Source organism: Chenopodium quinoa, unplaced genomic scaffold (genome assembly GCF_001683475.1).
Source record: "Chenopodium quinoa cultivar QQ74 unplaced genomic scaffold, ASM168347v1, whole genome shotgun sequence".
Taxonomy (NCBI): domain Eukaryota; kingdom Viridiplantae; phylum Streptophyta; class Magnoliopsida; order Caryophyllales; family Amaranthaceae; genus Chenopodium; species Chenopodium quinoa.
In genome coordinates this window covers 3,884,457-3,956,545 of record NW_018742390.1, presented here as the reverse complement: position 1 = coordinate 3,956,545, position 72,089 = coordinate 3,884,457, and the positions used below count along the sequence as shown (strand labels likewise).

The 72,089-nt window shown below is 39.1% G+C and overlaps 1 protein-coding gene across 2 annotated transcripts; it reads right to left on the bottom strand.

Moving 5' to 3' along the window:
* Positions 1 to 19,141: 19,141 nt before the first annotated feature.
* On the bottom strand, positions 19,142 to 51,347 carry LOC110700111 (rab9 effector protein with kelch motifs-like). 2 transcript variants are annotated; one of them, XM_021877599.1, is made up of 16 exons: positions 51,207 to 51,347; positions 50,993 to 51,090; positions 47,303 to 47,441; positions 47,199 to 47,227; positions 46,976 to 47,072; positions 46,850 to 46,905; positions 46,632 to 46,739; positions 45,396 to 45,449; positions 44,534 to 44,625; positions 41,329 to 41,413; positions 25,493 to 25,645; positions 24,716 to 24,816; positions 22,791 to 22,970; positions 22,537 to 22,649; positions 21,030 to 21,129; positions 19,142 to 19,688 (listed from the first exon to the last, which is right to left on the bottom strand). In XM_021877599.1, the coding sequence occupies exons 1-16, from the start codon at positions 51,284 to 51,286 to the stop codon at positions 19,629 to 19,631; spliced, it is 1,545 nt and encodes a 514-aa protein (XP_021733291.1). In that variant the 5' UTR covers positions 51,287 to 51,347; the 3' UTR covers positions 19,142 to 19,628. The 2 variants fall into 2 exon arrangements, with proteins under 2 accessions (XP_021733291.1, XP_021733294.1); XM_021877602.1 differs by lacking the exon at positions 51,207 to 51,347 and adding an exon at positions 48,047 to 48,302 and having other exon boundaries at positions 50,993 to 51,080.
* Positions 51,348 to 72,089: the final 20,742 nt, after the last annotated feature.

The following is a 72,089-nucleotide window of genomic DNA, read 5'->3' as shown; positions in this document are numbered from 1 at the left end:
AAAAAGACCTTATTGAGGTATACACACTTGTGCGAGGTTCGGCTAGAGCTACGTTCCTCCTGATTCCTAATGGATACGTAGGCAACCTCACATCGAGGTGCGGCCGTAATAAACATGCATTCATATTCACATTCACACACTTGCACCATGATCATATCAAGGAATCTCCAATGCTCATCCCTTTTCACTTAGAGCTAGACTTGGGGGCTTTATCCCTACATCATTAGCTTACCTAGCCTAAGAGTCACCATTATTTGGCTCTTCTAATAATAATATTTTCCCACACACTTAGCTCTTGCGGCCTAGCTTTAGTGTCACTATCACACACTACACAGATACATGACCAAATATACCTTCCCTTAGGAACCCTTTGTCATGAAATCTTAACGCTGAAGCATGCTTCGTCAAAATCACTCATAATTGTCATTGCATCACGAAGTATGAAGTGCTTAGCCTCCGTGCCTAAGATACCCAAATACTTTCATCATTGAGTCAACTAGTGAGATAGCCTAGGATGGATTAATCCTTGCACCTTGAGAGATAGTATCAAATGACATTTGACTAAGCTCATTCAACATGCATCTTCAAACTTTTGATTTTCTTTTTCACGTATTTCTTTTTCGGGAGAAAGTCGGTACACTCCACAAAATTGACGGAAAATTAATTTTTGTTTTTTGCATTTTTCGAGTCACACGATCACATTACGATGCACACACGAGTCATGTACACATTGAGTCATGTCATGTCATATCACTTTGATTTGAGTCTAACACATGTGTCAAACACTTTGAGTCGAGTCAACCTCGAGTCAATCACAGCGAGTCAAGTTTATACCTTGAGTCGTGTCAAGTCGATGAGTCAAGCTACATTAAGCCTTAGGTCAACCCTAAGATAATTAAAGAAATTGCCAAAGTTCTATAGTCAAAAATAAATACAGGTGTAGCAGAAGAGGGAAGACCCTATCACAGCGTTCGGCGACAGAATCAATTCTTGGCGCCAGAAATATCTCAACAACAACAGAGTTCGAAGCCTCTCAGAAAGGTGATTTCGACTTCATACAGCAATTTTGGGTTCCTTGGTGTGCCAGTTAGCCCCTATAAGCAATTTGACATGATTAAGTAGTCAGTTTGATTACAATCACAATAAAGTGGTCGACCTGATGAAAGATCGTCTCGCTTAGCTTAAAGCGCCTAAGATATGGCTCATTACGGAAACACCGACATACTGGTTTTAGCGAAAGCAAAGTTTAGGCGAGCTTTAGAGATCGACAAACGTTGGTCTTCGGAAATTTTTCTTCAGAACATTATCGCAACAAACATTCAAGCACCGAAGCTCTATTGTTAAGAGACGCGTGAACATTTTCATTCAAGCTCTTTTGTTCAGAGACGCGTGGACAATCCTTTTCAAGATCTTTTGTTCAGAGACGCGTGGACAATCCTTTTCAAGCTCTTTTGTTCAGAGACGCGTGGACAATCCTTTTCAAGCTCTTTTGTTCAGAGACGCGTGGACAATCCTTTTCAAGCTCTTTTGTTCAGAGACGCGTGGACAATCCTTTTCAAGCTCTTTTGTTCAGAGACGCGTGGACAATCATTTTCAGAAGCTCTTTTGCTCCAGAGACGCGTGGGCATATCATCAAAGCTCCTTTGTTCAGAGACGCGTGGACATTTCCTATTTTCAAGCTCTTTTTCTCAAAGACGCGTGGGCATCCAATTATTAAACTCTTCGTTCAGAGACGCGTGGACACCTCGTTCAGAAGATCATATAAAAAAAAAGACTCTCTTTTTTCAGAGGCGCGTGAACATATCAAGAAGAAGCTCTTTGTTCAGAGACAAGTGAACATCGAAACATCAAGGTGGCGTTCCCTAGATTGTGGAGAGTTGTCACAAACAACTGGGGATTGTTTCAACAGAAGCAGTCTTTGATAGTATTCCCTTGGACGTGGAATATTATCAATGCGGAGGAGGATCGTTTCAGGCGAAGCAATCTTCTATATTGGAAGCAGTTACAAGCGTAGCGGTTTTCAAGCGGGATGGCATCCTCTAGCTTGCAGAAGGTCATCAAAACAGCGAGGATACAGTAAAGCAGCAACAATCGGTTACTTTCAGAGACGTGTACTCGACGGTGCAAGATACGCGTTTCTTAACTCTTTTATCTATTTAACTAACGCTAGTTTGCAGGTATCGGCGTTACAATAGTGATTTAGGATCGCAGAACGTTCTGAATCATTCTCCGTCCCTATCGTTACTTTGACTTTCGTTTTCGAAACTTATGTTTCACCAAACTTAGTCAAAGTGGGGGCTTCTGTAGACACCCATTTCTGTCTCCCCAAAACCAAACCCGGTGATGAGTACCTTTCACGTCAAATCATAATCGAATGAAAAGAAAGTGTGGAAAGGTCTAGTGTTGCGAAAAGTTTTATTTCTTTTCTCTTCTCCCTGTTTTGGAAAACTTTATTTTAATAAAACAGCCAATCCAGTTTGGTTGGTCCATGATATGGGTCCAATAGTGGTGTAGTTGGATAGGGCTTGCAAAGATCTTTCCAACGATATATTATAAGCCCAATTCCGATGAATATTGAAGAAGTTATGGCCAATTTACCAAACTGGGTCCGGTTTGAGCTTTATGTACGGCCCAATGATCTAGGGGAGGGCCTAATATAATTTATCATTCCTAATGCAATTAGGAATAGTTTTAGTCTTCTAGAATCTTCTAGAAGGTTCTTTTCATTCCTAATTCAATTAGGACTTTTCAGAGTTTTAATCAAGATCAAATAGCATTTTCGAAGAAATTATATTATTTTATCTTCCAGTACGGTAAATTTATCAGATTTTCGAAAACGCGTTAGAATCAAGACGTGCGTCCAACCCCAGACCTTGGCGCCTGGAACCAGGCTTGGCGCCAGACGCTAGCTATTGGCGCCTAGCGCTAGCCACTGGTGCCTAGCGCCAGCTAGCCAGGGTTGACGCCAATCCTGTTTTGCGATCTTCAGACTCTGTTTTGTTAAATTATCTTTTTTGGCTGATTTTCTCTATAAATATCGTATTAAAACTCCGTTTTCATTCATCATTCATCATCTACAATCATCATCTACATTCACCAATTCTCTCATTTTCAAATATTCTTTAGTATTCAATTCTTTCTTGCTTTTTCATACAAAATTCCGCATTCACAAGATCTAGAATCACCTAGCCATATTCGAAGTTGCCTTTCCCCTAGACGTGAAAGGTTTTAATTTCTGAGGGTTTGGTCCCAAATCTCTCTTTCGATTATTTAATTTAATTGTTTTGATTATTATTTTCCTTGAAGTTACTAACGTGTGTATTTTGTTATTAGAAAGAGGTACGAGGCATCCAAGTAAGTACTTTAATGGTTTATTTGATATTATGATGTAGAAATCATGCTTAGATTGTTATTTTGATTCCTAGTATCATGTCAAGGGTAACTTTAATATTAAGTATGATTAAAAGTACGATGCTTCCTATATTCTTCCTAATATTTATGATTGCTAGTATCATGCTAGGGTTAATGATTTGATTTTTATTGCTTAGTGACATGCTAGGGTTTGTTATTAATCTTGTTAGTATCATGCTTAGGATTTTGCTATGCTTTAACATGAATATGATGATTATGATTATGATTGATATTATTATTATTAATGATGTTGATTATTATGTTGCTTGATATGCATATTATTTTATTCTTTATTGCTTGATCACCTTCATTGCTTGTTTAAAGGGAATTTGTACTTGTAATCACGCTTAATAAGATAATTAATAATCTTGTTAGGGTTAATTTGATTATAATTCAAGTGATCGCCCATAATAGTTTATTTGTGCATTAAATTCAACCAACATAGATTAAACAGGTTTAGGGTTAATCCTATTGATTGTATGTTAGTCAGAAAGCGCACATGAATACGAGCAGAATAAAGTAGAGGCCTATTATTAGGGCAGGTTCAATCTCTTTTAGGTTGGCTTTGTACCTTCATCCCCGGACCCTTATTTGGTTCATGACCTTATGGAGTTGACGATCTCTTGGATCGTTAAGGGGTGTAACCTTCACCTCGTGAACGGTTTACAAGTTCCTTAAAAAACTTGTTGGCGACTCTTTTGCTCTATCTTCTTCCCTTTTGGACGCCACCGTACTTTAGTGTATGATCACAGTGGGGTTCAAGCTAGTGGGATTTTAAAGGCTTGAAATTATTCCCTACAGGGGGTCGTGTGAATCAACTATTTCTTCCGATTTTGCCGGCTAACTTTTGTAGTCGTCCACAGGGACGACTGTTTTTAATTTGAATGAAGCACCCGGTCAATCTCACTGGTTTTTATTATATTGGCATCTTGCTTTAAAAATTTTTAGAGCTTTCAATTTTATTTGATATGCATAGATTTTAGCTAAGTGTTTAACTTGCCTGTATACTATGCTATTTTTTGTTTTGCCGGATGTCCTTGCCCCTCGTCGGATGTTCGCTTGGTTTCAAAAATGTGTTAATTGACTTAGAAATTATTGATACTTTAAAGAGTATGATTGGTTTCTAAGTCAATTAATCACTATGGTGATTGCCCCAAACCAAGCAAAAAACGGCTATCTTGAGCAAACGGATAGGCACTTGAGAGTATCCGGCCAAAGGCCTCAATTAGTCGTTTAGACGCTATTAAGCTGCTAAGTCCTTGAACTTAGTTTATTTTATTTAACACAATCTGGCGTATGTATTGTCCAAAAGCAATAAAAGGCGGCAAGAAATAATACAGTGGCCTCTAAAATGAAATAGTAGACGCTTTCCATTTGTATTAAAACAGTTGGAAAAACTTACACTTATTAGATTTCAAATTAGATTAAGTTAAATGGCTGCAATCGTTGTCTTAATCCAGACAGTTGGTAGGGCCATTTGTCTTTGATTTATAATGCAATTTACCACCCAAATGGAAGATGCTCTATTCGAAGAATTCGCCCAAACGGACGTCGTTGGTTGTCTGACTCATGTTGGAGCAGACGGGTTTTATATAATATATCCGACCTTTGGCCTCTTTAAGAAAAATAGTTAGCCTCCAAGTCTTTGACGCTTAGCTTATACTCCCTCGCTTTTAAATTCTTGCTCCATTTCTCCATGCGCGGAGTTTTAGGAGAAATTGAAGAAAGTAATAAAATATGGAGGTAGTGGGGTATTTGAGAAAATAAAAAATTGTAAAAAACAAAAGTAGTGAAAGAATAAGAGGAGGGAGAGTATTATGTTGGGTTCATAAAGTGTGAGAAATGATTTAAATATTATAAAAGCTTTTCAAAAAAGGAAATGGAGCAAGTATTTAAAAACGACCGGAAAAGGAAAGTAGAGCAAGTATTTAAAAACGAAGGGAGTAAATGTTAAGTAGATTCAAGGTCGCCTGCACGTGGTGCAGGCAGTGCTTTTTAAGCATAGGTATTTGGGACGGTTATTACGGTGCAGGTGGTCCTTATTGATGCATTTTTTGAAATGCTAAGTGAGGTTGGTCCGTCGGCACATTGTGCAGGCGGTTCCCACGAACATGGTAAAACGGTAGGGTTTAGGTCGTCTGCACAATGTGTAGACAGTTTGGGAAAGAAGGCAAATTTTTCATTAATGAGTTTGAATAAAAAATTTACAAAATTTCAGAAGTAGTACTTTTTCAAGTTGTCAATATTCCAGGTTTTGGGTAGCTTCCGGCCGTCTAGTGTCTCCAAACAATAGGTGCCGACGCTTACTTTTTTATAGATTCGGTAAGGGTATTCCTAATTTGGGGTTAGCATCCCTTGCTCATTCGCCTTACCAAATGCCTTCATTTTCCGTAGCACAAAGTCCCCAACCTTAAGGGGCCGCTTGTGCACTCTCTTGTTGTAGCTCTATTCATTCTCAGACGATAGATCTCATGGCGTAAGGCGGCATTGCCCCTGCGCTCTGGAAGAAAGTCTGATTCTAGCCGTATGGCCTCCCAATTAGTTTGTTCGTCATATAACATGATTCAAAGAGTCTGCTCATACTATTTGATGGGCAAGACGGCCTCCGCACCGTACACCATGAGGAATGGGGTCTCTCTAGTTGCCCCTTTCGCTATTGTTCCGATGTTTCATAAGACGTGTGGTAGTTCATCCGCCCATAGGACCTTAGTTCTTTCAATCTTCTTTTTTATACCGTCTGAGATTAATTTGTTGAAGGCTTCAACCTGGTCGTTTTCTTGAGGTCGGCTGACTTATGCAAAGCAGTGTAAGATCCCTTGATCTCCCAACCAGTCTTGAGTTGAGGCGTCTTAAACTAAGGTCCGTTGTCAAAAACCATAGACATAGACACCCTGAACAGGGTGATGATATTCTTCCAGATGAAGGAGATGACGTCCTTAGTCTTGATGTTTTTTACTGCCTCTGCCTCTACCCATTTGTTGAAATAATCTACGGCAACAAAGATATACCGTCGTCTGCCTGACGCAGAAGTATATGGCCCCAGGATGTCCATGCCCTACTTGGCGAATAGAACTGGGCTATGAATAGCCGTCAGATCTGTAATCGGACGGTGTATAAGTTTGCCGAATTTTTGGCATTTATCACACTTTTTCCCCAATGTCATGGCGTCTTTCTCCAGGTTAGGCCATAAATAGCCTGCCGCCTGGTCCTTTCTGCTAGAGACTTGTCGCCTATATGTGAGGCACAATAGTCCGCATGTATATCTTCCAGAATTTCCTTCCCCTTTTCGGGGGTGATGCATTTTAAAAGTGGTTGTAGGAACCCATTCTATAAAATCTCTCCTTTACAAATTTCAAAATTGGCCGCAAGTTTTTTTAGTGCGGCTGCTTCTGGAGTTGAATCCGGCAGCGTTCCGTCTAGCAGATACACCCGGATGTTATCCATCCAAATAGAAGTTTGGTGAAGTACTCCAATGGGATCTTTTCAATTCTTCGTTTGTCAATTACTTCATAGAAGAATGACCGAGGTGTATCACATGAGGCAGATGATGCCAACTTAGACAGAGCATCCGCCTAGTTGTTTTTGAACCGAGGCACTTGACTTAGATGGAATTCTTCAAGTGTCTCGGCCTTAGCGTTGACCGCCTGCAAGTATTTGATCATAGCTGGATGGGTGGCTTCATAATCACCATGGTATTAGCTTACGACCAACAGAGAGTAAGAGCAGGCGTCAATCTTAGTTGCCCCTGCCGCCTTGCACATGTCGATGCCTAGGATTTAGGAATTATTTTTATTTGGTTTATTCAATTTTTTTCCTTTTGCTCTTTTTTTTTTTTCTTTTGAAGTTCACTTATTTTTTTCACTTTTTTCTGAACTTCTCTTTTTTTTTCATATCATCATACTTTATTTTTTTTCTGCCTTCCATGGGTACGGCCAGGACATTCCTTTCGGGGGATCGGCGGGGGGGAGTTTTCACGGTGATTATTTTGGTGGTAGCTCTTCTAGTGCAGGTGGTGCAAGTGGCAGCATAGGTGGAGGATTCGGCTCCATGGATGAGGATGATGAGGATTAGCCATGCTGGGCTAGTACCCGAGCCAATGAGGACATTGTCTAATTTTGGCTTGGGGAAGATTTTGGATTTGGTATCTTCCTTTTCCTCTTTTCTTTTGTTTTTGGTGTGTTTTCTTAGATTAGATTTATTGCTTTCTAGATTAGTTTTATTGCTTTCTTATATGAAAAATACAAAAAAAATTCAAAAAATAAAAAATTCAAAAAAATACGTTCCAATGAATTGTAAATCATGCTTCCCTGTGCGCCATACATGGAAAATATTGTTTTGATTCTTGGTACATGATGATAAGCATTGTGGATTTTTTTATCATGATTTGAAGTTTGATTGCTTAGATGTCCTAACATGCGTCAATTTTGCCCAACTGCTTGTTAATATAGTGCTTGACTAGTTTATTTGGTTAGGAATTGTGTGATAGTTCCTAGTATGTCAATGATATTGAGTATTGGTTTGCATCTATGAGTAATGTTTATATGATTCACTATTATGCACATTATGGGGACGAAGGCATTTGTTCTTTTAGGTGGCCTTCAAATGATTTAGATACATTTGTTCCCTTCTTGCTACCCATGTTGTTGCCTTGATTTTTTGTTGTTTATTAGCCACATTACAATCCTATTTTTCCCCATTTGTTACTAGTCCCAAGCTTGGCTTGGGGGGGCTATTAGTGAGTGAGGCGAGGGAATTTGTAGTGTGCTTATTATTTGCACAATTTGGGTAAGTTTTGAGAAGTTATTTTGTTCTTGATCATAGCTATTTTTGATAAGTTTGAAATTTGAATTTTCTTGAAAAAATTAAGTATAATGATATGAAAAAAAAAAAGAGCAAAAGGAAAAAAAATTGTTCAATGTTCAAATGTTTTAGTTGGAGGTTGAACAAAAGAAAAAAAATAATAAAAAATAAGATGATGAGTTTCAATGAAAAAAAAATTCAAGTTTGGGAAATAAAGTTTGCTTATTCACTCAAGTTCTTTATGGTTATATTTTTGTGAGTGAAATTTGCAAGTGTTGGGATTGTTGTTTATGTTTGGAGTTATATTTGGTGGATTTTTGTTGGAGTTGGTAATGTTGGAGATGTTGATCATTATTTATTTTGATCATGATTAGGATTTGCTCCCTTTAAGTATAGTTTTTCTCTCACTTATTCCCAAATGTTTCCTACCCTTTACCCTAGCTTTACAGTACAAGCTTTAAAGACCTTCCGACCTTTGCGCATAGAGTTATATGAGTGTGAAAGTGTTGTTTACCAATGCAAGTTATGATTTGACATATTTCGAGTTGACTAGTAGGTTGAGTGTACATCTGTTTAAACACACGAGAGTGTGAGTTGGGAGGGCATTGTTCACATTAAAGGGGTTGGTTGGAGAGCGATCGAGTACATCTTTTACTCGCCACATAAATGAGAGTTCAGTGTGTGAGCACTAGTCTTGAATTCTATATGCTCTTGTGGTTTGCTTTATTTGACAATTGTTAGGGAGGAAGAGTAATTGGATGGATGAGATTGGTTGATGTTGAAGCATGTTTATTAGATTTACCTTGAATTGTTTGTGCTTGATTTTTACTTTTTGGGGTGAAGCATATTTATTTATTCATTGATGAGATCTTTGCTTAGGGCCAAGCAAAGGTTTGGCTTAGGGGAGTTTGATATGTCCATTTTATATAGAATTTTACCCCCGTCCCTTGGTCATAATTAGTAGTGTTTTTGGCTTTTTAGAGCCACGTTTAATACTAATTGGTGTTTTCTAGTGTTTTCGTAGATTTGGTTGACTTTTGTAGGGATTTGCACTTTTGGAGCTTTTTCCCGGGATTTTATAGAGCAACTACAAGTATTGGAGATACACGACTATCCTTCATAGCCCAGGGCCGGTTAGAGCCATTTAACCGGTGATTAAAAGCTTAGCATTTGATATTCCGAGGCAATTGGACCAAGTATTCAAGACCCAAGGGGGATATTTGGTTTGGGCCGGAATTACGAGCCAAAACGAGGAGTCCATTGTACCCCAAGTGGCCTTGCCCGGCCATTAGAGGCCCCGCTCAAAGGCGCGCCCGGCCGGGCGGGGGAAGCGAAGCTGGCGACCGAACTCGCGCCCGGCCGGGCACGAGAAACGTACCTGGGAGTAAAAAGGCTGGCCCGATCAGGCGGAGCCTCGCCTGATTGGGCGTGTGTCAGCATTAGGAGATAATTAGCGTCATTTAAGTTTGTTTTAGCTTAGGATTTTTGCTTAATATAAATATGTTTCCGTTAAGCGAGTTTAGGATCTTTTTTACTCTTTCTTAATTCTTCTCTTAGATTTTCTCTCTCTACTTAGCTTTTAGATTAGTTTCTTTCTCTATAACTTTGTTCTTTACTCAATCCTTAATTCAAATTATTTGGTAACGATTTCTTCTACTTTAATCTCAGTTATTTACTTTAATTCTTTCATCATGCCTTATTTTATTGCTTTGATTTGTTTAGATTTAATTATGTGTGAGTAGTTTCCTTTCTAGGGTTTGTGGGGATCCATAAATAATATGAAGGGGTAATTTATTGTTGTTGATTATCAATGCTAGATTAATTTCCTATTGATTGATTTAATGCTCTGTGACTAGATTAGGCCTGATATTTTATGCATGAGTTTGACAATATTGATTCGAGATTCAAGAGATGAAATTTGATGTTTAGTTCTAGTTTCAATAGGCAGGTTAATTTATAAATGGTTAAGTCGATATTCGAGAGATGAGATTTAATACTGGTAGATTAATTATGTGATTGTAATACGTAGCGAAAGCCCTTTATGATCTTATTAATTGATGCATTGATGTTTGATTATTATGCTTTACCCTGGAATGTTATTTATTGGTGAACCTATGCCCTAGGCCTTTTATTCATTGATTCCTCTATTCTTATTCTTCCCTACTTTTACTCTCCGTAGTTTAGTTTTCTTTCACCATAATATTATTTTATTACTTAATAATTTAGATTGCTTTAAATAATTAGTAATAGAAAGACCAGTTTCCTTGTGGATTCGACCCTACTTCCCTATTTGCATTAGTTAGAGGATCTAGGAATTACTTTTGATTAGGTGATACGAATTTAGCCTGTCAAATTTTGGCGCTGTTGCCGGGGAAACGGTTTTATTTTTATTTTTGATTGTTTTTGTAGTCTATGTTATTTCTTTTTGTCTCAAAGAACGTTAGTTCTTTGAGGAAATTCTCATATTTTCTTTTAGTTCTTTGTTTATGCCCAGGTGTTCCAGATCAGGTTATATCCCATTCGATCCTGAGATCGAACGATCCTTCCATAGACAAAAGAATTTTTACAAGCGAATCCTAGCGGGTTCTGGTGATAATAATAATCACCGAGACCCTCTAACTGATTCTAGCGATTTCAGAGGTATCTTCAGATCCAGAATTGGAGATGGCGGTACCTAAGAAGCTCAGTGATTATTCACAGCCAAAGCTTACAGATTTTCCGCACCTTACTCCCAATCCAGCTCTTGATGGGGTACAGTTTGAGATTAAACTCCAATTTGTCACGATGATAGAAAGGAAGCAATTTAGTGGAGCTAAGGGTGAAATCTTCATATTGCAGACTATTGTTAGTACTGTAATACCATCAGGCAAGTTGGGGTCATACGGGGTCACACAAGACAAAATTAGGGAGATTCTCTTTCCTTTCTCTTTATGTGGAAAAGCCAAATTATGTTTTAATGGATTAAATGGAACTGCACTTGGTATAACTGACTGGGAAAGTCTTGTTTTAAATTTTTTTAATAAATATTATCCTGCATAGAGAATAGTTGTACTACGGAGTACTATTCAGAACTTTGCCCAAGAGGCCGATGAAACTTTATATAAGGCTTGGGAGAGGTTCAAGGATCTACAAAGAGAATGCCCCCACCATAATCTGGCACAATGGCAGTTGATCCAAGCTTTTTACAATGGGATTGGAAATTCATCTAGAATAATATTGGATTTTGCAGCTAGTGGTAGGTTTATGAACCTTAATGTTGATGATGCAGCTCAAGTTATTGAAGATATGGCAATACATAATTCCCAATATGGGAATCCTAGAGGCTTTGCTAATAAAGGGAAACATAATGTCGACTCTGTATCCTTTTTACAAGCTCAATAAACCTCTATCTGCCAGAAATTAGATAATCTTAGTACTGCAAATGTAGCTAATGTTTCTACAATTAATAATAATGCTAATGAGGCTTTCTGTGAAGATTGTGGAATTTTAGGTCATTGAGAGCAAGATTGCAGGAGTTCCGTGGAGCAAGTCAATGTCTTTCAAGCTTATAGGCAGAATAACCCATACTCCAACACCTACAATCCTAGGTACCGGAATCATCTGTACCTTTTCTATCGGATCACCAATGTTCAAAATCCACCAAATATCCCCCTTGGGTCTTGAATACTCGGTCCAATTGCCTCGGAATCTCAAATGCTAAGACCTTAATCACCGGTTGAATGGCTCTAACCGGCCCTAGGCTTTGAAGGATGGTCGTGCATCTCCAATGCTCGTAGTTGCTCCATAAAATACCAAGAAAAGGCTCCAAAAGAGCAAATCTCTACAAAAATCAACCAAATCTACGAAAACACTAGAAAACACCAATTAGTAATAAAAGTGGATCTAAAGAGCAAAAAACACTAGTAATTATGACCAAGGGATGGGGGTAAAATATTATATAAAATGGACATATCACTAGCAGGGCTTCATACTCTTCCTCTTATTTGAGACATGGAACTTGAACCGTAGTGCATCTCGTACTTATCCCCCTCAGGGGACTGATATATAACTCATGCACCACAACTGTCATAGTGGAGCTCCCGTCCACATACACTTTTAAAACCTGATCAGTGTTATTCGGCGCAGCCGACCTTGTTATTTCGACAATATAGTCGGCGAATGTCTGCCTCTTTATTGCCTTTCTTGATTGGTAAGTGATTTCCAGACCCTTTAATTCAATAGCCCATTTGAGCATTCGGCATGATGACTCACGGGTCGTCATTGGCCGCTTGACCGGTTGGTCAGTGTAGACCACTACCAGATATGCTAAGAAGTAAGGTTTCAACTTCTTGACAGTCATGTAAAGAGCGAGGCCCAAATTTTCAACTATGGGGTACCGAAGGTCTACGTTTCTAAGAACGTGACTAATGAAATAGACCTGGAGCTGGGTGCCGTCTCTTTCAGCAAGGAGAACGGCACTAAGAGCATGATCTCAGACATCCATGTACATATAGAGCGTCTCTTTGGGCAGAGGGCTGACTATCCTTGGCAAAGAGTGCAAATCTTGCTTCAATTTTTGGAAGGTCGCCTTAGCATCATCCCCCCATTCAAATATAGCCTTCTTCCTGATCGCCTGGAAGAAGTAGAGGCACTTGTCACCTGACCGGCTGTGGAATCTCCCCAGGGCTGCCAGACAACCTTTTAACTTTTGTACTTCTTTAACAGTGCAGGGCGACTGCATGTCAATGACAGTCTGTATTTTTTTCAGGGTTGGCCTCTCTCCCCCTTTGGTTAATCAAGAATCCGAGAAACTTCCCAGACTTAACACCAAAGATACACTTTTTGGGATTAAGCATGACCTTGTCGCCTGAGTATGGTAAACGTTTCTCGGAGATTAGCAAGGTGATCCACCTGTTGCTTGGATTTGACTATCATGTCATCAATGTACGCCTCTACATTCCTCCCAGTCTGATTAATGAAGACCGTATTAATCATTCTTTAGAAAGTATCAAGCACATTCTTCAAGCCAAATGGCATCACGGTGTAACAGAATATCCCCTGGTCAGTGACGAATGTCGTCTTTTCTTGATCCTTTTTCCACAGGGGAATCTGGTGAAAGCCTGAGTAAGCGTCCATTAAACTCATCAGGGCATGTCCGTTTGTGGAGTCGACCAGGATGTCGATCATTGGAAGTGGTTAACTATCCTTCGGACATGCTATGTTCAATTCAGCGTAGTCAATGCACATGCGCCAGATACCATTCGGCTTCTTCACGAGCACAACATTCGCAGCCCAATCAGGGAAATTACATGGCCAAATGAACCCAACGTCTAACTGCTTTTTTACTTCAGCGGCTGCCGCCTGACTTCTTTCTTCGCCGTGATTTCTTTTATGTTGTCGGATCGGCTTCTTTTTTGGATCCACGGCAAGTTGTGGACAGGAAGATCCAGGCTGATGCCAGGCATCTCTTCCACTTCAAAGGCAAAATGTCTTCAAATTATTTCAGCAGATGGTGCAAGTCTACACCCATCTTTGCATAAGAAACCGTCCTTACCTTAGCGATTTGCTCTGGACGGTTGTCGTCCAGAGGAATATCAATGTGGTCACTAGTCGGCTGGGGACGAAGATCATCTGACAGTTCCTTTGTCAGTGATTGCTATTGCCTTTTCTTTTTTACCACCACCAGCTGATAAGTCTTCGTTTTCTTTGAGGCTAGTGCGGTCGAACGTTATCCTTGATATCATCAAGGTCCATTGGCTCCTTACCCTGTCCGGCTACAACAGCCGCAGGCTTGATTTCCGAGTGATAACACTCTCTAAGCTAGTCGTTTTCTGATCCCCGTTCAGGGAGCCAAGAATGTCATCATCCCTCTCATACTTGACCAGCATGAAAGAAGGGATGATGACGGCCTTGCACTCGTTCAGAGTAGGTCGGTTGAGAATGAGATTGCAGGCGATCAACTCTTCGACCACCAGAAACCGGATGGTCATGTGTCGTCCTTTGCCCTTTTCTCCCAACCAGACAAGGAGATCTATCGGTTCGACTAGGTACACCACTTCTCCCCCTAATCCAACAAGCGGATGGGAGACATCATGCATGCTATCCGGCTTATACTTGAGGTTATATAGGAATTTGCGGCTAATGATGTCGGAGGAGCTACCTGTGTCAATCAGAATGCAGTCGAATTTTTGGTTGGCCACTTTGCATTCTATGACCACAGGGTCATCATGCGGCCGGCGGACTTTGCCCAGGTCTTTCTCCGTGATTACGACTTCTTGGAAGGCGGTAGTTCCAGCCGCCTGTCCCTCCTCAACAGAATAAACCATCTTTCTTAGATGGTCCTTAGTGCCCCGTATGGTCGGGCCACCTTCGCCGAATCCTCTTGCTATAGTGTAGACCGGCTATTTATCGTTTCCGTAATTACACGTAGGCTGGGGAGTCTTTTTAAAGGACTGCCTTGGATTCGCTTTGGAAGTTACTTTGGACTTCACATAGGACTGCAGCACTCCTTTGTCAGCCAGACGGTCAAGCGTCCGCTTGAGGATGAAACAGTCATTGGTGTCATGGCCGACGTCCTTATGGTAATGGCAATGTTTGTTTTTGTTCCGATTTTCAGCAAAACCTTTCATTGGAGTCGGCTTCTCTAGGGTCAGCCGATCCTTTATCTCCATGAGGATGGAGTAGCTTTCCTTATTAAACTCGGACCTTAGAACGTACAGTTTCCATTCTTTTTTCTTCTTTGATCTGGGCCGGAAAATTATAGTTATCAACCGCCCAGTTCTCTTTTTTCTTCTTGCTCTCTTTAGGTTTTAGAGCCGGCAGAGCAGGCCGACTATCCTTCTGCTTGTCAGACTCTTTAGAGTCTGACTGCTTGTTTGAGGAGCAGAGTTCGATCGCCTGTATATATATAGGCTTCCGCCTCAATTAGGACTCCTTGGAGGGTGAAGAAGTCTGTATAGCCTACCTCGTCAGACAGCCCTTGAATCTGGATTCTCGCCAGATTGAACCGCCTGACGTAGGAACGCAGTCCTTTTCTATCTCCCTGCTGCACATTGCTCAGGTCAAGACTTGTTTTCTTTGTAGGGATGTTCATAGAGAAGTTGGAAGCAAACAAAAACACAAGCGTCTTGAAGCTATTTATGCATCTAGCCGGTAGGTTGTCGAACCACTGTTGGGATATGCCTATCAGGGTTTCTGGAAAGCAGCGACACCAAGAGGTATCATCCAACCCCTGTAGATACATGAGGTGGGTGTATGCTAGAAGGTGATCTTCTGGGTTGGAGGTACCGTCATAGGTCCCTACCAACACATTCTTAACCTTGGCCGACTGTTCGGCCTCAGCTATCTCCTTAGAGAACGGAGAGGGTTGTTCTCTAAGGTATTTTAGCTGAAGATGCCAGTCCATAGGCTGGTAATTGTATACCGACTGTCCTTCGAAAAAGGCAAGCTGGATGTAGGGCAAATCAGACGGCTTGTATAATGGATGGGCATATACTTTGTCGATTTGATAACATGGGGACCCGTGTAGATGGATGGGCCGCCTGGCGGAGTCCCATGTACTGATTGAGAATTCCTCAATGAGGTATTCTTGAAGCTATCCGGATAAGTCAATGTAGATGCTGACTCAGACGACTGCTGGTTCTTCTTTTCGCTCAATGTAGTGTCGAGCATCAGAGGTCTTTTTGTTGTCGTTCGGCTGCACATGCCGGATAGCCTTTATTTTTGTCGTTTTTGGGAAACGGAGTTTAGAGAGGTCAATCTAGGACCGAGCCTTTACATTCGTAGGAGGGTGAGGAGTAGGCTGTCGGTTCCTAACTGACTTTACTTTCTCAGCCTGAGCTGGTTTTTTGGCCGACTGTTCCTTCCTAGGAGTAGTCGTCCTATTGGTGATTAATTCCTTGATTTCGCCCTTGAAACTTGTCATGAATTTCATGAGCTCGTCTCGGGTGACTAGGGCTAATCATGCCGTCTAATTCTGATCAGACGGTTGTCCAGGGGGATTGCTTGTACCGACCTGGTCAACGTTCCACTCCCGTCTCTCTTTGTGACGGATGCACTTAGAGATGAATGACCCATCATGGGCCACATAGGTTTCTACTTCACGGTTGTCACTATATTCATGGTCGGAACGGACCTCTGCATCAACCGTAGGCCGGCTGGGTTCTAGAAGCGATACATGTTCTTGTGAAACCATCTTTGGCGTACTCTACCCACAGACAGCGCCAAATGTTTTGAGTGTTTTTGTGTCCCTTGGGGGAGTTACAACTTGAAGACTGGGTCCAACAAAGACGCCTGTACCTGCAAAAGAAAGGACCTGCGGATGTTCAGAGGTCTGCCTCCAAAGTTTAAGTTAGTACGAATTCAAAATAAAACGTGTTGAAAGTAAATATCTTCTCGGATTTCGAGATTCGGTGTTCTCTATTTTCAAGAGTAATAAATGATGTAATGATTAAGACATGTCCCAATAAATGGGGGAATCTCCCTATTTATAGGGTCCTAGAAAGGTGTGCCCTATCCTAGGGTTTGATGACCTAGGAGTTAGGGCAACACCGTTTTGCGGCTCCTTGGGATTTGGGCCTTGAAGGCCGCCACTCGTAAGGGCCAAATCTGCATGACACGTGTCAACATCTGGGAAGTCCATTTGGACAACTCTTTTTGTGACACCTTCATATGTCTATTTTATATAGTGATTTACCCTCGTCCCTTGGTCATAATTAGTAGTACGTGTTTTTGGCTCTTTAGAGCCACTTTTATTACTAATTTGTGTTTTCTAGTATTTTCGTAGTTTTGGTTGAGTTTTGTAGGAAATTGCACACTTGGAGTATTTTACCGGGATTATTGGGAGCAACTACAAGCATTGGAAGAGCACGACCATCTTTCGTAGCCCAAGGCAGGTTAGAGTCATCAAACCAGTGATTAAGGGCTCAACATATGAGAAGCTGAGGCATTGGGCCAAGTGACTAAAGCCCCAAGGAGGAAATTAGCATTTGAGCCAAGTTGTTAGCCCAAAACAAGAGTCCAAGATGCCCAAGCTAGCCTTCCCGATCAGGTGAGCCCTCGCCCTGTGGCGCGCTTGACTGGGCAGGGCGGAAGAACAAGAACGCTGATTGGTGCCTTGTCTCGCGCCCGACCGAGAGCGAGAGGTGCTTCAAAACTAAAAAAGGCGGGCCCGGGCGGGCGGTGCCTCACCCAAACGGGCGCATGTGTTGGAGGATTGTTTCCCGCGATTTTACTTAGTTTCTAATTAGGATTTTTAGAGGTTTTGTATAAATATGTTTTTAGTTGTTTTGAAACAACTATCTTTTCTCTTAGCTTTTCTCTCTCTACTTAGTTTCTAGCTTAAAAATTCGCTCTTGTTTCCTCTCTGCAACTGTGTTCTTTAATTCAATTCATAATTTCCGTTAATCTTGGTAACGATTTCATCTCTATTATTTTCAGGAATTTAATTTCTTTGATTCATCATGTCTTATTTATTTGCTTTGATTAGTTTAAATTTAATTATGTGTGAGTAGTTTTCTTTCTGGGGTTTGGGGAGATCCATAAATAATATGAAGGGGTAATTTATTATTGTTGATTTTCAATGCTTGATTAATTTCTTATTGATTGTTTTTATGCTATGCAATTAGATTTACACAGATTTAATTTGTATGAGTTTAGCAATATTAATTCGAGATTTGAGAGATGAGAATTGATATTTAGCCTTAGTTTCAATAGGCAGGTTAATTTATAAATGGTTAAGTCAAGATTCGAGAGATGCGATTTAACACCAGTAGATTAATTTTGTGATTGTAATACGTAGCGAAAGCTCTTTATGATCTGATAAATTATTGCATTGATGATTGATTATTATGTTTTACCCTGTAATATTATTTATTGGTGAACCTATACACTAGGCTTTTACTAATTGATTTCTCCTTACTTTCATCTCCTTTAGCTTAATCTATCATATCTATAATTTAGTTACTCTATAATTTAGATAGTATTAATTAGTTAGAAATAGGAAGACTTGTTTCCCTGTGGTTCGACCCTTCTTCCCTATCTGCATAGTTAGAGGAACTTAAAAATTATTTTTGACTAGGTGATACGACTTTATCCTATCACGCGTATCGCACTCTCATTGGACCACTTGGCGGGGTAGAAATACCCAAATCAAGCTCTACCTAAGCTAACTCGAAACTGACTAACCACCTAAATTGAATATTGAATAAGCATTAAAGAAAAACAAAACTTATAGCTACAACAGTAATACGCACATACATGTTTTTTTTTATATATAATCTTATATAAGATTCTTCAAGGGGACCCGACAAATTTATTAACTAACGCTTTTATTCTTGTGTTGTAGTAAGTGTCACAACACGATGTTGGCCTAAGAATCACCCTACTATTGTATTAATATATTCTCGATCCAAGACGAAAATTGAGAGCCAACACTCTCTCACATCCTAATTAAAAAAATAAAAATAAAAAAAAATAAAAATAAAATACTCCACTATCACCTTATCATATCTAACTAGTGTGTGGCCCGAGCGTTGCACCGGGTTGCTATTCCATGTGATTATATGTATTAATTGGCTTAGATGGTTTAAATAACTATTTTTTTAATAAGAGATTGGGTGTTCAAAACTCATTATTATTTTTTTTATATGAAGCAATATCGGGTGACGTGGCATAGTGATTCAAGTTGATTGAGTAATGATGATGTGGCATAATGAGAAATGAAGTAGGTGACATGGTGTGATTTACGTAGCGCAAACACGTTTTTAGTAACGTCTTTTAATAGATTAGTATAGATTTTAATAAAATAATACACTATTTCCTTTCAAACCTTTAACCGAACAACTTTGGCAGCATCACCTAAAATTATGTGTCATTATCAAAACTAATTTAAGATAAGAGAGAATTGTAACGTTGTTTTGTGATAAGTGCAATTTAGTTATGTACTGTATTATGCATAACCCAAAACAACGATTATTTAATTTTTCAAACAAAATATCTGAGCACATCCCATAACGAAGAAAACAAGGTACCATGGAAATGGTTTGACCTATTTCCTTCCTTTTCAATATACAGGTATGGCATTTCCTCAATGCACATAATTTGTTCCTATAGCATATCATCAAAAGAATATATTACAGATATTCAATATATCAAGTTCACTGAGTAAAGTTTCGACAGATTCATTGTATAAAAGAAAAGGACATCATGTAGTTATAAAATATGTGGATGCTCGATCACCATGGTGCTGCAACCATTCCGACTGAGGTTGGAGATTGCTTCTAATCGCTCCCGGTTTCAAAAAACTACTACTACCTCCAGCAGGACAACAACAAAATACCTTCGATTGATGATAGCACAAAAATTTAATTGGTATTGACCTAGGATGCCAAAAGATATTCTGAATTCATTCTTTGGTTTCAAGGTACCTACAACTAATATCAATCACCCAGAAGCTCTTTGTATTCTTCCAGCAACTTCGGGATATCATCCATGCGCAACTGGAAAAAAAGTGAAGATAACTATTACTAGCAAATCATCATAAAATTTCTAATCACACTTAACAAAGTACTTCTTAATCAACTTCATATAACAGAATCATTTTAGTTTTTAAGGAATCCAAGAAGCTTACAGTAATTTATTGTTGAATGAACTCATTCATCAACTACTGCTTCTAAATTTTGAATATTATATCAAGAAAAACAAGTTAAGGCAGAAAGAGAATTTAGAGAATGGTTTAGAGTTTATAATAAAGAAACATTAACCCAAAGATTGTTAAGAATAAACAAGTTTGATGACAACAGGCAATCTTGTATATAAATTTGCAGAACTAGCGATAAGTATCAGGTAGAAACAATTTTTGTAAAGAAAAAAAAATTACAAAATATAATATTTAAAAGTTCAAGATACAAGATCTGGTCTCTCATGAGGATATTACGGATAATTTCAGTTGCAAATCATATATATATAGGAAATAGAGGTTAAAAGAAATTTGGTTAATTAGTGATTGTCTGTTGAAGTTGTTTATTACCTAAACACAACAAATAAAAGCTTCAGTTTTACATGACGCAAGGGTTTCCTTGACTGAGGGACAAAACAATGGTTCAGGACAAGGAAAGAAGGTAGGCATTAGAGCTGGTGGTTGTGTAGCAGTCAGAATAACTTTTGTATACATCCGGTGTACAGTAATTTACTGTACATCGGGGTCACTTTTTATCAAATTTAGGGTCACTTTTACAATTGTTTAAATAACTTTTACTAATAAAGCATAAATACTTCGTAGCTTTTATTTATGTTAGGATAACTTTTATTCATATTAGAGTAACTTTTGCTCATTTTAGGGAATTTGTATAACGGATATACAATATTTATTGTCCATTCGATTTATTTAAAATTTGTCCAAGTAGTAATGGTGGTGGTGGTGGTAAAGGTGAGAGAAAGTTATGCTTAGAACACTGCAAGAACTTAGTGGTTAAAGAAGTAGGAAGGCGTTTAGTTGGTCGCAGGAAGTACAGAAGGGAAACAAGGGTAATTTATCTTTTTTCTTCTTTTTTTTTATTTATTTTTTATTTTTTTTGTACATTAATTCACTGAAAGGATCTTTTTCCTTCCTTTTAAGATTTCTTCCCTAATCCCTACCCATCAAACAAACGACGGACCCTTGCTAGTAGAGAGTGAAATGTCAAATATTTTTATAACAAATATTAGATGATTTATACGTATTCCAAACTATAATAGACCACATGAATTTTTTTTTTTATGACTTCATAACAATATGGAGCTATAATCACATTCTGGAAAAAAAAAAAAAAAAAGATTTTTACATACTGTCATTCTCATACCTGAGAAGGATCTTTGATATGATAGAACCGATAAGCAACAGAACATCCAGTGGAGACAAACCCCAGTGATGCTGGATTATATTCAGTGCTTATACTGTCCCTACGATGGCCAAAAAACAATACATGCAGATAAGGTTAACAAAAAAGGCATAAATTGCTATGCAATAAGAAATTAGAATAAAATACCAACTCAATTTAACCCCTTTTTCCCAAAACAACTTATCTTTTACTGCGATTTAGACTATCCTTTCAACCTTCCTTTCCCCTCAGGCCCTTTTATTTATCAACTATGCCATCCTCTTTCTCTCCTCCACCACTCTGCTTTATTCCTCCTCCCAATCCCTCCAAAACATCACCTCTTTCACAGTTCCACCTTCCGCCACCAATCATTGTTGTTCTAACACAGCTTAAAGTATATGAAAGGATAAATTTATAACTAACATCCTTCAAAAAGCACTATAAGCAAGTTACCTTTTATATTTTTTTCATCAAGTTAGAGCCTTTTATAACACCTTTTTTGATAAATAAAAAACAAAATATATACTACCTCCGTTTCTTTTTAGTTGACACGTATTCCTTTTCAAGAAGTTTTTTTTTTAAGTTGACAGGTTTCCTTTTGGGGTAAAATTTTTACCTTGTATTTATAAGCTACCTCACTTGTTTTTTCATTCTCTCTCATTCTCTCTCCTCTCCTTAATATATGTGCCTAAATCAAACGCGTCAACTAAATAGAAACGGATGAAGTATGAAATAAACGAAGAGGCTATTCATTCACAAAATGAGGGTCGAGGGCACAAAAATTCCTACCCATCTACAAAATCCATTATTTGCATCTAAAATTTAATAACAAAAAGGGTCAAATTCTGCTTTTACAGCACACTTAATTGTAAGAAATTCACGCACCCCTATGTGCACCCGGGTGTATATAAAATGTTTTAATATAGATTAAAAGTAAAAAGATCGAATTTAATCAAAATATTCTGTTTTCTGAAAAATAGGACTGTCATGAAGGTAAATATTATATCAACAAAAATGCCAGATTATAATCAATATTTGTAAATAAATCAATCCATCAAAGCATCAATCCCATAAGTGGGGTTGGCTAATCAATCAATAGCTATAAATATAATTAAAAAATATGCCTGGTTTATTTTAGGAAGTCAGAACTATGAAATTATATGCAATTTTATATAAATCAAATAATGTAAAACTGTTAAAGTAGATATGAGACGTAGGATTTCAGGAGATGCTTTCAATCCACTAACCATCGACAGTTTGTTGCTTTTGTTTATCCCACTTTTCCTAGTTTATATACATATCTCTCCTTACCTTGTATCAAAAATTTCAGACACCCAACACAGAAAGGAAAGAAACTTTAACCAAATTACCATCACTTGTGATAAATTTAGCTAAATTTTTCCTAAAGTATAAGATCTAAGAAACTAAATTATCATAATTCAGCAAACCAAAAAAAAAAAACAAAAAAACAAAAAAAGAGAGGCCTTACAGACAATGATGATTAATCAAGCGCTGATAGTCACGAAGCAAGGTCCCAAGCTGTCTTAACTCAATGAAGTTAGGCTCAGTGTTCCTCCAATAATCACGAAGCAACTGAACTGCCTATTTGCGGCCAAATTTTTTCATTTTTTTTTTTTTAAAAGGCAAGTACAACAGAAATTGAGTTAACTACATAGACTAAGCAATAATGTCAGCTTTTCAAATTTATATCTTCTTTCTCATAGCCAAATGTAGCAAATTTACCTGATTGAGTGAAATTGCATCATTACTAGACATGCTTCCTTCCATGAACTTTAAGGCTAACTCATGTAGTTCCTTGTCATTTGATTCATCCAAAATCTGATGTTCAGATCTAGAAAATGAAGAAAAAGACTTGAATCTTTTTTGTAGTTCTGAGATTGCAGACTCTTGATGTAGGTTTTCCTACAAATTCAAATTCAGAGGAGCCTACTCAGTTTACAACAAGGGGATATAGACATCAACACAATCAAGTAGGATCACAATATACAGGTACAATTGACTGGACATAATATGCAGAAAACTGTTATAGGTAAAATCGAATGCTAGGCCTTTTCTCACTACAGCAAGCAGACCTCCAACTTAGAGCTACAAAAATGAAATTTCGATAATCATGGTTTTATCAGAATGATGATTTCATATTTTTTAGGATTATCAATTGAGTGCTTCTACTTAATTACTCATAGCAATATAATCCGAGAAGAACTCGAGAAAGGGAAAATTATGTAATTAAAGTTTCTGTTAGGAGGAGAGACTAGAGGGTAAGAGAGTCATTATAAATATTGAGTTCCACAGAGTGGGGTGGAAATGATAAATCATGAAATAAAGGTTGACATTGATGAAACAAAGTAAAAGTTAGTAGAACTTAGAGAGATAGATGAAATCTGAAAGTAACTAGGAAATTAATAACAATACAATTAAAATACAATCAAATCGATCTTGTGCTCAAATGCTTTTTCATATATTATAGTGTTTGTGTTCTAGTATAAGATGTCCCCTAGATACTTATTTCACCTAAGGCCCTGAAAAGGTCAAAAATGAAATGTCAACAAAAATTTGAAATTCAACCGACAAAAAGATAAACTATCACAAAAGATACCATTCTATATAATATCCACATAAATCAACAGGAAGTTTATACTCAAATACACATCATATCATTCAAATTTGTTATGAGAAGGTAGCAATTGAAACAGGAAAATTATACATGTTGTACCTATCAAACAAACATTTAGTTTCGTGAAATAATGAAACCTAGTACATATGTTGTCTTCAGTGATCACAACCAGCCATTCACTAGCTAACATGATATGAACATCATGCATGTTGTCTACTGAGGAGAATTTACGAGATCAAAATCTACCAGCTCCTTGATCTTAGGTCAGGTAATATACAGTTTCAGCTCACTATACCAAACCATATTCAAGGTGTGATACACCTAAATATGTAATACACCAAAGTAGGTATGACCTATAAAAATGCGTACTATTAAGGTAGTATCTTTGTTTTATACTCCCTCTGAGTGAAGTGCTTACAGATTGTATAATTTGGGTAAAAAAAAAAGATCTCTTGATGGCATAGAAAACAATTTGAAGGTGATTAATGCCATAATCCTTTCAACTTTCAAACAACCACATATTTAATGCACATCCAAGCTGAAAATGCATTGATACAGCACTGTAATTCAACACCCTCCATAATTTAAACAGCAACAATACTAGCAAATAACTTTGGATACAACTGCTACCAGATCAGAGGGTGACAAGATATATCCAAACTTTTTCCGGTGATGTTAATTAGTATGACTCTTTGGTGACACTGACAAAAAAAAATCTTGTATAAGAGGCAAATTGTACAGGCAAAAAACCAATTATTATACTCTAAATCAATCAATTAAAGCCTTAATCCCATGAGTGGTGTCAGCTACATGAACCAAAAGTGATTATTCCATGTAGTCATCGACAAAAATCTTCCTCCTCCATCCCTTGCGATCCAACGCCTCATCACGCAAATTCATATACTTCATCGCCTTCCTAACTCCTTCCAACCAAGTCATTTTCGAATTATTGTACTCTATAATAAAATTTTAAATCAAGCCCCAACTCATCAATTTTAAAAGTCAGCATGTACTGCGAAGATTTGCATTATACCTTCAGTACATTCGGCAATGATGAATCTGACGCAGCTACTTTTTTGTCTTCATGAAGTTGATTGGGAAAAGATGGGGTTGACCTCTTTGAAATGGGATCATCTAAGCAGCAGACATAACAAGCCATTTAATTAGCAAGTTTTTTAAATTAAAGACTCAAAACACTCTTCAGAACTAATTTCAATATATAAAAAATTTCAAAATGTCCATATGCTCATTATGTGTGATAGTGTACCTTAACAAAAAAACAAGTAAGCACAACCTGCCTCTTCACACAGCAACAGTGCCAGCAAGAGGATTACAGACATATTGGTGCCTTTAGGACACTAGATTTCAAATGAACAGCACGATTCAGGGAATTCAAACACTAAATGGTTCTCCAAATGAAGATTACAAACAATGCTGCACCCAGATCTAAAATTTCATTACAAAGTACCATACAAGAAAATGAAGCACATTGTATATCCAGGCCATTCACCAAGATGGCTATTAGGTTAAATGTTATGAAGAGGCAATACAGGAGAGGAACTATCATCCACACCTACAGGGAAATTTTGGGACTTCAGCTTGGACGTTACATGAATGATCAAACTTAAGTATTGACATGCTGGAGTTTCCTTCTATAAAGAAGAGGAACTCATATATAAACTGAATATTTTAATTAAATGTTAAGGAAACCATATGCTCTGGACATCGCTGCAAATTTTCAGGAATGAACAGCAACTATTCTAAATAGAAAAGGACCTAAAATTGAGATACAAGTTGGAAAATAGAATACCTTCGGGAACCAGCCACCATATATCACCAAAAGTAGATTTCCCATCAAAGCCACCAAATAACAAATATCGTGAACCAATTAACGTCATGGAATGATATGCTCGTGCTGGTGGGCACTCATTGCTAGTAGGCAATTGTTTCCACTGAACAGACACTAACCATGCATAAATAAACAAAATCAAGTTGACGTCAGGAAAAACATAAAACCAAGTAGCATAGACGCATCATACATCAGCATGTACAGAGTATTAGTTAAAATTGCATCAACATAAGTAGAAAGTAATGAAAACAAACAGATTAATACATAAAATATAATAATTGCACAAAACCAAGACAATTAAATGGCATAAAACATACAATTATAGAAAAAGACCACAAATAAGGAACTAGTAACCTGTATAAGTCTAAGAAAGACTTACAAGTTGGAAATTAAACACACATACAATAATTGATTTTTTACTGCAACTACACAGAATTCTAAGCATGACACATACATGAAGCATGTGTCCACAAATCAATTAATTCATGTAAATCATTACTAATGAAGTTAGCTCAATAGGACATCTATAACAGAGGTATCCTACCAAGAACTTGTCACCAAACCTTAGCATTGATAAAGGCATGCTGCAAGGTCTACACACCAGCAGGGTACTCATTAGTAGGACGAGGGGTTGTAAGCACTGTATAAAAAAAGGCTCAAGTTACACTAAGATAGGGATCATTATACCCCTTTTTGTGCCTCAGTGAGCAGAACAGAGTGAGGCAAACTTGAAAAGAGTTAAAATTTGGTGCGCACTTCATGAGCCTATCAGTGCACCTTAGAGCAGTTGTGTGATCAGAGGCAAATCATTGATATTGGCACATCTAGATAGAAGAAGAAGAAAAAAAAAAACACCCTTACCGCTGAGAATTTATTTATGTACTGATTAGTGAGGTATTCACATCCTTAGCCTAGTAATTGTGAAGGAGGATATTTCCTTTAGACCTTGGATTGGAAAAGAACTTAAGATATGGCTAGCTAAACAAATACCGTAATCATAGAAATAAAATAAATTGGGACGTTAGTAAGACTACATTATTTAACTATGATTAGACCACTTATACGACTCATTTACCCCTTAATTTAGTCTTTTCTCGCTTCTTTATCCCCTTTTCTTGTAGTTTTGACCTATTTTCTTAATCTCCTACCTCTTCTTGGTCTTTGGTTATAATTACATGATTTTGGACGTTTTTATGCTAGTTTTGATTAGGGGATTTTGCTCCCGCCAATCAGAATGCGCCACGTGGGCCAATCAGGTCCTGCCAAGTGTTCCCCAGTTGGACCTCTCAGGGCTTGCCACGTGGCACACGCTTATTCGTCCGCCTTGGACCTATTATGTCATGACACGTGGCATACTCCATGCCTAATGGAGAAGTCGGCCACCCAGGCCCAACTTCCGAGGGAAGCCCAATCAGCCCAAGGTTAACCTAAACCTAGATTGGCACGTTTCCCGAGGTTATAAATACCTCCCTTAATCCTCATTAAGGGAGATTACGCAGATTACACACATTAAACTCTCTCACCAAGAGAGACCCAATCACTTTAATTTCCGCATTAATTACTCCTTAATCAAGTACTAACTTGACCGTCGGAGGCGGATCTCCAATCATCCGGAGCATCCGTTTGTTTTGCAGGTACAGGCGTCCGGTTCCAGTCTCGGAATTGTAACTCTCCCGCAGGACATCAGAAAACCCCGAAACATTTTGGCGCCGTCTGTGGGGAGAGTACTTCTGAGATGGCATCCACGTTTGTACCGGCTCCTGAAGAGAGACGTCCCCTGGACGACCCTCTAGTTCAGTCGGACCACGATACTGAGAATGAATTTGAAGTTGAAGCTCACACCACGGGACCCTAAGGGTCCGACGTACCCGTCATACCGAAAGGAGGGAACGGGAACATCTTCAAACTGGAAGCGAGCCAGCAGGCGCACCGCCTGTTCGGCAGCAGCCGACTGATGGGTCTGCTCCCATCACAAGGAACGAACTCATGACCTTCATGAGGGACTTCAAGGAAGAAATTCAAGAGTTGATCAACAAGAAGCCGCCTCTGGACAAGGAGCAGTCGGCTAAGAAACCCTCCACTTCACGGAAGAGGAAGCCAGTTCAAGGGCGAGAGGCGACCCCTCATCCTAAATCTAGGAAGTGGGAGCCACCTGCCCTTGATTTCACAAAATACCGTTTTCCTACTCCAGGAAATAGGAAACCTGTTCGTCATATTCAGGCGGACGGGTCGAGGAAAACATACACAGACGCTCGGCTACTGCTAGAACAGAAGAAGAGTGACCGATTGTCAGAGTCGGCCTCTACTTCAAACTTCCAAGACACATACTCAGTCGTATCATGAGAGTCAGTCAGGCGACACCTCCCGTCAGTCCGGCTTTCATAGCGACCAGGCGGTACCAAACTTACCGTTTGTACCGCAACAACAGTATTTTTTACAACCACCTCCGTTTGGTGGACATGCAGCAAAAAATGTCCAACCTATGGACTGGCAGCTACGGTTGCTTAGACTTGGTGAGCAGCCGTCGGCCTTCTCCAAGGAAATTACTGAAGCCGCTCAGCCGGCCAAAGTGAAAAATGTATTAGTAGGCGCCTATGACGGCACTACTAACCCAGAAGACCTTCAAGGGTTGGATGATCCCACTTGGTGCAAGTGTTTCCCAGCGACTCTCAAAGGAATCGCACAACAATGGTTCGGCAACCTGCCGACTGGTTGTGTAAATAACTTCAAGACGCTTGCTTACTCATTCACCTCCAACTTCGCCATGAACATCCCTGCGAAGAAGACGACCCTTGATTTAGGAACAATTCAGCAGGGCGAGAAGGAGGGGCTTCGTTCTTACATCAGGCGGTTTAACCTCATGAGAATACAGATTCAAGGGTTACCGAATGAAGTAGCCTATACTGACTTTTTCAAAGGTCTCAAAGACGGGTCGACCTTCAAATTTGATTTGGTCCGAAAGAGGGTGGCGACTCTTCAAGAGGCCTTGATTGAAGCGGAAGCCTATATACAGGTGACTGATCTTTGTAGTACGGTAAAACAGTCAGACGGGAAAAGGTCCGACAAAAGAGAAGGACGACAGAAACAGTCGTCAAACAAAGACGAGAAGAGAAAAGAGGTCTGGGCGGCTGATTCCTCTAAACAGCCGGCCCAGAAAAAGAAAAAAGAATTCAAACCATACTCCCCAAAGTATGCGTTTAACAAGGATAGCCAATTTATCCTAAAGGAAATCAAGGGACGGATTTCAATTGAGAAGCCGGTCCCCATGAAGGGTTCTGCAAACAACCGGAACCAAGAAAAATTCTGTGATTATCATGAAGATGTTGGTCATCACACCAATGAATGCATCAGTCTCATGCGGTATCTGGACCACCTGGCTGAGCAAGGTGATCTTGACACTTATGTCAAGAAATCTACGGGGAACACTTCCTCGAAAAAGCAGTCGGCCAAAAAGAATCAATAGGCCGACAGCTCCGATACAGATGATGCAGTCGTCTACACCATTGCAGGCGGCTTCTCAGGAGGCGGCCCCACTATTAGGGGCAACAAAGACAATATCAGACAGTTAGATGTAAATTCCGTTCACCAAGAACGGCCCTCCAAATATTCATTTCCTGAGATTGTCATCACTGAAGAAGATCTAGGAGGGGTAAGAGCGCCGCATGACGACCCTATCGTTATTGAATGTAAAGTGGCCAACCAGAGAGTTGGCAGAATCCTCATAGATACCGGAAGCTCCTCAGATCTCATCAGTAGCAAATGTCTGTCGAAACTAAAATATCAGACTGATTGCATACATCCGGCATCCCACCCTTTAGTAGGGTTTGGAGGAGGAGTCGTCCACCCAGTGGGACGAGTGGATTTACCCATCCGCCTGGGCGAAAAAGGGGAAGGACGACACATGGTAGTCCGGTTCCTGGTAGTAGAAGAACTCTCGGCCTACAACATGATTCTGGGACGACCAACCCTGAATAATTCCAAGGCTGTTATAATCCCATCTCTTATGTTGCTCAAGTTTGAGAGGGATAATGGAACAGTCGGGTCCCTAAGGGGATATCAGAGGATGGCCCGAGAGTGCTATCTCTCGGATGTCAAGCCCACTGTTATGGCCACTATGTCGAGCGGTGGAAAAATAGACCTTGACAATGTCAAGGAGAGTGCGCCTGTTCAAGAAGCAGGCGGCAAGAAGAGAAAGGCATCCCAGACAGGGGCCGCAAGAAAAGACAGAAAATAGCAATCATTGGCAGAGGAGCGGTCGGATGAATTCCGCCCTCAGCCAGCTGGTGAGCATACGGACCTGATGTTAGATGACTCGCGTCCTGACAGAACAATCAAGGTTGGGACGACTGCTCTAAGGGACCTGGGTGACGACTTTCACAAACTATTGAAAGAATACAAGGACATCTTTGCATTCGAAGTCCATGAAATGCCAGGCATTAGTCCTGATGTGGCGGTACATAAACTGGTCGTGGATCCGAAAAAGAAGCCGGTACGGCAGAAGAAGCGGAACCATGGCGAAGAAAGAAGTCAGGCGGCAGCCGCCGAAGTTAAAAAATTACTTGATGCAGGGTTCATTCGGCAATGTTACTTCCCAGACTGGGTTGCAAATGTGGTGCTTGTTAAAAAGCCGAATGGCACCTGGCGAATGTGTGTAGACTACACAGACTTAAACAAGGCGTGCCCCAAAGACAGTTACCCTCTGCCTAAAATTGATAACCTGGTCGACTCAACAGCCGGCCATGCTTTGATGAGCTTTATGGACGCCTACTCTGGTTTCCATCAAATTCCTTTATGGGAGAAAGATCAGGAGAAGACGGCCTTCGTAACTGATCAGGGGTTATACTGTTACACGGTCATGCCGTTTGGTCTTAAGAATGCCCCGGCCACTTTCCAGCGAATGATAAACACTGTGTTCTTTGATCAGATTGGGAGAAATGTCGAGGCATATATTGATGATATGATTGTAAAGTCTAAACTTCAGAAAGATCATCTGTCGGACCTCCGAGAAACTTTCGCCACACTCACGCGGCACCATGTCATGCTCAATCCCAAGAAATGTGTCTTTGGAGTTGAGTCTGGGAAATTTCTCGGATTCCTTATGAATCAGAGAGGAATAGAGGCGAACCCTGAGAAGGTGCAGGCGGTCATCGACATGCAGTCGTCTCGTACCATCCGAGAGATTCAGAAGTTAACAGGTTGTCTGGCGGCCTTGGGAAGATTTCTAAGTCAATCAGGCGACAAATGCCTATACTTTTCCAGGCAATTAAGAAGAAGGCAAGGTTTGAATGGGGGCCGGATGCTGAGGCGACCTTCCAGAAATTGAAAGTTCACTTGCATTCCTTGCCGAGGCTGGTCAGCCCTTTGCCCAAAGAAGTACTTTACATGTACCTGGCCGTCTCTGATCATGCGTTAAGCGCTGTTCTCCTTGCTGAAAGAGACAGCTGTCAGCTCCCGGTCTACTTTGTCAGTCATGTACTGAAAAATGCCGAGTTGAGGTATCCCTTAGTGGAGAAATTTGGTCTTGCACTCTTCATGGCTGTTAAAAAATTGAAGCCCTACTTTTTGGCACATGCAGTCGTCGTGTATACAGACCAACCTATCAAGCGGCCACTGACCATCATGGAGTCGTCAGGCCGAATGATCAAATGGGCCATAGAAATACAGAGCCTCGAAGTTACTTTCGAGCCTAGAAAAGCAGTGAAGGGGCAAGCCTTTGCTGACTTTATTGTTGAGATGACTCGTCCTCCTGACTCTCAAGTTACAAACCAAGTCTGGAAGGTATATGTGGATGGAAGCTCTACTTAAAATGGTTGTGGAGCAGGAGTCATATGTTAGTCGCCAGAGGGCGACAGGTACGAGTATGCTTTACGCTTCAGTTTTCAGGCCTCAAACAATGAGGCAGAATATGAAGCTTTACTAGCCGGAATCCGCATGTGCAAGGCGGCAGGAGCAAGAAAAATAGACGCCTGTTCCGATTCACAATTGATAGTGAGTCAGTACAATGGCGAATACGAAGCAACCCATCCGGCCATGATCAAGTATTTACAGGCGGTCCGACAAGCAGTCGGCTCCCTTGAGGATTTCCATCTGACCCAAGTGCCGAGATCAGAAAACAACCAGGCGGATGCACTTTCAAAATTAGCATCATCCGCCTCCTGTGATACTCCTCGAACTATTTTTTGGGAAGTAATGGAGAGGAGAAGCATTGAGGAAGAACCTATTGGAATCTTAGACAGAAGCTCAACCTAGATGGATCCAATCAAGGCATATCTGACAAATGGTACCCTGCCGGATGATCATCAACAGGCGGCAGCACTGAAAAGCCAGTTTTGAAATAATAAAGGGAGAACTTCACAAAAGGGGGTACCTTCAACCCTTCTTAAAGTGTGTTACTCCAGAAAAGGGGCGAGAGATACTAGACGATCTTCACTCTGGTTACTGTGCTTCCCATATAGGCGGTAGGACGCTTGCTCAACGGGCAAGGCGGCAGGGCTACTTTTGGCCTACTTTAGAAGCAGATGCGATGGAGATGGTGAAAAAATGTGACAATTGCCAAAGGTTTGGCAAGCTAATTCACCGTCCGGCTACTGACCTCACTACCATTCATAGCCCACTACCGTTTGCTAAGTGGGGCATGGATATTCTGGGTCCATATACGCCTGCTACAGGCGGAAGGAGGTACATACTTGTTGCCATCGACTACTTCACTAAATGGGTAGAGGCGGAGGCCGTAAAGGGAATCAAGACGAAGGATGTAATTTCATTCATCTGGAAAAATGTCATCACTCGGTTCGGGGTTCCCATGTCTATGGTTTTTGATAATGGTCCCCAATTTGAGACGCCTGTTCTCAAAAGCTGGTTGGGTAACCAAGGAATTGCACACTACTTTGCATCTGTCGGCCGTCCACAAGCAAACGGCCAGGTAGAAGCCTTTAATAAAATCATCTCAGACGGTCTCAAGAAAAAGATTGAACGATCAGGCGGCCTATGGGCGGATGAATTACCACATGTTCTCTGGGCCATTAGGACGACTGAAAAAGGGGCGACTGGAGAAACTCCATTCCTCCTAACTTATGGTGCGGAAGCTGTTCTTCCACTAGAACACTACGAGTCGACTCTTCGAGTAATGCTATATGACGAAGAGGCAAACTGGGAAGCCATGCGCCTGGCATTAGACTCACTTCCTGAAAGGAGGGGCAATGCTGTCTTGCGCCATGAAATTTACCGCCTGAGAATGACTAGATCATACAACAAAAAAGCACACAGGCGTCCACTCAAAGTGGGGGACTTTGTACTTAGAAAAATGGAAGCAGTTGGAAGGGCTAATGAGTCTGGCAAACTAACTCCCAACTGGGAAGGACCCTACCGAATCTGTGAAGAGGTCAGGGACGGTACCTACCGTCTGGAAACACCAGACGGCCAACCGTTGCCTCGAACTTGGAATGCAGATAATCTTAAGAAATATTTCTTCTGAATGATATAAATAGTCAAGGGCTACTTGATAAAAGTTTGCATACTTAATATTCAATTTTGTACTAAGAGGGGCACGCCTACTAACAAACAGTCGGCTACTCTCCATACTCAGTTTTCATTTTTACTTAAGAGGGGCATGCCTACTGACAAACAGTCGGCTACTCTCCATGTTTAATTTTTATTCTTACTTAAGAGGGGCAGGCCACCTATACATTTACAATCGCCTACTCTCCATTGAGTATTTCACTTTATCATTAGAGGGGCATGCCGTCTGTACCTTTACAGTCGGCTACTCTCCATTGAGTATTTTACTCTATCTTCAGAGGGGCATGTCGCCTGTACCTTTACAGTCGGCTACTCTCCATTGAATATTTTACTCTCACCATAGGGGCATGCCGTCTGGATATATAGTCGGCTACTCTCCATAGAAGAGGGGCCGACTGGTTCCAAAGCACACAGCCACCCCCCTTATACTTAGGTAAAAATGATCAGGGCCTGGCCGACCCTGTGCCTAAACAGGCGGCTACCCTCCTCTTATTTAGCACCTACGTTCACCAAGAACTAACCAATTCCACAAGCCGAATGATCAGTCCAGGCGCCAAGCCAACTGATCCAATCTTTAAACTAATTCGACTTGTCCCAACATCATAGCAGGCGTCCGACGGCATCCCCCCGGATGAAATTCGTCGCAGAGAGCAGCTCCCTTTTGGGTGGAACATTGCTCTATAAACTAATTACACGGCACCTATACGACTGTCCCCAAGGGCAACCACGTAGCCGTTTTTGAGACAAGGATAACTCTATCACTAACCAAACCAGTGGTAGCAGTTGACATCTGAGTCAGATGACCGCCTGTATTACTTGGGATAAATGCAGGGGGTACCTCTTGAGTTAATAGCCAACAAACATTGGCGAATCAAAAGGTTCAGCCGGCCTCCGCCTCCTGGTACCTTTACTACTCAAGCAGGAGTGACGGCGACTGAGTAACACCAAAGTTAACTCATAGTCACTCTCTCAAACTTAGTATGGAGCCTAAAAGGTATGAGTCGTCCGCCTGTTTTTAGCAAACAGGGGCTCTCAACCACTACTCCTGCTAGGTTAACAACCTATGAGTTAAAAGCCAACAAACATTGGCGAATAAAGGGGAACAACCGATACCCACCGCTTGATACCTCTACTACTCAGTTACTTGGCGACTAGGTAACAATCATGTTTACTTGGTCACTCCTTAAAAATTTAGTATGAAACTAAAAAGGTGTTCATACAACACCTGTTCACACTAGATTAAATATGGCGGGGAACAGTCGGCCTAGACGGCCTAAAGTCTCTAGCCTAAAAACATGACAAGTAGGAAACCACTTTCCTAATTGGTTAATTTTATATGACAGAACCGCCTGCCTAAAGGGGATCCAGTCTTTAAAATGGTTCGAATACCGATTGGATAAATGGCCGACTGAACGTCTAGCCTGGAAACAGACGACCAGTCGTCCAGGGGCATAGGCGGCGTGACTAACTATCTGTACCTGTCTGCAACTATCGGCCATGTAAAACAGTCGGTATAGTGTACAATTGGATATCAGAATATTCAATACTTGAACAAGTTTGAAGCAAAACAAAAATATTCATTAAAAGGAAGCCGGTCATTAAAGACCGGCAAAATATTCAGAGCCCCGGCCCTGGCCGGGTAAATACAAACAAACGGCACGCAGGCCGTGGAAAGAAGACATAAAGCTTAAGAAGGGGGCAGATCTTCAATATTAGCAGCTGCCGCCTGGTCAGCACTCTTCTTGCTGGACTCGGCTTCAGCTGCATCCTTCTTTGATGCATTACCCCCAAGCGGCACAAGCGCCACTACCGGCTGCTCCTCCTCCAACGCCTCTTCCTCAGCAGCCGCCAGGATCTCTTGATTATATCTATCAGAACACTGGCGGTACGTTTTTTCCCATGAGGCAAAGTCGGCATTGGGGAAGAGGCGGCCCCAAGTCATGCGCTGGATTTGAGCAGAGTCTTCCATCATCTCCCGGACCAGCTCTTTCTTTTCTTGCTCGGCCTTTTCCGAGAGCTCCTGAGTAAGACTCTTCTCCTGGGTCACCAGGCGTTCCTTTACGCTCGCCAAGGATTTCTCCAAGGTTTCGTATGAGGACATCTTTTGGCGAAGAGGTCTCAGCTCGGCCTTGAGGTTGTTGATGGTCGCCTCCAGCTCGCTATTCCTCTTCTGGGCCGCCTCTAACTGAGCCCGGATAGCGGCGGTAGCCTGCGCCTGATAATAAAGAATATCAATGGTCAGAACTTCATTTTGGGCAATTTGAAACATTGCCTTATCACAGTCAGAGGCGGCCATAGCTTTTGCAGCCTTTACCTCTTTGTTCTTCTGGTCAAGCGGCTTGCGAAGGCCGTTCACTCGGAGCAGGGCCTAAGTAAAAAGGGGAACAGGCATCAGTTTCCAAACAAAAAGAAAGCAGGCGTCCTGGAATTCCAATACTCAAAAATATGCTAAGTATACCTCAGCAAGGACCCCTGCAATCCCGTCTAGGTCAAGGGTGCCGACACCCCTGACCGCCTCCCTTTTAGCTGGAGGAACGACCTTAATCATAGACTTGGCCACCTCGACCAAGTCAGGGTCCTGAGGGCCGGCTACATCAAGCATAAACAAACGGATAAGACCTAGTAAAGAAGGGAGCAAGTCTAAAATTTACAAGGACAATTTCATACTTCTAGGTGGCCCAGCTGGAGTTTTAGAAGAAGTGGTCGGCTGTTTCTCAGCCGCCACATGTTTCCTGGCAGAACCAGGAGAGCTCGCAACAGTCGTCCTCCGGGCCTTGGGGTCCGGCTGTTGGGAAGAAGAAGCTCTTGGAGCGCCCGTCTAAAAAAGGAGAAAAGAGTCAGTATATGCATAAACACAACTCCAAAAAGAGGGTGACAGGTTCGAAGCCCACCAAGGGTGCCCCCTTATTGGGGGAGTCGGTTGAAGACTGTTGCATGATGGAGGCCCGCAACATGGCCGCCGCAGTTTTGGAGGCGGTAATTTTGCTCATGGCGTCCGCTGCAAAAACAAATAGCAAAGTTGATAAAAGTCATAACAAGAAATGCACGGAACAACAGAGTATTCGACAGGCCGGCTACCTCTTGAGCACCGACTGCTGAGGCCACAGGCGGCCAAAAAGTACTCGTCGTAGAGCCATTTGAAGCTCGGGACGCAGTGCAGGGGTACTTGCTCTCGTACCCCTGAAGTAGAGTTCACCTTCGACTCTACTTTGAAGAGTCCTTTATCTAGGATCTCTTTCTTAGCCTTGGGGGGAACAGGCGGCATGCTGCGGCCGCCTGCAAGAAGGGGCGGATCCCTGTTCCACCTGTTGAAGCGCTTGTTCAGCTCTGTGTCTGAACTCTCAATGATAAGGAAGGTGCTCCGCCAGTCCTTCCATTTGTTTGCTTTACCTCTCGTCATGAGGTAGCCCCTGTGGCTTGTCAATTGATACCAGCCGGTACCGCCTGCCTTAGGGGTCCGGCTGAGGTAGTTCATCTGGGCGAAAGCCTCGAAGTTCGGCTCCACCCCGTGCAGTTCGCACCCGGCCACATAGCCGAGTACGTTGACCCAGGAGTTCGGGACTAACTGCCATAACCCCAACTCATACCCATCCAAGATCCGCTGAACAGCCGGATGTAGTGGGAAGCGCAGCCCAGCCTTGATGGCCGCCTCGTAGCAGCCAAAGCAGGCGCCATCATAACTGGTACCAGCCGGCCAGACGACTGTGTCTTCTGGATCCGGCACGAACACTAAAAAGCCGGGGCCCATTGTGTGGTTTGCGATAAAGCTCTCCACTTTCTCTTGCATGGCCGTGATCCGGCCCCGAGGTACCGTGCAGTAGTAGGGGGTATTTTGCTCTCGGTGAGAGGCGGATGGCTCCGCCCGATCGTCTCCCTTCTCAACTGCGTGAGAAAGCCTCGCCTCTTGTAGGCGGCTGTTTTTCTCTTCTGTGTCCAGAGAAGCATGGCCAGAAGAGCTAGACTCGGAATCGTCCTCTGACGAGTCCGAAGAGGACGACTTCTCTCCTCTCCCGGAGGGGCCCGCCTCCTCTCCTTTAAAAGGAGCAGGAGAGAATGTAGAATTGTCAACTGTAAAATGGGAAGGGGTCACTTTGACTCCTCCCTCAGAACTGCCGGCTTTCAAGCCGCTTTGTTTCACTTCGACATCTGGCGCCTGGTCAGATGTTTCACTAATCGGCACCCTATGGGAGGAGCCGTCTGAGTTTGAGATCCTGGCAGTCTTTTTTGTTCTGGCCATCATGCTGTGCATAGACACAGATACAGTCGGACTTTGTATAAAGGGCAAAGATGGGTCCAGAAAAGGGCAGGCGGCACTCCTAGTCCTAGATTCAGCCGTCCCCGGTGACCGGCTGATCACTAACCTAGGTCGTGTCGTGTGCTTCCGTGGTGCCATTTCATAAAGTAAAGAGAAAATTAAGAGTAAGAGAACCGACGGTTACCTGAACGAGTGACGATTGATGAAGTTCTGAAAATCCTTTGCAGTCGGCTTGTCAGAGCAGGCGGTAGGCAGAAAGGGTCCAAAATGTCAGAGCAAGTTCAGGGGTCCGAATGTTCTCTCACAAAGTTTTCAAGTGTGAAAATGACCGAAGTCTAACACTCCTTTATATAGGCGAAGTGAGAAGGCGAAGGGTCACTTCCAGAATTCAAAATTTTGGCGGGAGAATCTCTCGGCCTCTCGCCGAGTGACACCTGTAGCAGGCCGCCGCCTGTTACAGGGCGATACCTGTCACAGGTAACACGTGACCAGTCACGTGCCACCTGTGAGGGGCAAATGATTAGGGGATTTTGCTCCCACCAATCGGAATGCGCCACGTGGGCCAATCATTCTTACTAATTGGATAACAAATGAGCAATGAGCAAGTAAGATGGGATAAGATGGGGTAAGATGGGATCTAATTTATGAGCAAGTAAGATGGGGTAAGATGGGATCTAATTTATTCTATTGCAAACACAACTGCAAGCATTTCCTTTATAGTGGTAGTATAATTTTGTTGATCATCATCAAGAGTCCAACTACCATAGCAAATGGAATGCAACTTTCCCTCTTTCCATTGACCTAGAACAACACCAACTGCAAAATCACTAGGATCACACATCAGTTTAAATGGCAAAAGCTTGCACAATAGGTGTTATGAAAAATGCTTCTTTAAGTGTGTTAAAAGGCCTTTAGAGAAGTTCATCAAAATGAAATTCAACACCATTTGAAGGAGTGTAGTCGAGGATTTTGCAGTAATTGAAAAATATTTAATAAACCTTCAGTAAAAGCCAGCATGCTCGAAAACATCGGCAGTATTTGATATGTCTATTTTATATAGTATTTTACCCCCGTCCATTGGTCATAATTGGTAGTGTTTTTGGCTCTTTAGAGCCACTTTTATTACTAATTGGTGTTTTCTAGTGTTTTTGTAGTTTTGGTTGACTTTGTAGGGATTTGCACTTTTTGAGCATTTTCTCGAGATATTATGGAGTGACTACGAGCATTAGAGGAGCACGACCAGTTTTTATAGCCCAGGGCCGGTTAGAGTCATCGAACCGGTGATTAAGTGCTAAGCATATGAGATTCCGAGGCATTTGGACCGAGTATTCAAGACCCGAAGAGGAAATCTGGATTGGGCCGAAAAATCGGAGCCCAATCGAAGTCCAACCTTGCCCAAGTGCCCGGGCCCGGCTAAGTAAGCTCCCACATGAAGGCGCGCCCGGCCAGGCGAGGAAGATTAGTTCGCGCCGAAGTTCGCGCGCGGCCGGGCGCGAGAGAAGCTCATATTGAAAGAAAGGCGGGCCCGATCGGGCGCAAAGTTTTTAGGAGCTAATTCCGGCTATTTATCTTAGTTTTAATTAGGAATAATTATTTTTGTATAGATACGATTTTAATGCTTTCGATTAGTACTTCTTCTCTACGACTTTCTCTCTCTACTTAGTTTTTTATTATTTTCTCTCTCTACAACTTTGTTCTCTACTCTGTTCTTAATTCAACTCCTTAATTCTAATTACTTTGGTAACGATTTCTTCTACTTTAATCACAGTTATTTACTTTATTTCTTTCATCATGTCTCCTTTAATTGCTTTGTTTAGTTTATATTTAATTATGTCTGATTAGTTTTCTTTCTAGGGTTTATGGGGATCCATAAATAGTATGAAGGGGTAATTTATTGTTGTTTTGTCAATGCTAGATTAATTTCCTATTAATTGATTTAATGCTCTGTGACTAGATTAGGCCCGATCTTTTATGCATGAGTTTGACAATATTAATTCGAGATTCGAGAGATGAGAATTGATGTTTAGGTCTAGTTTCAATAGGCAGGTTAATTTATAAATGGTTAAGTCGAGATTCGAGAGATGAGATTTAATACCGGTAGATTAATTCTGTGATTGTAATAAGTAGCGAGAGCCCTTTATGATCTGATTAATTGATGCATTGATGATTGATTGTTATGTTTTACCCTGGAATATTATTTATTGGTGAACCTATGCCCTACGTCTTTTATTCATTGATTTTCTCTATTCTTACTCTTCCCTACTTTTACTCTTAGTAGTTTAGTTATCCTCTGATTACAATATTTTGGTTACTTAATAATTTAGATTATAATAATTAATTAGGAATAGAAAGACTTGTTTCCCCGTGGATTTGACCCTACTTCCCTATCAGTATTCATGGATGGCTTTAGTGTTGGTGGCTCGTGTTTTAATACATGCCCGAAAAGCCACGTATCCCGGTGATGGAGGTGTGTGGGGGTAACTTGGCAATTACAGACACCTTGGCCGGATGAACTTTAATCCCATTTTTGACACTTTATGGCCTATCACAATGTCTTCCTCGACAATAAAATGACACTTCCCCCAATTTAAGACATGACTCGTCACTTGAGCATTCTCACAAGATTAGCAAGACATGTATCAAAAGACGAGCCACCAATACTAAAGTTATCCATGAGTACTTCTTCCTTTAGCATTTCGAAGAAGATTTGATGTCATGCACCTTTGAAATATTGATGAGACATTGCGTAGACCAAAGGACATACTTCAGTATGCTTATATCCTATATAGAGATGTCAAAGGTAGTTTTCTCTTGGTCCCAAATGTTCTCCAAGAGCGGAACATTTGTATCGATGAAGTAGAATGCTAGGTTGGGAACTTAAATTTTAATGCATTTGTTCCTTGTAAATCAGTCAACCAAAAATTCTTGCCTTGCCAGCTTAGCAATGGCAGCATGAGTGTTGGGAGTCTATTTAACTACTACTTCCTTCGTTCTATACTTGACCTTGTTTGACTTTTTCAACTATTCACATTCTTCCGTCATTTGTGAATTATATAAGGAAAAACATATTCATGTGGTATCTTATCAGAATCGTCTCAATAAACAATACTTCCTCTGTTTTTTTATACTTGCAACACACCTTTTATCACGCTTTTCAAGAAGGTGATTAAACTAGGTAAATGAATGAATTAAGCTATGAAATTTAAAATGTAGCAACTTATCCATTTCTTCTTATAGATGGTAAAATTTTGTAAATTAATTTATCCGTTTACCTTGTCTAATATCTTCCTTAAAATGTGTGCCGAAGGGGTGTGTTGCAACTAAATAAAAACAAAGGGTATATATTATCTAAATTTTTAATTTATGAGAATTAAAGAACAACGAAAGTATTTATTTGTTTTGGAATACCTCATGGTTCTTTAAGGGAGTTCAATTGACACGACATGCATAAGATCATCTAGCATTAAAAAGCTCCTTTCCTAATCATGCCAGTAGTTTTTGATGGAAAAATGATCAAATCTTTTGAAATTGATCTAGAATTTAGTCTCTTCATTGAATAAAGGATTGATTTCTTAGCATCACGTTGTATACGTGCTTCCGGACCTTTCCTTGAAAGATAAAAAATGTCTATCTAAACTTGTTTATGATATTAAACATCCTAGTCTTCCCTCACTGCAACATACTCCCTTTTGATCAATAAGAAAACTTCTATTAAGAAGCACACAAAGATAGAGAAAAGATCATCATTAACAGAGAAAAGATCATCAAAATGAACTTTAAGGTCTCTTTAACATAATAGCATGAGGATAAACCAAATGATCTAATCACTTATAGATAAAACATCACAAGTGAAAAGAGAATATAAGCATTAGTTATCATCAAGTCGAATACTAATAAATGCCCAATCCTTTTTCTTTTTTTTTCTTTTTTTTTTTTTTTAACTATCAAACACTAATGGATGCCATTCAAAACATTGTTTTTTTTTTACTAAGATTGTACAATTACTAGTATGCAAAGCACTCACCTCTGTCTAGGATGATGCAGTCATTGTAGTAAATATCATAACGACTAAGCCAGCCACCCGTCCCATGCCCTCCAAATAATAATAGCTGATACAACACAAACAAACAAATCATACCGGTCAGCTTCATAGTTTAAGCAAATGAAAAGTAACATGATAAAAATATAATAAATTGCATACCCTTTTAACAACCTTGTCAAAGAAATAACACAAGAAACTATTTCAAGGGACACATCATCAAATAAAAAATGTATGCAAGAATTCCATGTGAATAGTGATATACTTCCTTTGTTTTTTTTCTTAATTACAACACCTCTCATTTTACGCTTGTCGATGCATCATTTTAATCACTAGTATCTGCTGATATATATAAATTAGAAAAATTTTGATATTATGAATGTATAAACCGAAACTAATCTAACAAGATCCCACATGACTATATTTTCCCTTAACTATAAATCGTCAAAACCAATTTCAAACACTAAGACATAAGCCAATACTATAAGTTACGTAGTATGCCATTTGAGATTTAGAAAATTATCATATAATTGTAGCATATATACAATTAATAATGTAATAATTTGTCCATTACTCTTGGAACAAAACAAAGCATTCTTGATTTCTATTTTTTTCTTCTTCCCTTCTATAAAAGAGGCAAATGAGTATAATAAGCATTTGCAAAGCTGCCTGAATAATCACTTTGGTTTTCAGACAAGTGCAAGGCATAATAAAAATTTGGAATTAGCATCAAAGTAACCACAAGGACACATTGTTTGTTGGAAGGTATGTGGTGTTTTTGTTGAGATTAAGCAGCATATACAAAACAGGTGCATGATTCAATCTTATCTCTAAATTAGAATACATAGAGTGTAGCTGATCCTAAGGATTAAGTTTTAACCATTTTATAAGCAATAGCAGTTTTATTTTGATATCTCCGTCATTTAAGCCAAGAGACAAGGCTATATACGGAATTGAAAGCTTAAGGAGTCGACTAAGTTGACACTTCGCCCATGTCTCACATCATTGTAATACCCTACCTTTTGAAAATTTTGAGATAACTCTTGTGATTAGTGTTTGGACAATCATACCCTCTAAAATGCTTATTTACTTATGTGCTCTCATTAATGTTAAATTGTTAATTGCTTCTTTTTTTTTACTCTAAAGAATAGTGTGCGGACATTTATAACCTTAAATATATTTGTTTACATATTTTCCATTATTAATTCTACAACAATTAAAGTTGTAGCATAGGGCCAGAGTGAAAGAGCTCCCCGAACATGGCTAGCTATGGCGCGTGCATTAACTGCTAGTTTAATTAAAAGCTTCCAAAAATTAATTTGATCTCCCTGCGTCATTATTAGCATTTTTGTAATTTCCAACTTTAAATAAATGATTTCAAGTTATTTTTAAATCATTTTCATTTGCTTTTAAATCATTTAGAATTACTTTTACTAGTTCTTTCCAACTTTATAATCAAATGAACAAAAACTTGTTTTTTCTCTACTTCCACGACAAAGGTAATAAAACCAAAGTAAAAATTATAAAGACTACAAATGTGTGCTTGAATAAGTTAAAATTAATACAATATAGTGACCTATATCATGCAAGGTCTAAATTAATACATAAAAATACAACTTTGGACAGAAAAATACTTTGCATAATTTTCAGAATTATAAAATAAATTATTAGTAAGAAGAAAAAATAAATAAATAAAATAAAAAATAAAAAAATAAAATTGTGGAAAAACTATGTATGTGTTGGTAATATCATTGCTTTTCATATATAAAGGTTCCGGCTACATGTATTGATGTGTATCGTGTGATTAACATATACATAGTATGTTATTATTATTATTATTACTACCTCCGTTAATTATTATGTGCAACAAAGGAGTATTATTTGTGAGACATAAAATATTCCTTTGTTGCATATAATAATTAACGGAGCTAATATTTATTATTATTATTATTATTATTATTATTATTATTATAATTATTCACAAAGGTTACCACTTCTGCAGAATCTGCTTATTCTTTAACTCCTCGACAATCAGCATTATGGAAATCACAGCACAAAGATCACACCTCTGGCTTCGGGCGGTCCCTATTTCGAGGTTGGGTCAAACGATGAATGCCAAGACTTATCGCTGTGTGTTGTGCTACCGGTTGGATGTTCCATAGTTCTCTATCACGACGTCGTGCTCTACTTGTTCAAGGGCTTTTGCTGGGATCACGCGGTGTCTTATGCTGGTATTGTGGGTATTAAACATCAGCATAATGTTATTCGGGATACCCTTGTTAGATGTTTGCTATTGGTCTAGAAAGGAGGTGGACATTGGGTTACCTAGAGGGAACGACGGGGGGCCAGATGTTACTTTATTCATGGAATCGTGGTCGCGATGTGTTACTTGACAGGGTCTTCTCCATTGACATAGTTTGGGCATTCTGACTTTGTTTCTGGATGGATGGGTAGTGACTGATGCAGCCAATCAGAAGCGGTCAAGTACGAATTCAATTCTCGAGCAATCGGATATGGCTTCCTTCCTCTCTCTTTCTCTTCTCTTGGGGAGATAGAAAAGAGGTTGTTGCATTGATGAAGCGAATCCAAAAGTTTTCGATGACTCAGGACATTAGGGCGCGTGCTGCAGCTCATATCTTTACTAGGATCGGGTTTTCTATAGCTAGAGGAGTGGGGGCCAGATTATATCTCGGCTTCCCACTAACAACAACAACAATAATAAATATAAATATAAACATAAATATAAAAAATAAAAAATAAAAAATAAAATTGAGATAGAGTGCAAGTAGGCAATCAATACAATAATCATCTTAATATATTGATCATCATTCATCCATCAAATTAGATTATTGTAAGATTTTAGGGGGCATAATATCATGAAGAGGGGAAGGGTTAAAAGCAATACTTGATAGAGAAACAATAGATAATGATGGTTAGCAAAAGGGATAAATTATTAGCAAAAGTGGTAAATAGTTAGCGGATGGGGTAAATAGTTGGCAAAAGGGGAAAGGAAAGTAAATTAAAACAATGGTAATTATTGTAAGGTAGCAAAACATCTTTGTTATAAGATACTATTTGGAATGTTATTACGTAGAAGAATGCAACAACAAAAAAATAAAAATATTAAATTTTACCCTTCAAAATTTAAAGCAAGATTAAATTGAAAAGAATCATCCAGCTCAGAACTTACGTAGTGCCCTCTGGATGTGACAGAATGACCACATCGGGAGGAAGGTGCCTGACCAGGAAGCTTCAGTTGGGTCCAACCAGGTGTTTCATTTTCTTCCTTGCACAACAAAGAAATAAAGCAGGAATAATTTAGCGATGCAGTTATCTAAAGCACTAATGCATGAGATGCCAATAAGATAATTCATATCCAATCAGATTTCACTTAAAAATACAGAAATATCGCAAATCACCTTAATCTAGATGCATGAGCTAATATAAATACCAAGCTTAGCTTAGGGTAATGCAAAGAACTCAGGTTTGTTTACTTCATAACCAAGTACAATTCCCATCAAAGGCACAACTGCATAGGGGAGCTTCTCCTTCACCCCAACGGCCCTACCTCTTTCCTTCTTTTACTATGCCCAAATCCCACCAGACTCCCTTGAGGCCTCAGCAGTAATTCCATAACAACCCTAAGGGCTTATTACTACCTTATGTACCAAAATATGAATTTAAGACTTTAAGTATATGTAGCTATGCTAGAGATAAAACTAAAGTTACCTAACATTGCTTTTAGACTGGCACACACAATAGAAAAACAAATGTCTAATTCTAGAAGGAATCACATAAAGCATTACTGAACACCGCTTATTCCTTTTAATTAATAACATTAAGGTAGAAGTCTGCTAATAGAATGCACTAGCCTCTATAAAGGTAGAGGGCGTGCTTAATTAGTTAATCATCCGTCCCACAAACTCAAATATGATTATCTTCTATGGCCCCTCATAAAATTCCCTTTTATGAAGTTACTTAGCAACAATGTAAGGATACAACTCACATGACACTTGCAATTTGGGGAAGTAAAAGAATAATCAACAAGTTACCTTCTTCAATGATTCCCTTTAAAGCCCAAAAATCCCCCACAATTCCGCTGCTTCCTGCAAAATGTTCATAAATAGGCATTCTAAAGTAACTCCAACAAAACGCAATTACAAAAAGAATCTTTAAAGAACAAAAGACAAATGTACTATAAATATATGGTAGTAGGATAATTTTTTGACTTTTGTCCTAAGATTTTCTTTATTGATTCATTTATTATGTTCCAACAAGCATCATTGATAGGGATTGTCAGAGTGGGACCTTAAAGAAACTGAGATAGATATAGTGATGAGACTGTCAAGGGAACGGCTGCATTAGACAAAATTGAAACCGGAATACTTAAAAGACTTATTGAATCGCTGCAAATTTACTTATTTATTTGTTCACTTTGGGAAGAAAAAAAAAAAATCAATTATGATTCCAGGTACGCGAAAGTTGGGCTTTCACTGTTTTATGATTAGGGCATATACTATTTTTATCCGTTATGGTACCTAGAGTATTGGAACCTCTTTTGACCTGATACCTGATACCTAATCCGGCTCTGACTTTGGTTCCAGAACCGACAGTTCTGTAGCGGTTTCGGTTCTGATTCTAGGTACCCTGCTTTTCTTTTCTTTTCTTATCTTTCTTTTTTTTTTCTTTTTTCTTATTGGTTTGCTCACCCAATCAGGTACTTTTTAAAGCATTGCAAATACCAACATTAAGTGTTAGCAAGGAAAAGAGAAGTTCAATTTGAATCACAATTTGGAAGTGACTCAATGTACTACCTAATCGTTAGTACACGTGCGGTAACATAATTGCAAGCCTTCACTGAACCACAATTCAATAGCATAAACCTCATAGCAAAATAAGAGAACTAAAAAGGCTCAATCTCCACACAAAAAAAATAAATCTACAAAACAATTATAATTTAAAAAAAGAATGAAGTTTTTTAGGGTCGGTGATTAGGATTTAGGAATAAAGCCAAGGGACAAAATCCTCATAGAAAAATACACAATCTTTAAATAAATACAAACTAAAATCTTCGAGAAAAGATCTCCTAAGACCCTAACATCACAATTGATATTGAAATTTTATTGGTTGCCTTTTTTTATTATTTGTTTACAACAACTTCAGAAGAACAAATATTAGTCTGCTCAGGCATGCAATTTTTTTTTTTTTTTTCTCACCTTATTCAAAGACAGGAAGTCCTGAGAAGAGAGTATATATCATAGGCAAATGAAGAGAATAATGGATGTTACCTCTTCCCCCGTAAACTAATAGTCGTTTCTCAACCATCGTTGCTGAATGACCACATCTAGCAGGAGGCACTGTTCCCGAGATTGACAGCTCTGTCCACTCAAGAGATACTGTTCATGTGACACAACACAATAATGCCAACATCAACAAAAATATTGACAAATTAGCTCAAGCCAAAGATGTTGGGGAGGAAAACCATTGCCACAGAAAAGTGAATTACTTGTGTCCAAAACATACACGTCTGACAGCCACTTTTTACCATCCCAACCACCACACCTACAATAAGGCAGGATAAAATGGCATCACTTAATTGGCAAATGGACATCAACAAAATATTAAAACGCACATGACAATCTTCTGATTTCCAATAGGTGCAGCAGCAGCAAAATCTCGAGCCGGAGGTAAGTCACCAAAACCTGACAATTCTGACCATTGCCATATATCTGATTGAATTAAATAGTTTCATTAGGAAATGTTTAGGAAGTACAAAATTTAAAAAGTGAATACAAACTCTGTTGTCACATAACTAATGCAAACAAAGAATCCTAGAATGATTATATAGACATTACCTGTGTCCAGTACCCAAAAGTCACCAAGCCTGAAATATAAATGTTCAACAGTTAGAAGAATAAAGAAAAACCCGGGCTAGAAACACAAAACAAAGTGCACAAACCTTTTGGCACCCGAACGTCCACCAAATATAAACATATGGCAGTCGATAGCAACAGCTACATGAAATGCCCTGGGGCTTGGACCAACCTGTCCATCAGAACCACCACCAGTGCACTCAGGCTGAAACCACAGCTTTTTCTCTGAATCAGTGAAAAGACAATGTCAAAATAGAACAAGAACAGCAGATTCTAATATTCCTTATAAGATGATAACAGAAGCCTCATGTACAGATAAAATAAATAAATAAAAATAAAAAGAATGCTAGTATGCCAAATTCCACATTTTAAAATATACTTCCTCCATGTAGCTATCACATTGTACCAACACCTTGAATTTAAAGATTATGCATGATTTTAAGGCAACTTTTAGCTGAACCTTTCAATCTCTTCCCATCACTCAATTAATGCAAGAGAAAATTGAGATTCCGTGCATTCAACAAAGCTAATTGAATCAAATTAAAGTGAATTACATGATAGTCTAGAGAGAGAAAGTCTTCCATAGCTTGAAACCCACGTTTTTGTTCTTTGATTTTGAGCTCGATTTTAATGGCGAAGAAAAAGAAGGGGAAGGGAAGAAAGAATTCAAGCTCAAAATCCAAAAAGAAGTAGAAATCGAAGCAAGATTCAAGACCCAGAACGAGAAATTTCACCAAAAGGGTAGAACAGAGCATGGCTTCGGAAGATATTTCAGTGGAAAGCTGGTTGGATTCAATGGTGGAGAATGAGATTCCGGTGAAGGAAGTTACCCCTGAAGAGCGTGAACAGCATCAAGGTGACTTCAATCAATGGCTGAAGGTACTTCATTCGTCTTCTTTACTTATTGATGATGATGTTGATAGAACTGTTGATTGTAGTGGTAGTGCTGTTGATTTTGATAATCCAACTCCTTGATGATGCTTGAGGATCCACACATCCATCATTGATGTCAACATAAGCATCTCTACTAAACTCATCTTAACTTTATTATTGCTACCTCATTAGAATTGCAACATCCTTTGTGTCCTAGCAAGCAACATCAAAAACAACTAAGTGTACTCACAAATAATTCACACTAAACTACTTCAACGAAGGGAGAAGAACTAAAGTCTTTCCAAAGGCAAAGGAATAACACAATTGATTATCCTAGCTAGGGAATCAAATCTAAAGGTGATTGCAATAGAATGGTGAAGTGTTTCATCATTAATTTAAGGTCACGATCACACGTTATTGTCCAACAAAAAACAATACGAAGTTGTAATTAATGACCATGGATGATCACTAGAAGTGTCAAAGGGAATTTCCAAATGATGCAAAAGAGGAAAGTTAGAGAAAGAAAGGATAGAAGAAAGGGGGTAAATTAAGCACTTTGACATATTTTTTATGCTAACACATTTGTCTTGATAGCTTAAACGAGCATCATTTTCACTCAGTTTAATCTCTAAAGGGAACATTTACGTCACCCGAGTAATTATACAAATGTGCATTCACAAATCTTATTGGAAAGAGAATGGCTCTTCCTCAATGGCCAAGAAGGTAAATAAGCGTTTAAGAGGTGAACATTGGAGTGGACCCTCTTAGGACACAATTCTTTTTTATGTTACTTTACTCCTTCAATGGAAATTTCATTGTGGAGTCATGTAGTGCGAACCTGAGCATGAAAACACCTATTCTTTGGAGCATCATATCTATACAAAAAGTTTACTTTAATGCTCATAAATCCGGAAGAGCTACAGTTTACTAGGAATGAAGTACGGCCTTTTCTTGCTAGATGCCTTAGATAAGTTTATTAATGCACGAAAACATCTTCGTAAAGGTGAAAACTTGGAAGATAAAATGCAACCAAGATCAACATATCAGCAGAGAAACCTATGGTCTTGGTGGGTAATATTAAGGAAAATCGGAAACACATCCGGGTTTGTAGATTCAACGGCACCAAAAACTCAAGCTTTCCCCTCTAATTGAAATCAACTTATTAATAGTATAATGCAATATATTGATTTCAAAACAAGGATTCCATTCTTGCTGGTGAGTGCTGACTACAAGACAGAAATATCACTTATTTGTAAATTAATGCTATGGAAATCCAATGCTTTGAACCATTTCACTACCAATTCGAGACATCAACATAACAACCATGAGGACAGAATAGGGTCACTGCTGGGATGTTCAAAATTGAATGCAGCTTCATTTGGATAGTGAAAGGCAACAAATTAGAACTCGTACGAATATTATGTCCAAACCAAATTGAACAATACAATGCAAAATGTAGCTTATGAGCTTAAATTCACGTAAAATGTTCTAATGAAAGTGAGAGTGTTGCTTGCATATTTTCAGAGCATGTAAATGTTTTCCATAATTATTGCTGGGAATAATATGACTTAATACAACTATATGATTAGAACCATATCGTGAAATTTGCTGATTACTGTAGAAATTATCAGTGTTTAGTTAATTACCTATATATGACTAAAAATTTGGGTTGATTTTTTTCTTACGCATGACTGATATTTTGAATTGTATCAATACATTTTTCTTTTAACTGAACTATATAGATACTATGGTGATTTCAAAGCACTAAAATAACAAACTCACAGCACTTTGGCTTGGCACATGGCAGTTGATAGAGAATTTTTTGACCCACATAATTACACAGCTGAGTAGGTTAGTTTAATGTTTAGGCTGCTTAGCAATGTTTGGCATTATTATCAACACAACTGCAAATGACCTACTTACCAACTGGACATCGAAATAAAGCCCCAATCAATATCAGACATGAACCAAATGAAGGCCAAAAAACAAAAGCTTCCACTTCAAAAGTTCCAATTCCAATCACCTCATTTGAATTTTACATTAGGCTTCAATTCTGATTGCTAACTAGAAAGTAGAGCGGTTACTAATTGTGAGAGCTGATACTTTCGACTCTTTAACTTTTATTTATCAATGACAACATGTAGGCTATCTATATAAGCAAGGACATATAAACACCCACACCTTGCAACATAAAACCCAAAATTGTTGAGTTTAGCAAGAAAATATTAAACCCACGTTAAACCTGTTCACTACCCTTTGCCTTCAAGCTCAACCATAGGCCTATGGGCTACGATAGCTACGTATGGAGCACTCTCATTACCAACCCAAGATCATTAGAAGCTTCCAAAGACTTCAACATCATAATACTAATTTAATAAGCAAGACAAACATAACTTTTTCAAATATCCCGATATCCCATCTCTTTTCTCTTTTACTATCCTCAACTTAACACCACTAATCTTTATATATCGTAAATGTTCATAATTAATTCTCAAAACCTTAACATACCATTGGATAGCAATCAGTTTCGACAAAAAACATGCTCATCGAATCTCTTCCCCAATTTTTGAAAAGGCGCGCTTGGGGCTACAGATCTAACCTTAGGATTATTGCTAGCATAAAAAAATCGATTACTCAAGCTCCGTATTTAACTTATAATCCTAAGGTCAGATCTTTAGTAATAATAATACACCCTCCATCCTACTCTAATTGGCCACATTAAATAAAAAGTCAGTCGTAACAAAATTCTCACAAAATTTGCATAATCATTGAAGAAAACAAGCATCTGATTACAATACCACGGACTAAATCCCAAACTTACAGCATGTATTAAAAAAAATAACACCCAATAACAGTATAAAAATTTGTTGTAGCAATCAAAAGCAAAGAGAAAAAGAAAGTACCAGCGTCATAGACAGTGATATCATTGAGGAAGCGTTTATCAACCAAACCTCCAAAAATCACGACTTTCGATTTCCCAATATTCACAGCACTATGCCCACTGATCATATTCAACAACCCAAAATCCAGAATCCATTAATTGAAATGCCAAAACAAAACAAAAAGAGAGAATTCAAAGTTGTTGTTTAATTTGATGAAAAATGAATAAGAATGTACCTTCGGGCATGAGGGAGAGTGCCTGCAAAATCAGCAGAAGAAGCTCGAATCCAGTAATGCATATCTTTCTCTCTACTCATTCTTGCTTACAGCGTTTTGCTTATATAAGATCTAATTAAATTCAATAATCATTAAGATATTACAATTTTGTATTCGTTCTAGTAAATCGGGTGGGTATCCTTGAAAATTAAGATGTACCGAGTAACAATTTTTGTAGTTTCGGTAATAATGGTTTTTCACCGTATACCGTTTAGTGTTCGTTTGGCGTTGCTGTGGTTTTATGTTTTTTGGAATTTTATTGTATAAAAGTACTAGTTTTAAGTCTCGTGCCATGCACGGTAATAAATTTTAAAAAAATCATTTTAAATTAGTTTTTTTTATAAAAAAAAATTAGTTATATGTATCAAATTAAATTAAAAATAAAATAAAAGTAAAGCAATAGTTCAATATATAAAATTACTCGGTTTTAGACATATTTAAATAGATAAGTTCAAACACGCGATATTTTAGACTTTATTGGAGCATTCACATTGTATCACTATTTCATTCCCTTTGGTTTTTTTTATCATCTTAAATTCGGCTAAGTTAATCTATGTCTTTACCAATTTTTTATTATTTATTTATATTTTTTATGGATACCATCTTGAAAGATGTATTAGTTGAATACATTCAAGAAAAATGAAATCATTACCTACTTCATAAAATTTTAAATCAAAACCATGGATAAAAAAATCTTTCCAACTGCCTCTACAACATAAATGAAGATTCTAATGTTAATTTTGTATGCATATCCTTCTGGGTTCATAACTTCCTGCTTTTCACCGGTTTTTACAACAATAAAATTTAAATTGCACTCCCTCACAGTTTACTTATTCCTTAATAAAAAGCTAGAAAATGTATGTATGACAGCTATATGAACAAAGACTTATTTACACATGTCTACTTTTTTTTTTTTTGAAAGATACATATGTCTCTTTAATATTTCCTCTATTATCTCATAATATGTTACACAATTAAAATTTTCTAATACTTATTGAAATGATTTAATTAATATCAATAATTATTTAAAAAAATGCATACATAGATTAGCTATATTAGCCCTATATTGAGCTATATCCAATGCCTTTTTTTCCTAATTTGATCTATGAAACTATTAATTATTTTATATGTAAAGACAAAGTTATATTTAGCTAGTATTGATGTAGTATACAAAATGTTTAGTATAACACAATTTTTGTCAAACTTTAATTTAACATATTTAATATTTTGTACAGATTTGTAAATGGTATGGTTGACTTATTTATATTACTTATATTGTATGTTATTAACTTAGTATGTTCCACCTTCCAATTGTTTTCCTTAATTTCCTTAAATAAAAAGATAGGAGAAGAAAAAAGGAAAAATAAAAAGGTGGGAAAATTATTCATAACGTAGTGACAAGTGTCATTACTCATTTGCTTTTAGTATAGATATATAGATATGACATATATCACATAATGAATCAAAAATTATTTAAACTTATTAGAATCATAATAATTTTGAAAACTGACAACAAAAAAGTGGAAACACCTTTTCTTGTTTCCTATTTTTAGTTTTTAGTTTTTAAAAAAACAGGAAACTAAAAACCAAAAATGATGTCAAACAAGCCTTAGTTATTCGTTTATTTATTATATACCCATTAAAAATTTTAAATGCATCGTATATTCCGATGTAATCCCCCGTATTTATAAATATTTTATAAATGAAATTTTATTTTATTTATAATATTTATTTTACTTTTCCGAAATTTAATTACAAAAGTTTCAAATTATTAATATTGGTCGAAAATTATTTTAGCACAAACTATTTTATGAACCTATGTTCTACAATTCATGATCATACAAACAAAGCCTAGTCCATTTCATTTACCTAATTGGCCCATTAATTTTATGAGGCCCAATTTTCTTACTTACCCTATAACATTCTCTCCCATAAATACCCCATTAATCCCCAAAAATTTCCCACACAAAAAGGTTAGTCTTATTTTCTCTCTCCTTTGTTTTATTAATTTGTATAATTATAATTATTGATTTATGGATTTTGATTTATTGTTTGAAAGTAATTTAATTAGTATCAAGTTGTATTTTGATGATTAAACTTTATAATTTCAGATTTTATAATGTCATAATTTTCAGATTTTGTAAATTTTATAACCTAGGGTTTTTAATTATTGAAAATCATGATTATAGGGTTTTTATGAACAATTGATTTAGGGCTTTTATAGTAATGATGTTTTGAAATTTTGGTGATTATAACTAATGATTAGTTTAATTTAATTCCAGATTATTTTGAACATGTAAATTCGTGTTTTAATTTTTAAATTTACGTTCGTTAATATTAATCCCGTTTTAATCCCGATCAGGTTCTGAACTCATCCGATTTTGACAAAAAAGTAGTGTTTTCCATGTGGAAACAACGTTTTAATAAGTTTTTATTTTCCATCCGATTTTGACAAAAAAGGTTCTGAACCCTCTCGTGGCTAAATTCAGCCTCTAATTATGATTTTCGGGCAGTTTTTTATTTTAAAGAAGTTTTTTTATAATTAAAATATTATCCTTGAGTTTGATTGATAAAATTAATTATGTTTAAAGTTAATTAAGCATAAATATATGTTTTTATTGAAGTTTTAAGTGCTAGAAATAGTTTCTAAGTACTACTTTTGATGTTTTATAAAGAGGGTTTAATCACCCATTAAAAAGGGAGATTATTAGGGGTTTTTAAATAATTTAAAGATTTTTATTAAACTTTAAACTTGCTGTAATTTCATGTATAAGAGTGTATTTTAAGGTTTTTATGAAGAAAATTTAAAGAACTATATATAAGCCTTTAATTTTAACTAAAGGGAAGGTTTTAAAGTGTTGTTTGATTTGGATTTTGAAGGTTTAAAGTAAGTTAGTATTGCTGTAAATTTGATTGATTAGGTATTGATTGAGATGTTATTGTTTGGTTTAGGAGAGGAGTTTATTGAAGGTGATTTCTATATAGTAAAGTGGCATACCAATTCGTTTATTCAAGGTACGTACAAGTTACGAAACCTTTCTTTTAGGTGCATGTTTAAGGACGGATCGAGAACTTAGTATCATGTATAAGGATGACTGGGTTAAATTGTTTAGTTATACATTGTGAATTTCATATGATGTGCACTATTTTATATTGCAAGTATTATTTGTGCTCTAATTATGCAAGGTGCACTTAGAGGCAAAGGTATGTGATTGGTGTAAAGATTAATTTATTGCTCATTCATGATTATGCAAACAGGATGAGTAAAGGAAGAATTCAAGTCTTATAAGACGAGGTTAAGGTTTTGGGGTGCCTTATGCACTCAAGGTGTTAATACATCGAGGTAGTAAAGGAATAAATAATAAGTGTTGTTTGTCACTAATAAATCAAGAATTGAAATTGGAAACTTGTCTTGTTTGATTGAATTGTGTTTAGAATGTTTGTATTGTTATGAATATGAGTCATCACCAAGTCTAAACCTGTAAATCACGTAAAGTGCAAGATGGATGAGCAATAAAACTCTGGATTGCTGCACTTCTGGAGTAATGACAATCAGGGGTTGGGGTACACGGGGTATTAGTCGTGTACTTTTATCGAGGCCGTCTGATCTACGAGTCTCCTATTTCAAATATTTTTTTAAAAACTAGGAGTTAGGTGAGATCTCATACTAACTACGGTCACGGAGTCGCGCCCGTGGTCGTTGGATGTTTATTGATGTTTCCGAAAGGAGGCATGGGGTTTTTCTTTTATTGATGTTCCAAATGGGACATGGGTTGGACAACCTTGTCTATTGCTAAATCCAATGAAATAAATAAATGAGTTAGTTAATATTAACTAGTGAAGTCTTAATAAATTTGATAGTTGAGTCATGTGTCGAGTTTATAAACTAATGATGCGTGATGATTGACTATTAGTAGCGTGTTAGGGATTTCTTTTATGTTTTGTAACTTGTATGTACTCAGCTTTGCTGATTGCGTGCTTTTGTATGTGTCTTTCTTTGGTCATGGCCTTCGCCTTTCAATGACCCTGTGACGATCCAATTTTTACACTTGTAATATTGGGGAGCAGATTAACCACAGGTTCTTATACACGCAGCATTCGCATCAGGGTTGTGGGATTTTGAGTGGAGAGTTGGTTATTATTCGTAGTTTATTTCTTTTCATAAGTTTGAATTTGTTTAAACTCAACTTTACTTTCATACTATTTTAACTAAGTTGGGTTTTGAATAAGAGACTTAATGGTTCCAAGTTGTAAGATTTAATTTGGTTTTGTTTATTGGTTTTGAAACTTATTTATAACTGAATTATTTTTTCCGCTGCTAATTTATGATATAGCCTTAACGTTTGAACACGTGGCGGTAGCACGCCAGTAATTCTCTTGGATTTTGTTCAGGGTATTTACAGGTTTTAAGAGATAATTATTGGGGTGTTACATCCGAGTTTCACAAAATTGTCATCAAGTGCCAAAATTTAATCATTAAGGTTGATTATGCCACGTGACTTTCTCTTATTGGCTCTCTTTTAGGTTATTTAATTAATTACTAGTGATAAAAAAAAAACCACCCTAGTGCAGCCACCCTAGGGGTGAAAGTGATAGGGATTAAATCCGCAAACCGAACATATCAAAACCAAATTAACAATTCGGGTCAGTTATTTTGGAAATTTGATTTGGATCGATTTGGGGTTTTTAAAAATACGGACTGCGGATCGGTTTTGATTTTGGGCTTCTTAAAACCGAAAACCGAAGTTCCAAACCGAATTTGCATGAAGCCCAATACCCCAGCCCATATTCCCCTTCATATATAAACCTATACCCCATTACGTTTTCCCACTTTTCTCTTTGAGGCTTCCTCACTCTTCCTCACCTTAATTTTTCCTCGTTTTTCTCACTCAATCTCCGTCCACCATCCACCGCTCATCCCTTACTACTCTTTCCTTGTGGCAAAAGACCAACACCCTAATCTTTTTCCCTTCTTTCGTCGCTAAGTCACTACCCTTGCGACCACTGCCACCGCTCTCACTCTTCTCCTACGGTCGCCCACCACCGCTCGTTTTCTCTCACTCTTCTCCGATGGTCCCTTGCTTGTTAGATTCTGATTTTGTTTGAATTTCAAAAGGTGGTGTATGGATTTTCTTATTAAGTGTTGATTTTGCTTGAATTTCGATGGTGGAGTATGGATTTACTTGTTTGATTTTGATTTTGCTTTAATTTTGAACGGTGGTGTGTGTGGATGACAGGGTAAAGTCGTATCCCCTAATCAAAAATAATTCCTAAATTCTCTAACTAAAGTAGATAGGGAAGTACGGTCGATCTCCACAGGGAAACAAGTCTTTTTAATTCTAATTAATTAATATAATCTAAATTATCCAAGTAACCAATATTTTAAATATGATTTTTATACTACGAAGGGTGAATTTAGGGAGAAAAGAATCAATAATAAGGAAATCTAGGGTCGCAGGTTCACCAATAATTAATATTCCAGGATAGAATGAAGCAATCAATAATTAACAATGCATCAATAACATGATTAACAGGCTCTCGCAATTTATTAACCAACATGGATCTAACAGGCTCTCGCAATTTATTAGACCTAAGTTCCTATTAAAAATAGCCTTTAATATTAAATCAACATCTGCTCGATTCATCAATTCAATATTTCTAAACATTCACAATCAAATTACATCTGCTCGATTCATAATCTAATTGCAAAGAATTAAAACAATTCAATAGGAAATTATCATGCAATATCAACAATCAATAATAACAAACTATCCCTTCATATTAATTATGGATCCCCATGAACCCTAGAATTAAACTACTCACTAATCATCATAACTAATCCAATCAAATAAACAATTAAAAACATAAACAAGAAAACAATTAAAATAGCTGAAATTAGAAAGGGAAGAAATTGTACCAAAACAAATCTGGAATTAATGAAGGAATTAAGTACAAGAGTTGAGAGAGAATTCTAGAGAGATAAAAATACTAAGTAGAGAGAGAAGGTCTAAGAGAAAGAAGTGATTAATTATCCGTACAAAACGAATATAAATATCTCCCCTAAAACACGAATTAAACAAAGCTTAATCAGGTTCTAACAAAACACGCGCCCGATCGGGCGAAGGGGGCGCCCGATCGGGCCCGCCTTTTTTTCTATGCCTATCCTTAAGTGCTGCGCCCAATCGAGCCTACGCTCACCCGATCGGGCGCGCATCTCCTTGGCAGCTGGCATGAGCGCAGCTCGCCCGATCGGGCGTAAGCTTGCCCGATTGGGCCCGACTTCATCTTGGAGGTTTGGACTTCGATTTGGGCTAGATTTCTCGGCCCAATCCATATTTCCTCTCGGGTCTCAAATACATGGTCCAATTGCCTCGGGCTCCGAAAATGGTCGTGCTCCTCCAATGCTCGTAGTCGCTTCATAAAAATCCCGGGAAAATGCTCCGAAGGTGCAATTCCCTGCAAAACTTAACCAAAACTACGAAAACACTAGAAAACACATATTAGTAATAAAAGTGGCCCTAAAGGGCCAAAAACACTACTAATTATGACCAAGGGACGGGGGTAAAATACTATATAAAATGGACACATCAAACTCCCCCAATCCAAACCTTTGTTTGTCCCTAAGCAAAGGGCTCATCAATGAACATATAAAACATACTTCACCCCAATCAACAAATCAAAAGCCAACGATTCAAGGTAAAATTAAACAAACATGCTTCAACGTCAATCAATCTTATTCATCTAATCACCCTTCCTCCCCAACAATTGTCAAGTAGAGCAAACCACAAGAGCATATAGAATTCAAGACTAGTGCTCACACACTCGACTCTCATTTATGTGGCGAGTAAAGAATGTACTCGATCGCTCTCCACCCAACCCCTTTAATGTGAACAATGCCCTCCCAACTCACACTCTCGTGTGTATAAAACAATGAACGCTCAATCCTACTAGTCGACTCGAAATATGTCAAGTCATAGCTTGCATTGAAAGACAACACTTTCACATTTACACAACTTCTATGCACAAGGTCGGAAGGTCTTTTAAGCTTGTAATGTAAGGCTAGGGTAAAGGTAGGATAAATTTGGGATTATGTGAGAGAAAAGCTATGCATTAAGGGAGCCAAATCCCAATAAAACCATGATCAAAAGTAATGATCATACACATCTCCAACATAACCAACTCCAACAACAACCAAATATACTCCAAACAATAAAACAATCCCAACACTCACAAATTCACTCATAAAAACATGATAGTGTAGAACAAGAGTGAATAACAACCTTTGAACTCATAACTTGAATTATTTACATTGAAACTCAACTTTTTTTCTTTCTTTTGATTAACCTTCACTTAGAACATTTGAACATCAAGCATTTTTTTTCCTTTTTTTTTTCTTAGAAGTTCACTTTCTTTTCTTTTTTTTTTTTTCAAATTTCTCACTTTTTTTTCTTTGAACTTCTTTTTTTTCATCACACTTTTATTTTTCTCGAATATCTACAACTTTCAACCTCATAAAAACAAAAATATGATCAAAACAAATTACTTCTCAAAACCCACCCAAATTGTGCAAATAAAGTGAACACTACAAACTCCCTCACCTGACTCACTAATAGCTCCCCCAAGCCAAGATTGGGACTAGTAACCAATGGGGCAATTAAGGCTTGTAATGTGGCTAGAAACAATAAAAGGGCACAAGCAACAACATAGGTGACAAGAAGGGAACAAATGTATCTAAATATCTCTGAAGGCTACCTAAGGAATGAACGCCTTCGTCCTCCTCATGTGCATATTATAAAGTCATGAAACACTACTTATAGTTGCAAATCAATACTCAAATTCATTGACATACCAGGAATTATGGAACTATCACACATTTCCTAACCAAATCAACTAGTCAGGCACTATATTCACAAGTAGTTGGACAAAATTGACGCAAGTTAAGGAATCCAAACAATTAGACTTCAAATCATGACCAACAAATCCACAATGTTCATCATCAAATACCAAGAATCAAAACAATTTTCTCAAGTATGGGGCACAGGGAAGCATGATTTACAATTCATTGGAACGTATTTTTGAATTTTTATTTTTTCAATTTTTTTTTTATTTTTCATAAATAAGAAAGCAATAAAAACTACACTAGGAAAGAAAATTAAAACTACACTAGAAAGCAAATAAAGGGAGAGAAGGAAGAGAATTTCAAAGGTGAAAGAACACCCCCCAAGACAAATCAAGCAATGCCCTCATTGACTTGGGAGAGTAGCCTACTCCTCATCCTCATCCATCCTAGAGTACCCCCCACCGTGGCTAGAGCCGGCCCCTCCATGGCTAGAGCCACCACCACCATACCCCGAACCACCGACATAGTAGTTAGGGTCTACATTCCCACCCATACCCCCATATCCGTGGACCGAAGAGTAGTCCACATAAGTATCATAAGCACCGGGGTGAGAATACCCGCCTTGGGGGTATTGGAACTAATCGAGAGGAAGGGAATCGGGAGGAATAGCCCCCCGACGGGCGTAATCATCATACATGGGGTAAAGGCCCCTCCCTAGGTTCCTCTCAATAAGACCTACCCGGCCATCTAGGGTGCTTAACTTAGAATATAGGTTTTGCATCATGCCCTCAACCCTCCCTTGCCCCGTCTCAATGCGATCTAGTTGGCTCCTAAAAGCCGAAAAGTCATATGGGGCATTTGGGTCGACATTGTAATCGACCGAGGAAGTAGGCATTGTAGGCATGCCGTAGGTGAAAGGTGGGGGTGGTGTGTAGTGAGGTGAATGGTGAATGGGGGATTGGTGAGGTTGTGGTGAGGGGTGAGGTGGTTGAACCTCACCTTGACCATCTAACTCGAAGGTATAAGAGGGCTTCCCCCTCTCAAATTTGGTCAAGGCGGGGTTGGGTAAGGTAAATGCTTGGTCTCTCCTACCCGATTGTCGGTGGACAATCCACCAAGTATCACTCCCCACCGGTTGTACCCAATTCAAACTCCCAAAATAAGGTAGGTCCATTAGGTTCTATCCCACAACTTTTCTATGCCCATCGGGGTTCCAACCTAAATGCTTCCTAGCTATATGGGTCACTAACCCCCCAAAGTAAATAGGCGCTCTAGACCTACTAGCTTCGGCCGCATTGGTCGCCCTTTAAAAATGGTTGGCTATCCTATGGGTAAATTTAATTTTTCAGCATTAGGAATTATATAGGAAGCCAACAATTCCAATTCATCCCTCCGAACATTTGCCGGTTCATGCCTCCCAAAAATAGTGAGGCCGGCAAATCTTTGCCAAAGTTTGGGGACGGGATGTTGAATCCACGTCCCTTTGGCATGTTGGAGGTTCACCAAATCCTCCCCTGTTAACCTCTTGTAGACCACGGCGGTGTGGACTTGAGAAGGTTCAATAGGCTTGTCCGATTTCAAGTCAAACAATTTACCAAATTCCTTTAAAGTTAATCTCACATTATTGTTTAACAATCGAAATTGGACGTGAGTGATAAGTGCATTCATTTTGATAACATTAAAACTTGATATAAATTCCAATGTTAAATAATCATAAGTATCGTGGCACATTTGAAAAAAAATTTCTACATATTTGTCAAGACCTAACCTAGCTAAAGTAGGATGATGTATGAAACGGGTAGAAATTACCTGACGATCGATGAGGTTGATCATCCGAACCCGTTGCTCCTCCGAAACGATTACAACTTCCTCCCATCCCGAAATTTGAAGGTCCGGGTTGATTGTTGGTTGTGCCGCACTAGAGCTCTCACCCCTTTGATTTCTTGAACGCTTGGAGGCCATTGTCGTTGAAAATAGTAGAAAATTTGAGGTTTCTCTCTCTTAGGGTTTGAGAAAAATTGAGAGAAAATTGGGGAAAATTAGGATAGAGTGTAGAGGAAGGTGAGGGAAGATGAAATATGTAAAAAATTTTGATTTTGGATGGAGGAATTGGAGAAGATCTTAGATTGAAGTGAAAGTTTAAGGTTTGAAAATGGAGGTTTTAGAGAGAGAAAGTGAATGAAGAAGAAGAAATAAGAAGGAAATGAGGGAAGAAAGAAGAGAAAAGAAAATAAAGGGGGTGTCGTCCTGATGGCGCGCCCGATCGGGCGAGCCTCGCCCGATCGGGCGAAGGTGTGATTCTCCAAAATTCAAGTTGCGCGCCCGATCGGGCGCGAACGTGAACGATTTTTCGCCCTTTTTCTCGCCCGATCGGGCGAACTTCGCCCGACATTTCTTTTTCTTTTACTCGATTTTCCAAAAAACTTGCCCGATCAGGCGAAAATAACCCTGGAATCCACTTAGCTTGCGCGCCCGATCGGGCTATTTCGCCCGATCGGGCGAAATATGCTTCGATTCTTAGCTCACTTACGCGCCCGATCGGGCAATTTCGCCCGATCGGGCGAAATTGACCCTGAATTCTTGCTCACTTGCGCGCCCGATCGGGCGAGCCTCACCTGATCGGGCCCGAGAGAGCCTTTTTCCTCCGATTCCGTTTCTTCTTCAAAATTTCTCTAAGTCTTTATACCCTGTGAAATTCATACCTGTACAAAAACACTTAAAACCGGTGAAATATCACTCTCCTCGCCTCTCTGAAAAAAAACAATAAAAAAAAGGAAAATTAAGGAAAAGGAAAACTAGCCTATAAAGCATGAAATACGGGTTGCCTCCCGCAAAGCGCTGGTTTATCTAGGTCCCGCACGACCTTCTCACCACATTGAAACTCATGTTGAAAGTGGAGTTAGGAGAGTCTCCTCCACATCTCTAATGGTAGCACCTTCATGATACACTTTCAACCTTTGGCCATTCACCTTGAATTCTTCACCTTTGTCATTCACCAACTCTACCGAACCAAATTTGTTTACCTTTGTGACAGTGAAGGGACCGGACCACCTAGACTTCAACTTTCCTGGGAAAATCTTCAATCTAGAATTAAAGAGAAGAACCTTATCGCCCGGTGCAAACTCTCTTGGTAGGATCCTCTTGTCGTGCCACTTCTTGGTCTTCTCCTTGTAGATCCGCGCACTATCATATGCCGACAATCTAAACTCATCCAACTCATTGAGTTGAAGGAGTCTCTTCTTTCCCGCGGCGTTAGAATCCATATTAAGCTCTTTGATCGCCCAAAAAGCTTTGTACTCCAATTCTACGGGAAGATGACATGCCTTACCATAAACCAATATATAAGGTGAAGTACCGATCGGTGTTTTAAATGCAGTCCGGTATGCCCAAAGTGTGTCATCAAGCTTCATGCTCCAATCTTTTCTTGACTTGGCTACTACCTTTTCTAGGATCGCCTTGATTTCCCTATTAGAGACCTCAACTTGACCACTAGTTTGAGGGTGGTAACTAAGCCCCGTTCTATGATATACGCCATACTTCTTGAGGAGGTTATCCAATTGTCTTTCATGGAAGTGGGTACCCCCATCACTAATAATAGCTCGTGGAACACCAAACCTGGGAAATATGATCTTCTTGAAGAGCTTAATGACTACCTTGGAATCATTTTTTGGTGAAGCTATGGCTTCAACCCACTTGGACACATAATCGACGGCTACAAGTATGTAACAATTCCCATTGGAAGATGAGAACGACCCCATATAATCGATACCCCAAACATCGAATATTTTAACTTCTAGAATCCCAGTTTGGGGCATCTCATGCCTCCGCGAAATGTTGCCAGTCCTCTGGCAAGAGTCACAAGCCTGCACAAAAGTGTTAGCATCTTTAAACATATTAGGCCAAAAGAAACCTGACTCATTAATCTTGGCCACCGTTTTAGTGGGGCCATGATGTCCACCATAGGGTGAAGTATGACAACTGGTAAGGACGTCGTGAACCTCCCATTCGGGAACACACCTGCGAAATAATCCATCTGCACACTCACGAAACAAAAAAGGGTCATCCCAAAAATAATGTTTAACATCATAGAGGAATTTCTTTTTCTGTTGGTAGGACAAGTCAGGAGGTAGAGTACCACCCACTATATAATTAGCAAAATCGGCGTACCAAGGGTGATGCTCAACAACTGCATACAGGTTATCGTCAGGGAAAGAATCATCTATAGGTAAAGAATCCTTACCCTCATCATACCTGATATGTGATAAGTGGTCTGCCACTACGTTCTCTGCTCCCTTTTTATCTTTTATTTCAATGTTGAAATCTTGGAGCAAGAGAACCCAACGGAGTAGCCTTGGCTTTGATTCCGCCTTGGCTATCAAAGATTTTAATGCTGCATGATCAGTAAAAACAATAACTTTAGAACCAACTAGATATGATCTAAATTTCTCTAAAGCATATATAACAGCAAGAAACTCCTTTTCTGTGGTGGCATAGTTGACTTGGGCTTCATCTAAGGTTTTGCTGGCATAATAAATAGCATGAAAAACCTTATCCTTCCTCTGTCCGAGCACGGCTCCTAATGCAAAGTCACTTGCATCGCACATGATCTCAAAAGGGAGGTTCTCATCGGGAGCACATATGATGGGTGCCGATATCAAAGCCTGCTTAATCCTGTGAAAAGCCTCAAGACACTAGTCAGTAAAAATAAATGGGGCATCCTTGAGCAAAAGCTGTGTCAGTGGTTTAGCAATTTTAGAAAAATCTTTGATAAAGCGGCGATAGAACCCCGCATGACCCAAGAAGCTTCTAACTCCCTTGACATTGACTAGGGGAGGTAATTGTTGGGGTTTGGTGAGTCCGACTCACCGCGGAAATAAACCCCGACCCAAGGAACCACTCACAATAATTAAAATCATAAAGCATAAATAAATAATTACTAAGAAAAGATAACGAATCTTACCCTCGAAGCGAGCTTTGCCCAAAAACCGGGGCTCTTACTTGAAAGCTACGAGCATGTCAAGCGCCGCGCCTCCAACGGTTTCCACCCGCAATAGGGCGAATACAACTTTAAGGTCTACTACCTGGGGTTTAGCGAGGTCCTACCAAAACCCGAGTGTTATATGAGTTTAAGAGTTTTTCCAATATTATGGAATGCTCTTTTTAACTCCCACTCAAGCATCATTTCCTATGCCCAAAGTTGGGTATTTATAGGGAATGATGGAGTATGAAAATCTCTCCCATCAATGTGGGACAATGAGATTTTCTCATTTTATTTTAAAGCTAAAATAAAATTATTAAGCAAACTAGTAATAAATCAACAAGTGTCAAGCATACATGAGAGAGTAGGTGAGGACCACTTGGAGATGGGGACCAAACTTGCTCCCCACTCTCTCCCTCACCTTGTGCCACATGGCAACCCACTTGCTCCCAACCTTCCCCTTATACACGGCCCTATGGCCCGAGCCAAGCCACGAGCCAAGCCTGAGCCCGGCCCGCACCCAGCCCGCACCTGGCCCGAGCCCAGCCCGTACCAGCTGCTGCTGTGGCGCGGCTGCTGCTGTGGCATGGTGCGGCTGCGGCTGCTGCCGTGGTGCGGTGCGGCTTCTGCTGTGCCTAGCCGCGGCTGCAGCACGGTGCGCCGGCTCGTCTTGCCCCTAGCATTCGGATGCTCGGGGCACTCCGATGCTAGGGTATTTTCGGGAATATTGTTGATTTATTATTATTTTGCGTGTCTCGTCTTTTATTATTTAGACTCGACTTCCGACGATCGGTTTCGACGCTCTAAGCTCGAAATACCGACGTCTAATTATTTAACACTCGGGCGACGAATTAATTTCTTCCGAATTAATTCGTCGAGTTGGTTCGCATATATTTGCTTGGGTGTGACCCGAAGGGTTTAGTCAAGATTAAGCTGTAATATTAATTATATTAATATTACTGATCGGAAGCGGCCTCCACCCAGGCATTCCGATCACTTGACCTTACTAAATATATTAGCTTTCTAATAATTCTGAACCCGCTATCAGAATAATACACTTGTTCGAAGGACACTATTCCTTTCAATCTCCCACTTGTCCTTCCGGACAAGTGTGCATTTAGTGTATAGCCCTTATCCTATGTCTCTTCATGAACTACAGAGTAAGATTACTAGTCATCTCTGTTACGTCCAGAAGTGTTTCTCGAAATCCGAGTTTGATTGTCAATAAGCAGATGATTTCTAAAATCCATCTTAGCACGACCATGCATTTTTCACAGTCTAGCTCTTCGAGAGGACTTGTAAACAACAAGACATGTTCCCTATTGTTAGTAGGGGGACATTTCCAGTCTTGTAATGTAGCTTCTCTTACTAAGAGGACTCACCCGCCCAATATCTGTCTTTATAATCCCCAGTTACGGCGAACGTTTGGCGGATACCAAAGCGGATTAGTACTCAAACAAGAGATCTCCCACTACTCATGGTCAAAGGAAAAGAGTTCCGATAGTAATAATGAGAAAATACTTATGACGATTTTAAATCTCTTAAAGTATCCTCATAGGTCGATCCAGTATGGTTCTAAACCAATACCTGTGCAAATGATTTATATCCTCATAGCACAAGAAACGGTGCTATAAATCATACTACACACTAATCTCTGATGGTCATCAATCGTCCACAAAATATGACCTTGATTAGGGATAATTTTCGATTAAAATATTCAATGTTCACTTTAATAGGTGTTTCTTTATCCAAGCCATTGACTTGATACCCTATTTTGAATATTTATTAAAATCGAATGGACTCATTATTTAATTCTAAACCACAATTAAATAGAGACGGAGTGATTTAAATTGCATGAAAATTTTAATTACTCCAAAACTGAATGGTTCATCATAGTTCTTTACATCAACATTGTTCAAAATTTGATTAAAACACTATAAAATGGAATTCAAAGCCAGTTCATGACATGCTTGATTCCCATTGCCTCAATGTGTTTGTTGTGCTTCACTTGAGGCAAAGGTTTAGTAAGTGGATCGGCTACATTGTCATCCGTTCCAACTTTGCAAATTCTGATTTCACCTTCTGACTTCCATTCTCGAATCATGTGAAATCGCCTCTGGACATGTTTGACCTTCTGATGTTCTCGTGGCTCTCTAGCCTGAGTAATAGCTCCATTGTTGTCACAATAGAGGTCTATTGGACCCTTGATGGAGGGTACAACACCAAGTTCATCAATGAACTTGCGAATCCAAACTGCCTCCTTGGCTGCCTCAGATGCTGCCAAGTACTCGGCTTCAGTTGAAGAATCAGCGGTTGTGCTTTGCTTTGCACTCTTCCAACTAAACGCTCCTCCATTGAGACGGAATATGTATCCTGATTGTGACTTAAAGTCGTCTTTGTCTGTCTGGAAGCTTGCATCGGTATATCCCTCAACAACCAATTCATCTTTACCACCATAAACCAAGAATTTATCTTTGTTCCTTTTCAGGTACTTTATAATATTCTTGGCCACAGTCCAATGCGCCTCTCCTGGATCTGATTGGTATCGGCTCGTAGCACTTAAGGCATACGATACATCAGGCCTAGTACATATCATGGCATACATGATCGATCCAATAAGCGAAGCATATGGAATTCGACTCATCCTTTCTCGCTCATCAGGTGTCTTTGGACACTGCTTCTTGCTTAAGGTTATGCCATGTGACATGGGTAGGTGCCCTCTCTTGGCTCCTTCCATTTGGAATCGAGCCAGTACCTTATCGATGTAAGTACTTTGACTCATTCCAATCATCCTTTTTGATCTATCCCTATAGATCTTGATGCCTAATATGTACTGAGCCTCTCCCAAGTCTTTCATTAAAAAACATTTCCCGAGCCAAGTCTTTACAGACTCTAGCAATGGAATGCTATTTCCAATGAGCAAAATGTCATCGACATATAAGACTAGGAAGGCGATGTCACTCCCACTGACCTTCTTGTAGACACAAGACTCATCTGGATTCTTGATAAAACCAAACTCACTGATGGCTTCATCAAATCGCAGATTCCAACTTTTGCTTGCTTGCTTTAATCCATAGATGGACTTCTTGAGCTTGCATACCTTCTTAGGATTATTCTGGTCGACAAAACCTTCAGGCTGTGTCATATACACAGTTTCTTCCAAAATCCCATTGAGGAAGGCGGTTTTGACGTCCATCTGCCATACTTCATAATTGTAATATGCAGCAATCGCTAGAAGAATTCGAACGAACTTAAGCATAGCTACTGGAGAAAAGGTTTCATCGTAATCAACGCCGTGAATTTTCCTGTAACCTTTTGCTACCAGCCTTTCTTTGTAAATGAATACATTTCCATCTTTGTCGGTTTTCATCTTGAAAATCCATTTACATCCGATAGGTGTATAACCTGCGGGTAAATCAACCAAGTCCCATACTTGATTTTCAAACATGGAGTCCATTTCGTATTTCATTGCCTCTTGCCATTTTGCAGAGTCGGGGCTCGTCATAGCTTGCTTGTAGGTTGCCGGCTCATATCCATCCACTACTAGGATGTCCAGATCTTCGGTTAATACAACACCGAGATATCTGTCAGGTTGAGATCTTGGCCGAGTCGACCTACGTAGGGTAATGGACTGAGCATTTGCATTGTCGGGTTGACTTTGCATATTTTGACTTTGACCAATGTCAACAGCTGCTTGGTAAGCACTTTGATTGTCAACTTGTCCTTGTTGCTCGTCCTCTCGAACTTCGTCGAGTTCGATTTTCCTCCCACTTGTCATTTTGGAGAGATGCTCCTTCTCCAAGAAGACACCATCACGAGCAACAAACACTTTGTTCTCGGATTTGTTGTAGAAGTAATACCCTTTGGTTTCTTTTGGATATCCCACAAAGTAAACCTTGTCAGATTTCAGAAGAAGTTTGTCAGAAATGAGTTTCTTGACATATGCTTCGCATCCCCAAATCTTGAGAAAAGACAACCTTGGCGGTTTGCTTGTCCATAATTCATATGGAGTCTTTTCCACTGCTTTTGACGGAGCACGATTTAGAGTGAGTGCCGCAGTTAAAAGTGCATGTCCCTAGAAAGAGATTGGAAGTTCACTAAGACCCATAGTAGATCGGACCATGTCTAACAAGGTTCGATTCCTCCTTTCAGATACTCCATTCCATTGAGGAGTTCCCGGAGGCGTCAATTCTGAAAGTATTCCATGTTCTTCCAGATGGTCATCGAACTCTTGGCTCAAATATTCGCCACCTCGATCCGATCGAAGCGCTTTGATTTTCTTGCCGAGTTGGTTTTCAACTTCATTCTGAAATTCTTTGAATTTATCAAACGATTCAGATTTGTGCGACATTAGATAGACATAACCATATCTACTAAAGTCGTCCGTGAAGGTTATGAAATACCGATAACCACTCCTTGCGGGTGTACTCATTGGTCCACATACATCGGTGTGTATTAGTCCCAACAAGTCACTGGTCCTTTCTCCTAACTTGGAAAATGGTTGCTTTATCATCTTGCCTAATAAACATCCTTCGCAATTCTCAAAGGATTCTAAATCAAATGAGTCAAGAATGCCTTCTTGTAGAAGTTTCTTGATGCGTTTGATGTTAATGTGGCCAAGGCGACAATGCCACAAGTAAGTTTGACTAGACTGTGTAGTCTTAGCTTTCTTTGTAGGATTATTAACGTTATAAATTTCCTTGTTTAGTGATAACACATAAAGACCATTTTCTGAATGTGCCGTACCATATAAAACATTATCGAGATAAAATGAACATGATTGGTCTTTAACTCAAAATTCAAAACCTTTGGCGTCCAACGCCGAAATTGAAATGATGTTTTTGGTAATGTTGGGACCACAATAAACATTGTCAAGTTCCAAAACTAGCCCCGTGGGCAAAGACAAACTAAGAGATCCTATGGAAATAGCACCAATCCTTGCTCCATTTCCTACCCGGAGCTCGATCTCTCCCTTCGCTAGCTTCCTAGTGTTCCTTAGTCCCTGTGAATTGGAACAAAGGTGTGAGCCACATCCGGTATCTAATACCCATGAAGCCGAGCTAGTGAAGTTAAAGTCTATAACGTAAATACCTGATGTAGTTCTTCTTATCTTCCTTGAATTTGAGGCAGTCTCTTTTCCAATGTCCCTTCTTCTTGCAATAGAAGCATTCGGAATCAGACTTAGAAGATGCTACCTTTTTCTCCTTGTTGTCTTTGGTAGCTTTTGGCTTAGGCGGAAAGTTCTTCTTCCCTTTCCCCTTGAAGCCCTTCTTCCTTTTGCCTGCCCCTTTGAACGGCTTACCCTTCTTGATCATGAGAATATCATGCTTTCCCTCATCCTTGAGCGTCTGCTCAGCTTGCTTCAACATCCCATGAAGCTCAGTGAGGGTTTTCTCCATGCTATGCATGTTGTAGTTCATCTTGAACTGGTCATAGCCTTTGTGAAGGGAATGGAGAATGATGTCAATAGCCATTTCAGTTGAATACCCCGCATCAAGCCTTCCCATGTTCTCAAATAATCCAATCAATTTGAGCACATGTGGGCTGACTGGCTCTCCTTTCTTCAGCTTAGTCTCAAGGATCTGCCTGTGGGTTTCAAACCTTTCAGTTCGAGCCTGCTCTTGAAACATATTCTGTAACTCAGAAATGATCTCATAGGCCGATTCCTTCTCGAAGAAGGTTTTCTGAAGTTCAGGAGACATAGTGGCTAGCATTACGCACTTGACATCTCGATCTGCTACTTGCCATTGGTTAAGGGCCGCTTGAGTTACCTCCTCATTTGGAGCGTCAGGCATTTCCTCATCAAGGACATACTCTTTCTGTTTTTGCATAAGAACGATGCGCAAGTTCCTTTGCCAATCAAGGAAATTGGTACCACTCAACTTCTCTTTGTCGAGAATTGAGCGTAATGAAAACTGATTGTTTGGGGTTGAAGACATGATTCTACAATTGAAAGAATTTTAATGAAAAACCATTCAAAATACTTAAATAAGATTGAATTTTATTCATTCAAATTTTCAATACTTATTTAACGTCTTACTCACACGTAAAAAATGTCCCTATTTTTTGTGAAAATAAGGCGATTCCAAGATCCGAAGAAACAAAGACTGGTTAAGCATGCTTTGGCTTGTCTTAAACACTCAATCTTCTTGGGTAAGCATTGCCTTGCTAATGGCTCTAAGCCACTCTTGGTTAGATAAACGTCGCATCTAATGCATCTTTGACGATGTATCTCTTTTGCCACGGTATGTGAGGACTCCTCACCCATACCGATGAGTTAAACCAAAACCAACGTGCACACCCGGTGTGCCTTATGCCCCTTGGAGAAGTGATGGCACCTCGCTTTGGCGTAGCCTACCATCACTCTCGTTCGGTTAATAAGTGTTGTTTGGAAAGGCAAGTTTGACTCAATATTATTAGGGACCTAGGATTTCTATGTTGGTTGATTTAAGTGAACTTAACTAATCATCGCAACATCAAGAAAACCTAAACATGCATCTAACGAATAATTTACACATATATATAAGCATAAAATATAAATCAAAATTATAGATGCATATTGGCAACTAGCATGACCCCTTGAGATCTTCATATCTTCAAAAGGTCTTCATTTGCAATTCGAGGCTTTGTCTTCCAAGATACGCCGTCTTCAAGACTTAACCAAACTATGCAAAAACTAGTGTCTACAACTAGGAATAATTTAAATATTAAAGTACAAAAATACTTAACGGTGCATAGACCGTATTTAGATTTACAAAAATACATAACGGCACGTAGTCCGTATTTTCTATCCTAGTCGGGTCCCACTAGTTGCCATTTCATAAAACCTGTGAGAGAGAATATATATATTCCATTCATCCATTCACTATTTGTGAATGGCCCATGCAATTTACAAATTAAAACAAAGTAAAATGCATTTAAACAAAGCGCGCACTAGTAACTAATCTAGGTGGTTAACCCGATTAACACGCCTAATTAAAACTAGTCAAAGTTGTTTAACCGATTATATAAATTACGTCATTAATAATTGAAGCTCCCACTAAATTCTGCATTTCCTTAATTAATCCAATTAATTAAGTCGGTAGCACCCAAACTTGTCAAAATGAAATTTTGCCAATGCCGCTCAAAACCGAGGCCTAACCTCCCAAAATTTTAATTAAAATAAACAAAGTTAATTAAAATAAGTAAAACGGCAAAATAAGCTACTTCAAGCCTACTATGGCTAGCCACCTCACCGCACCAAGTATACACACACGCCAAGACCACGAACACACGGCCCACGGCACACGGCCGCGAGCTGCTGCCACGGCACAGCCGCGCGTGGCTGCTGCAGCCCGCACCTGCTGCCGCGCGTGTGCTGCTGCCTTGCGTGTGGCCACAAGTAAGGCGGTGCTGCCACCTTGGCAGCCACATATGGGCTGCTATGCACCCCGGCTCGCCAAGGTGATGCAATGCCTCGTTTTGCGTGCCACGACCTCGGGATTAGATCCCTTTTCGCAAGACAACAATAATTAATTCTAAATTAATTTTAGAACTAATTTAGAGAGCAAAATAAAATTTTAAACAAGTATAACTTAATAAAATTTTTAAAGTGCAAATAACCAAAATAATTCCAAGAACCATTCTTAATTAAATTGGTTTAGCTTGGTGCAACATAAAATTGAGGCAATTTCTCACTTTCAATTTAATCAATTTAAATTAAACTTGAGAATTTGACAAAGTAAAGGGAAGTTGGAAAAAATATGAACTTTAATGTTCAAATGAAAATTCCAACATCTAAATTTTGTGAATCCATGAAAATTATATCTTCCAACATTAAGATAACCAAATTTCTATCACAAAAATCGAAACTTTATGTTTCCAATCAACTCAAAATGATTAAAACATCAAAGTTTAACACAAAATAACATGGAATTTAGTGGTTTTTAAAGTTTCAATCACTTATCACAAATAAAGATTGAATCTTTAACACTTATGGAAGCCTCAAAATTAAAACTTTCACACTAAAAAGCAATTAGTTTGCAAT

Bases quoted from the DNA above. Each gene is read 5' to 3' on its own strand.
- LOC110700111 (XM_021877599.1), bottom strand. From the start codon at position 51,286: ATGAGTAGAGAGAAAGATATGCATTACTGGATTCGAGCTTCTTCTGCT. The intron at 44,626-45,395 runs GTAACTTGTTGA...TGTGCAAGGAAG, and splicing joins AAAGGGAATCATTGAAGAAG to AAAATGAAACACCTGGTTGG. The intron at 19,689-21,029 runs GTATGAGAATGA...CTTTTTTTCCAG, and splicing joins ATATCAAAGATCCTTCTCAG to TTGCGCATGGATGATATCCC.